The 72089-nt window shown below is 44.9% G+C and overlaps 1 long non-coding RNA gene across 1 annotated transcript; it reads right to left on the reverse strand.

Annotated features, from left to right (window-relative positions):
* Positions 1–21757: 21757 nt before the first annotated feature.
* LOC134473967 (uncharacterized) lies at positions 21758–59611 on the reverse strand. Its single transcript, XR_010044474.1, has 3 exons — positions 59384–59611; positions 40864–41041; positions 21758–28900 (listed from the first exon to the last, which is right to left on the reverse strand). It is a non-coding gene; the product is annotated as an uncharacterized LOC134473967 (long non-coding RNA).
* Positions 59612–72089: the final 12478 nt, after the last annotated feature.

The raw sequence follows: 72089 nt of genomic DNA on the forward strand, positions 1-72089 counted from the left end.
AACTTCCTAGGATGAGTGATAAGTCAACACTGCAAGAGAGAGTCTCAGCAAAACTGCACAAATCAAAATGCTAAATGGAGCCAAGGAGACAGCCCAGGGCTGCTAAGGCAGGTGTATGAGACCGCCAGGTCCGTAGCTCTGTGGATGGGAGGTTCCTGGATCTGAGGTCACTGTGACTCTCAATAGCGTGACTGGCAAAACCCTCCAGAAGACTGGGCCCTGAATCTGCAGCTGATTTGAAGCCTCCAAAATAAACAAAATTCGCTAATAGCTGCTTAGTTTTAGAGCTGAATATTCTAGTTCACAGCATCAAGTGCGTTTTCATAGTAGCTCCTGCTTTTTTCTTTATTCTGAAAGCCTGGATCTTCAGGCTCAGAGATTTGGGGGCTCATTTGAGACCAGAAAACCTTGGATTCTGCACCCCACTGATCCCATTCTTTCAACTCTCTTTTTCATTATCCACCAAGACAACAGCTTTCCATGGCAGGCTGTTTTGCAAGCACAGCTCCAGATACAAAGTAGTGCATCTCACCACTGTGAGAGGTCTCCTCTGCAGAGGTCCACCAACCAGCTGACTGGGTGGCTTCACAGAGCAAACAGAAGCCCTTTAACTTGAAAGCAGCTGAGTGGGTGACTGTGGCTGGAATTCTTCTCACTCCCTGTCTCCCTGCAGAAACCTCAAATCTAAGCAGATTTATTCCTCAGTAGAATTTCAGCCTCAGCCAACTTTCATTAGAATGAAATTTAATGTAAAACTCATTTCAACTAGTATTTGTTGGCTACCCAGTAGGCATCCAGGATCAAATCTTCCAAACTGCTTGGTCTTCTCTTGGTGAAAGAAAGTCCACAGCTATCATAGGGAAATGTGCCAATACTCCAGGCTGGTTGATTTCTCTGACATTCTCTCTGCAAGAAACAGGCACAATCTTTGCAGTAGATTAAGAGTAGAGCCTCTCACAGGGAACTATGTATTCCCTTTCCATTTGTTCATTTGCATGGCGCTCAGGCTCTGTGTGGAGCACTGGAAATCAGTCATGAGGGAAAACAGACAAGATCCTCTCATGTAGGGAGCTTCCATCCTAAATTAACCTAATGATCACCCTAGTGAAGAGATAATTACAAATGATTTCTATCTGTGGAAGCAAAGAGAAAGAACAGGAGAAAGACAGCATCAGGACCTGGTTTCCCCTTTAGTGAAGAAGCAATCAGCTCTATCAAGAACTGAGCAATGCTCAATACACAAAGGGAAGGAGATGCATCCCAGAGAGCTTGTGCAAGTATCCTGAGGTCACATGGATGCAGCCCAGCAACTCAGGGACACTGTCACTAGGCGAAGCTGCCAGGTCGAATAGGAACTGGCTGCAGTATGAACAATGAGCACAGGGTAGACGGAGAGGTTTCCAAAGACCAAGAGAAGGGAGGTAGCAGTTGGTGGAGAGCGTGGAGGCTGACTTGAGCAGCTGTAGTAGAGAATGTTGAATGCAGTAGATAGATTTAAGAACTCATGAGTAGGAAAAAATAATAGCATTTACCAATGAGTTTGGGCAAGAGGTGTCACAACAGAAGCCAATTAGAAAGCTATTGTTACTCAGTCAGGTGGCTCCTCAAATAGACTCTAGAAAAGTCTTCAGATAACTCAGTCCTGCTACTCTGAATGCAAGAGCACAGGAAGTGGGATCTCTCTCTCTCTCTCTCTCTCTCTCTCTCTCTCTCTCTCTCTCTCTCTCTCTCTCAACTAAAACAATGCCTGGCTGAGAATAGGTGCTTGACTAATCCTTTCAAAATTCCATCTTCTTGCAGTTTTCTCTGATCCATGTGAATCTCCTTCAATGAAGGAACTTGCTCAGAAGTAGAAAATAGCTTCTGCAAAATTGCCTGTCCCCAAATGGTCATGCACATGTCTCCTCTGTCACCTGATGGGGCTGCTGCTCTGTCCCAGGTAGAAAGGATTACAGATCTCCCACTGGATCCCCTTTAGGACAGTCCTTTGGCCCACAATCACTCCCTTCTCCCTTTTCTCTAGAGAATATTACAAACTCCATGTCACTACTAACTGGTAAGAAATACCACCAAACTTAGCCAAATGCAATAAAATTACCTCTTCCAAAGATGTGAAATTAAGGAAAGAAATGTAAATGCTGAAGTAGCTGAATTGCTTTAATAATGGTCATGTGGATAGAGTGCCTGAACAACTGTCTAACAAGTAGCCAAATCTGGTGCTAAAATCTCCTTTAACTTTCTAATAGATCCCATTTGGGCAGCTTAAACCAGCAAAAAATTGAAGGTTTCTTCTGCTCCTTAAAATCTGGACGGGCAAATTTAAAAACAAACAAAAATGTTAAGCAAGCAGTGTTTAAAAGACTCACTCAGAAGCTCCTGCTGAAGTAGCTTTTTCCCTGTTCTTATAACTAATTTTTCCCTTGACTTTAGCTGTCTTGTTAAAGCTTTGCTGCATAACTGTTTTTTCCTCAGTAGAGGAGGTTTATAGCACCGCCTTACTGTCTAGCTGGACTTCCTGCAGACAGCTGCCACAGGGTTGCTGTGGGTGGACACTGAGCACCTCTGAGCTAGGCATAGTTTTCCCCAATCATGTTAGGAAAATGAATCTGCATCAGCCAAAGGCTGGCTGATGAGAATTAGCTGAAGAGCCTAATAACCAAGTAATAACCTGAACCCAAGCAATAGTTTGCTCAGGTCCATATCTTCTACTTTTAACCACCTCCCTCAGCACTTAAGTCCTATCAGCTGATGAACACAAATGTCACATCCTCCAGTGTCACGTGGCAGCTTGGAACCAGATGCAGACAAGGAGGCTCAAATTAGATCTCAGAGTCAGAGCTGACAGCCATCATCATGCATGAGGCTTATTTAAGGAGGAGACACAAGCCTGGTATTTACTGTCTTAGAGTTGCTAGGGCTGGTGTCCTCCAGCATCACAAGACAGCATGTGCTGAGGATGATACAGGGCTGATGGCTGGGCTTCTGGGGACAGACAGAAACAGCACCTCCAAGCTAGTGGGCAGCAGTCGCTGTAGCCGAAATGCTGGCACTGGCCAGCCTGAAGCCCTGATTCACAGACTCCACAGGATGGTACAGGAACAGAGGCACAGAACCTACCACCTCATTTACATGAGGTCAAGAGAAAAGAAGAGAACAAAAAAGGATTCATCCCAGACAAAGAAGCCCAGTGTGGGTGGAACACAGAAAGCCATAGGGTCTCAAATGCCATTCACAGATGGGTGGGGCTAGAAAGTTCTTGATAGCCTGGGGGGTCAATACAAAGTAGAGTACAAGGAACCCCTGGCTAGGGAGGAGACCAGTTCTGACCATGTGCTGGAGCAGGTTGGGAGGCACTATGGGAGATAGAAAACCATGTCCCATGGCCCAACGGGAGAGTGGAACAGGTCCCAGGTGCCAGGCTGACCTGGTGAGGACCTTCATCCTCTCCCCTCTTTCCCACTGTCTCTCCTTCCCTCCAAATCACCACACTTGCATTCCTCAGGCTGCAGGTGCCCCATTTTTCCTTGGGTAGCTGGTGACATTCGCTGGCTGGGACTTCCACCAACGCCAGGAATTCCTCCATCCTTTCTCACAGGGGGAGCTGGGAACAGGAAGCAAAGGAATCCACGTGTCCTGAGCAGCTCTCCCCACACCACCTGGAAATACTGGCAACTCCCCAAAGGGCTGCCTTTCCAAGAGCAGAGGAAATCCCAAAAGCTGTGGCTTCAGGCCGCAAACAAGGCAGATCTGGCTCTTCTCCCTCTGCCACCTACTGCAAGGCCCACTCGTGGCCTTGAAGCTGCCAAAATCAAGGAGAGGCTCTGAGCTTCCCCAAAGCCTTCCAGGCTCACCCTCCTCTCAGCAAAAGCACCCTGGAACTAGGGGTCTTTCCACATAGCCCCCTGCAGGCACCCAGGCCAGGCGAGCACTAGCCTCCAGCAAAGGAGGCTCAGGATCAGGACTGGAGCCAGGCAAGTGCAGACAATCTTGGAAGACAGATGGCCAGGCGGATGGGCCGGCAGATAGAGGCTCCTGCTCCTTGTCAAGATGACACTCAAAAGTACATCCCTGTCATCACAGGTTGTCAGTGGTGTGTCAGCGCGAGATGCCGTGTGTGTTTTTGGATACTCTGTGAGTCTGGAAGGCTGAGCTGGTTCCCACTTCCATAGCAACGACAAAATTCCAGCCCCAGACACAAGTCTCTGAGTTAGTGTCAGACAAAAGGGGGCTGGGGGAGTGGCAGGCAGAGAGGGTGTCAGGCCGGCACGGCAGCGCTGCGGTGGTGAGGGTGGGCAGCAGGCAGGTTGCGGCAAGTCTGTGTGGAGAGCATGTGTGGGCAGAGCGAGAAGGAGGGGCTAATGGCTGAGCTGACGGGAAATGCCATCTGTCAGCTTGAGCAAGCAAGAGAGCTGGGCTTTCCTGAGCCCTGGAACCTTCCGAGACCCTTAAGTGTCCTTGGGGGCCCAAACAAAGATCCCATTTAGATCAAAGTACATGAAACAGTGTGAGTTGAAGTTCTTATGGGATGGAACTGACCACAGAGCGGGAAAATGGAAGCTTCTGCAAGGACAGTAACAGGGCACAGAACCACAGGATACACAGGGCCCCTCCCGGAAGTAGGGAGCTAATTTGATCTTGACTCTAAAAATAGGTTCATCGCACACGAGCCACACATGGTGTGGCTCTTCTTCTATCCTCCTTCCTGCTCAATCGCTCTGTTACTGAATCCTAGAATTCTCCGAGATTCCATTTTCTTTTTGGCTTGACCTCTGCCAGCCACTACTGATTGCTCTCTGGGGTAAGTTGTGTCCTCTCCCTGAGCCTCAGCTCCCTCCTCTGGGGAGTGGAGACACCTTGAGATGGAAGTATGACATGCCCCATGAACTCCGTCTTGGGGGCAGTGGCACGAGCCCTTATAAATGCAGCACTGAATAATGCCCCAGAAATGTGCACATCCTAATTCTCAGAACCTGGAATGGCAAACAAGGGTTTGCAGGTATGATTCAGTTATTGCAATGGAAGGTCACCCTGCTTTATCCAGCCAAGCCCAACGGAATCATGAGGTCTTTACTGATGAAAGGAAGAAGCAGGAGAAGCAGAACCGGACAACATGTGATGTTGGAAACACAGATCAGAATAATGAGATTGCTGGGGCCCTGAGCAGAGGAATCAAACAGAAAGAGCGAAAAAGCCAGGGAAATTACTTCTAGAGTTTCTATAAGTAACTCAGTCCTGCCAGCACTTTGGTCTTAGCTTGGCAGGGTGTTCTTTGTACTTCTGCCCTCCAGAAGCACAAGACAGCAATGCTGGGTTATGTTTGTGGTTACAGCAGCACTTAGCAACTAACTCAGTTGTCTGCAACATAACCTGGGCTGAAACCCCTCTTTCTTGGCCTTGCGTAAATACTGTGCCAAAGAAATGTGTAAGGAAGGTGGACTTCCCTGTCTCTGTCTGGAGAGCTTAGCACCATGTTGGGCTTGCAAGAGCCACTCAGGGAGCACTCACTGGTTTGATTGGATTTGACAATGAGCCGAAGCTCTTGAGCAAATGTAGGAGCAAATCTAGCCGAGAGATAATGTGGTGATGAACATGCACTTGCTTGATGAGCTAACTGTGCAACAGGAAGACTCATTGCAGATTTGGGGGTGCACCCATCACTGCATCCAGGAAGCTCCTAAGCCACCTCTGCTGTGCTGACCTGGGCTTTCCGAGCATCATCTAGCAATGTCACATGTGAGAAAGAGGGACTGTCTAAGCCTCAGACAAGGGGGTGGAAGTTCATTGGGGTATTTCAGGAGCACTGAGAAACTGAGAAATCATAGAGCATCCTTCAACCAACAATCTTTCAGCAACATTTTATGAACCCTGTGCTAGATTCTGGGCAAGGAAAAAATCAATAAAATGGTCTCTATACTAGAAAAGTGACTGGCAGAATATACGCCCATTAAAGCAAGTAACCACAAGACAGATTTCATACCAGCAGAATAAAAAAGAAACCTCACAGAATGGGAAAAATTTTAGCCAACTGTTCCTCTGACAAGGGACCTCCGTCTAGAATATATAAAGAATTGAAAAAAATCAGACTCCCCAGACTCAAAGACCCAACCCAAAAATGGGCATTTGAGGTGAATACACACTTTTCATATGAAGAAATATAAATGACACATAAATATATGAAAAAATATTCAAAATTACTGATCAGTCAATAAATGCAAATTAAACCAACACTGAGGTTCCATCTCACACCAGAAAGAATGTCTGCCATCAAGAAATCAACCAATAACAAATGCTGGAAGAACTGTGGGGGAAAAGGAACCTTTTTAGACTGGTGGAAATCAATGTGGAGATTCCTCAAAAAAGTAGGATTATAAGTCCCATTCAATCCAGCTACTCACCTTCATGGGATTTTCCTAGAAGTATTAAAAACATCACACTACAGCAATGTATGTGCACCCATGTTTATAACAGCACAATTTGTAATAGCTAATCTTGGAAACAATCCAAATGCCCACCAATCATGGAATGAATAAAAATGATGTGGTATTTTTATACAATGGAGTACTACTTAGCTATAAAGAATAAACTAAGTTTTCATAGGTAAAAGAATGCAACTTGAGACCATACTCATAAGTGAAATAAAACAGACTCACATGCGTAAACATCATATTGTCTTCCTGGTGTAAAAAACTTGGAGAGTAAATATGATTCAAAATGTAAAATAGATATTATGAAAGGGAAAGAAACTGCTCAGAAGGAAAGAACAATTGGGATGGGGAAAGGAGAAAAGAAAGAAGGAAAAAAATATATATATATGTACATGATAATATACTAATAATACTTATTATACTACTAATCTCTGTTTGTGCTTTCATTGTTTGATCATTTTTTTCATGCCTATATCTTGTAATCCAAACAATTTCTTTGAAAATAACAATATGCAATATATTAACCATTGTTAATCTCCTTTAAGAAAAGACAACATTCTAAATGCAGTGAGCTTTTCGTAGTAACAGAAAATGACATTTGGATGGTGCTTGAGGAGATATTTCTATATCCAAAGCATCAGAGCAAATAAATTTCCAGACATAAGGAAATTTATAAGTCAATCATCAATAGAAGTATAAAAGTACACTAGGACATTCAGAAAACCAGGAATATAAGGGAATTTCCTCAATAGCATGAAGAGCACTTATGAAAAAAAATAAGCAACAGCTACATCATACTTAACAGTGAAAGAATGAAATCTTTTTTCCAAAGATCAAGAACACAATAAGAACAGCTATATTCATCATGGTGTTAAACATGGCACTGGAAGTTCTAGTCAAAATAAATGAACAAGAAAAAGAAGTAAAAGGCATCCAAATTGGAATGAAGGAAAGAAAACTATCTCTCTTCACCGATGATAGGAACCTACTTATGGAAAATTTGAAGAACCCACAGGAAAGCTAATAGATTTAATAAATAAATTCAGAAAAGTTGTTAAATATAAGGTCAACACACAAAAGAGAATTGTGTTTCTTTGCACAGATAATGAGTAATCTGAAAAGGACATTATGAAAGCAATTCAATTTAAAATAATGTCTAAAAGAATAAAATACACAAAAGTAAGTTAAAAATAAACTGAAAACTATATATTATTGCTGAAATTAAAGATTTATTTAAATTACTTAATTGGAACTATTTAATTGGAAATATCCCCCATGTTCACAGAACAAAAACTTTATACTGTTAATATGTTAATACTATTCAAATCAATCTCCTTAATACAATACCTAGGAAGATTCCAATAATTTGCTTACACAAATGAACAAAAAATCCCTAAATTCATATGATATCATAAAAGGCCCCAAGTACTCAAAACAATTTTATAAAAGAAGAATAAATTTGGTGAACTCACACTTTCTGATTCCAAAAACTACTCCCAACCTTTAATAATAAACTAAGTTACAAAATGAAACCAATATGACTCTGGTATATGTAAGGATATACACAGGTACCAGTGAAATGGCTTTGAAAGTCCAGCGATAAACATATTCATTTATGGTTGGCAGAACAAGGATGCCAGGTTTATTCAATGGGGAAAAGTTGTGTGATCAACAGATGACACCAGTACAACCAAATTCTCACAGACAGGAAAATGAGATGCAATCATATTTCATACCATACATAAAAATTAACTTAAAAAAATGTAAGGGCTAAAACTATAGAGCATTTAGAAGAAAATATACAGGACATCCTAATGATGTTAGATCTGTCAATAGCTTCTTAGATATGACACCAAAACCATGGAAGAAAATTGATAAATAGGATTTTATCAAAATTTAAAATTCCAAAAGCAACAAAAAATAGATTTTATCAAAATGTAAAACTTGTATGCATCAAAGGACACTATCCAGAAAATGAAAAGACAGCCTACAAAATAGGAGAAAATATTTGCAAATCATGTTTCTCATAAGGGTTTAGTGCTCCAAATATGTAAAGAATTTCCATAGCTTAATAACAAAAACAATGTTGAAAACTAGACAAGCAACTTCAGGAGACATTTTTCTAAGCTGATACGAAAATGTTCTATAACCCAGCATCATTAGTTTCTAGGAAAATGAAAACCAAATTCACAATGCTCTGGAGACCATTTCACACCTACTAGAATGGCATCATTCAAAAAGAGGAGCACGCCAAGTGTTGATGAGGAAATGCTACACCACGGATATGAATCTTGAAAACATCACTCCAAGGGGAATACTCCAGAAGCGAAAGGACACAAGGGTTGCCCTTAGGTGAAATGCAGGCGGTCCTCACGGGGGCGAGGGAGGGGAATATAGGCCTATTGCCTCCTGGATTGCAATGTAATCAATGTAATCAATACAGGCAATACATACAATGCAAATGCAATCAATACATTCGCGCATGTTGTAATTCATACATTCAAATAAAAATGATTAAAATGGAAATTTTTACATTATGTATTTTATCATGAGAAACATGTGGCGGTCAGAAGCAAGGGAAACATGGAAGAGGCAAGTGCAGGCTTGGTGGGGACGCGGGAGGAATCGGCTTGAGTGGAAGGAAGGCCCCGGTAGGCTAAGGCTCGAGTGGGGAGGAGCCCTAAACCCTGCTAGACAGTGGACCATGGAGCACGCAGTGCATTCAACTGCTATTGTTGGTGCTGCGGCTTATATTTCAGCAGGGAAAACTGGTTAACCCCAAGAGAAGCTATGGAGGGCACAGAGATCGCTGAGCAGCAGTTACAACACAAACCGGAAAGGGCGAGCGTCTGATGTAGGGCCAGGGGCAGAGGAAGAGGAAGGCTGCAAGAGGGCCAGAGACCAAATCTGCGTGATGAGGGCAGCAGCGCGGGCAGAGGAAGGGGAGCTGAGGACGGCTCTCCGAACGTCTAGTCCACGGCCTGTGCCCAACTTGCACAGGTCTGCAGCTCAGAGTGTGAAGAAGCTGGACCAACAGCAAACAGCCAGTCGGAGGCAGCCAGAGCGCCCGGCCCAGGATCCCGACTCCTGGCACCTCTCACTACCCTACGCCACCCTCGAGTCACATCACGAAAGTTTTAGTTTTGTTTGAAAACCAAGTAGGCAGTTGGACAGGTTGGAAGTGGGACAGTTCGCTGAGCTGCTGGTAATGACTTCATGTTCACATTTCTAACCCCTAAAGCCACCATGTTTCATTGGGCCACTTGTGTGGTGAAGGGGACCCTTCCCAGCAGCTCCAAGGCCATCTCCTGGTCCTTTACCACAGGGAGAAGAATGAACCCAACCTGGTCATGGAAAACTAATTTCCAAGGTTGCTTTATTACTAATCTCGTCAGGATTCATGATTAGAGGCCAGTGACATATTAATTAGTCATCGTAATTAGCAAGTGTCACAGAGGACCTGGGGGCCCCATGGCTTACACACAGGGCTTGCCTTTGACAGTGAGGTCATTCACGGCCAGCCTGCTCACTGTCACAGCGGTCCTCATCCAGCCCATTATCCAACTCAAGATGGGTTACATTGTATCTCAGAGGTTTCCTCCCTTTTCAGGGCAAACAAGACATTACCTGTATGCATTACACAGAAGTAGAGGCAGTAAGTGATGTGATGATCATGAGTTATGTAGTGGGACAGAAAATAGTAAGAGCTTGCAGGGAGCCCAGTGAGCTAGCACAACCAAATCTGTGTCTCAGCCTTGCCGGGCAAGTCATCTTGCTTGTCCCATTAAAAGTAAGCCTTGTTCACCAATCTGGAGGCGAGGGAGGGCTTTTCTGCAGTGGTTGCCATCTGATGGCATCAGAGTCATCGCTCTCTCACAGAATGGCAGGGAACTAACTTAGTAGGTTACTCAGTTCGGTCCAATTTAAAGCAATTTTATAACAAAGATAATTCATTAATTCAAAATTCATGTTTATTCCTCTCCAGGAATTTTTACTTGTGAATAAATATCTACTTATGGAAAAAAACAGAACCGCCGTACTGTGTGTCCTATTTCATTTGTTGAGGGAATAAATCCTCCAGTCTGCATTTGGATCCTTCTTGGTGGGGGGCCATGAGAAGCATCCAGGTGACCTCTAGGTTTGGTGATACCCTTAACTGCAAGGTCCCCTGCTTCACATAAATACTTCCACACTCACTGCATCTACTGGTTATTAACTTTCTGATGCCACCAGATCAAGCACTGCAAGAGGACCTACAAAAACCTATACAGCCCCAAATTTTTGTTTATCTCTTACAACATCAAAACGGACCCCCCTGAACTGTGTCCATCTCCTTACCACCACTACTAAGCTACATCCTAATTCCACACGCAGAGCCCCAAGCCCAGCCATTGGTAAGGGAGGCACATACTCTTTGATCCCTAGAAGGTTCTCTCACCCCATTCTGGTCTTGGGTGTCCCTTTGCACATGCCGTGCTGTTTCAGATGCTGCCCAGAAAAAAAAGTCCACTGGTTTTCAGTGGCATGCCATAGCCACTTGGCCAGTGGGTGACACCTGCTTCACTGGGACAAAGGTAATCTTCTTAGAGATCTTCTCCTAATCAGTGCATCATCATTCGATTGAAAAGGTCAGGACCACCCGTGCATGTGAAGTCTTCCTATCTACTCTGGTCCCAGGAGGACCCTGGCTATCATCCAAGCTCTCATCTGCTACATACCTGGCAGGAGTTGCTGGATAAATGATAATTCTGTGTTCTCCTCTGGAATGAATTTACCAGATTCTGACAGTTGGGCTCACTTAATTTCAATGGTCAGATTCCCAAAGCACAAATAGCAGGCACACTCACAAGGACAGTCAGGACCAGCCACCACAATGGGCAGAGCACTCACCTTGGATCTGTTCTGTTTTCCTCCCTTGACAGCAGCTCCTCTCTGCCATCCTCTAGGTTCTCAAACAAATACAAATAAGGCTATCTCTGGCTCGATCCTGAGGCTCAAACTTCAATTTTGGGCTGAAGTGGCCAGCTGCGGTCTAAGCTTCAAGTTAGGGCCAACTTCCTGGACCAGAAATCTTTCCATGGGTCATAAACCAGTTCCATGCTGCTCTGTACTCTCACCTTTGGTTCTGTCTTCCTATTTTATCACTTCTGTCAACAGTCTAATAATGTTTCTTTTCATGGATTTGGAATGGACTCTAATATGTCAGAGTTCAAGCCATCCTGATTTTCGTTTCATTTACCTCTGTCTGGAGTATTTTTCTCCATCTCTTACTTCTATGTCTCCTGCATCCACTATGTTTGTCTTTTACATATAGTTAGTCTTTTGAAATTCAATCTGAAAATTTGTCATTTTAAAATTGTGGCAAAACATATGTTTAAAATGTATGTTTTAAATTTAAATTCATAGCCTAAAATCACCATTTCACCCACTTTTAAGCACAGTCACATTGTTAGGCAACCATCAGCGTCCTCTGTCCCCAGAGCTCTTCTCACCTGGCAAAGGAGAAATCTGCATTCTTTAAACAGCAGTTCTGTCTCAGTTACTTTTCTCATTGTTGAGACAAAATACTCAGCACTCAAGGTTAAAGGGCGAGAGGTTTATTTAGCTCACAGTTTGTAGAGGTTTCAGGCCATAATCAGCTGGCTCCAAGGCAGGGAGACATGACAGAGGAGCAACAGTTCAAGGCGGCAGAAAACAGGAAAAGCAAAACCTACCTCTGTCTCTTACACTGAGTTCAGGACACCTGCCCCTGAAGGGGTACAGTTCAAACCCCTAATCCCAGCATCAGACCATGAGTCAATCACAAACTCCAGATTCCGTCACCTCCAAAATGTCACACATAGCCCCACAACTCACACACAGAGCATACATACAGCACAAGGCTTGAGGAGCAGGGAGGGAGTGTCTACACACAAACCGTAGCAAGATTGGAAAAGGATTAACATCCATACAAAACTCCGGGTTTTACAAATGTCTGGCTGACACCCATCTTATGGAGTATTTCTCCAGCTGGCAGAGCACAGCTGAGGTGATCAGGTGCCACATGTGATGGAGAAGGCGGCAGGGCAGGATGCGGAGGAGCTCCTCTCTCTCTTTCCCCTGTTCAGTAAGTCACAATTCCGTGATCCCAGTCACTGAAGCTGAAACTCTTGGGTCCTCTGTGACTCTCATCTTTCTTCCACACCCAGCCCGGTCCATCAGCAGGTCTGCCAGTGTTACCCCCAACAAGTAGCCAGTATCTGACTGTCCGCTCCTGCCCCAGGCACTTTCTCTGGACTTTATAGAGGGTTCTTTTCAGGGTCACCATCTACCACCAACACAGTGTTGAGAGGGATTGTTTTAAATGGACGTCATAGCATGTCACTGCCACGCTAAAATACCCTCCAGGGGTGTCGCATCTCAGAATAAGCAGCCAGATTCCTACCTCACCACCTGTTCCTTAGTTCTGTAAGCTGACTGCTACCCTCTCCATTCTCCACTCCACAGCAGCCACTGGCCCCGGCTGGCGCTCTGTCCTGCAGGGCTCTCGTGGACTTTCCAGCCTGCCGGGCACACGACTGACCAGGTATCTGTATGGCTCCCTCTCTCACTTCCTTTGGTTTAGTACCCATTCAGATGTCACTTTATTAGTGTTTTCAGGACCATCGCAAACCCTTGCAGGACCAACCCATAGGCTCTCCTTTCCTTTCCCTGATTTGTTTTCCTGTAACTATATCATGTGTCCTCTGATCTATTCACTATTTATGCTTACACTCTGTCTCTCTGCACTAGAAAGGAAGCTCTAAGAAAGCAGAGGTTTTTTAAAAGCTTCTATTCACTGCTATGTCTTGCATCTACCCAAAAAAGCCTATTCTGTATCGGCACTCGTCAAGTAGTTATTGAATAAATGGATAAGTGAAAAAGTGAGATACCGAGAGGCAACACTCTGGAAATCCTTTCTGCATGTCCCTGGGATAACACTGCCTCTCAGGCCAAGCTGAACCATAGCCTTACCTGCGCCCACTAGGGGAGGAACACAGTGAAAGAGAAAGGGGGCTTTTAATAAGCGCAGAGGAAGTTCTTTTATTTTTCATTGAAAAATAACAGTATTCTGCATTTACATGGTAAACGTGATTTTTGGACGAGTTCCCCATAACATAGGAGTTAGCACTTCTGCCCCCAATGGGAGAATTTAAAAGTTTAGAAACTCTGCGCATTTGCCAACACATATAACCCTCTCCTGATGCCTTGAAACCCTTCCTCAGGTTGGCTTAGGATGCCTCATTGTTACCCAACTCATTAGTTTCCTTCTCTTCACTCCTGTCCCAGAAACTCAACTCCATCATACCCCCAAACAGAAAACCTGGAACACCTTTGCCCCTCGAGGAAGGTTCCGAATCCCTGGGCAATTCCACTCTTCATCAGCAAGGCTGAAAGGCCTGGCTTCGCAGCACAGTGGCCTCCCGATTAGTTTAGTAAGCAGACTGGACTTCACCTCCCCAGCAAAAGTGTTCGCCAAGTGCCAGAAATATCTGCCATTCACCAAGCCATCCAGTAAAACAGGCAAAGGCTCATCACTCTCATCAACAGAGATGGAAAATCGATATCAGTATCTTACAGATTGCAGGGAGTATGCTACCAGGAGGGAGAAATGGGTGGACTGATGCGGGACACACCAGACCTTCTTCCTCGCTGCACCAAGAAGGCCAATCTCCGTCTCGAGGTCACAAACTATGCTGATTGGAATTTCAGGAAGTGATTTCAACATAGTCTAACCCAGCGACGGTTTCCACTTACAACACTCAGAGGTAAGGGATGCTTCCCAGTTTTCATCACCTCCATGTCTCATACACCTTCAGGGTGCCTTGCAGATGTTTAAAAGAATTCCTCACTTATACAATTGTTGGGCAGCATGGTTGTCCAAGATGCCCTTTCACATTAGAAAAGAATTTTTCTCCCAGTTAGTAAAGTTTCTCTAGAGCCACAGGCAATATTGCCACTCGGTGGGCAGTGAAGTTACTAATGAGGGGAATGTGAATTTCTCTCATTTTTCCAAGAAAGAGGCCAAGTTGGCAAAAAAAGACACAAAAGTATATACTAACTACCCATGTGACTGCAGTGTCACTCCATAAATCTTCAGGCACTTTCCACATGTACCGTTTTACTTGATATTCATACTGGCTGAGTAAGGTAGGAAGATATTTCAGTACACTCATGTTATATGTAAGAAAACGGAGGCTCAACGCAATACATTTGGCTTCATTCACACACTGCGTGGAATGCGTTGCGAACCGCGACTTAAACCCAGGTTTTGAAATCTCAAGTACATCATTCCTTCTGCAAAACCAACAGCATGAAAAGAGCCAGTGAAGCAAAGGGAAGAACAACTCTACATTGGGACAGATCGTCCACTCTGCAGGCCCAGGGCTATGCTGGCCTGTGACAGATCCAAGTCTGGTCAGTAATTAGCTGTCTACCCTCACACAAACTACCTAACTTCCTCTGATCTTCAGTTTGCTCAACTGAAAAATGAATATCATTTGACCTGCCTCAAAATAAACAGTGATGTTTAAGAATATTATATGTGTGAAGCCTAAGTGTCCATTCCAGAGCATACATGATGCTTGAAACATGGTCATTTACTTTCTGACTTTTCCATTAGCCCCAAGGGCTTTCCCAAGTAGCCTCCCAGAGTCCTTGATGCCAGGAAAGCTACCCACAGAGAAGGAAGGACATATCGATTCCCAGCAGGAAACTGAGAATGAACAGAGCCAGCCTCGTTAGTCATATTAGTGTCTCATCCACCGTGCATTTCCCATCCCATCTCATGCATACTTGTCAAAGGGAGAAAAAGGTTTTCACATCTTTTTAATAGATGAGGAAACTGGCACTCACAGTGCCCAAGTGTCAAGGGGCTCTGAAGCCTGTCCAGAAGAGGAGGAAGAGTCCACAGCCAGAGAACTACTCCTTCACAGACCTGCTAACTAGAGCTGTGTTAGTGTTCCATCAGTGTGACCAAAGACCTGAGAAAAACAACTTAGGGGAGAGGAGGAAAGAATTGTTTCAGCTCAGAGTTTCAGTGTGAGCCCATGGTCTGTTGTGTCCACTGCTTTTAGGCCCTTGAGAAGGCAGACACAGCCCCGGCCGAGGCCCTGGAGGAGGAAAGTTGCTGGACACATGGCAAGCAGCGAGTGGAGAGGCCTGAAAAGATCCAGAGATCGAGCAACAGGGACAAAAGACAAGAAGACACTTCAAGGTCACATCTCCAGTGAGGTCCTTCCTCCCACCAGCCTTTACTTCCTAATAGCATATCCAACTGTGAATTCATTCATCAATGAGATGAGAACATTACATTATGTAATCACCTTCAAAAACCCCATCTCTGAACACAGGAGCCTTTTGGAGAACATTTTTTATCTGAACCATAAACAAGAGTAGACTTATAAATCCATAAACATAAGCCAAGGGAGAATGTGGGCCCCTGACCAATTCCTGGCCTGGTTCCCCGCTCAGGGAGTGGACCACGCACGCAGATGCTATGAATTCATCCCTGCCCTTGCTAGCACATTCCTTTTATCATCTGCAGTGAGGGCCTGGCTGCTCCTGCTGACTCAAAATGTCACACAGTCACTTGACGAATGGGGAAACCAAGGCAGTTAACTCCATCCAACTTCATGCAGAGAACAGGAAGAGATGTGAGCTCCTCACCACAAACCCCACCAGCAAAGCGCTTCAGCCAGGCTTCCTTCTGGGAACAGCACAGGGGTGCCCAGAAATGCAGGGTCCTGCCCACCAGGCCAAGCTCAGCACCTGTGCCTAGGCTGGGAGAGCTGGGCCAGTGATCCTTGTCTGAACAACTGGGGCCCACATCAATGGCCCCAGGCTGTGGAGATGTGTGCACCTTAGAAGGGAAAAGACAAAGTCAAAACCTACAGGCTGTACCTGTGACCTCACTATAAAGCACACTCAGAAAAACAAAAGTTGTATAATTTAAGCAAATCTTGGGAAGAAGTAAAATCTATCCATAAAAATATTTTCCCTTGATAGAATTGTGGGGCAGCTGAAAAGATAAGAAATATGAAATATAAATGACCTTTATTTTAAGAATGTGGGGAGACCCTCCGATCCCCTGGGGGGCAGCATCTCCTCCCACCCTCCCACCCCGGTTCAGCGATCTCTCCATGGGACACGGGGAATGGAGGCGTACAGTATCTTAGGTTTGGGGTGGAACCTGAGGGGGCATTAGGGATGCACAGGTAGCCCATTGGTATTGTTTTGGCGCCAAAGGTAAATTCCTAGGGGTGGGGGAGATGGAGCTCCTTGGTTTTGCCTCTAAGGCTTCACCAGCTACAGTGTCCTGTCTGGGCCAAAACTCTTTCACCCTCACCAAAAACTAAACCCCTATCCAGTTTCTTTACATGGGGACTCCCATGGTGCAATTAAAATGATTTTTTTTTTTAAGAAAAAAATCTGACGTGTAAGCAATCTGCAGTCAAAGTGGGTGCTCCTGACACAGGACAAAAGTTGCCCACCTGTTCCCCACTCTACACCTGCCTTCCCTCTCAAGGCCAGACTGATGCAGGGCTGGCTGCCACTCTACTGCGTGGCGAGGGTTGTGCTTTCGTGTCACAGGGCAGGAGGACACCCCACGCCTGCCCCACAGAGCAGGGCCTTCTGTGTCATTAGAGCCAGGCTGAGGTGTGCGCTGCACCTGCCCGTCAGCAGCTGCAGCTGGCCAGCTGAGGCCGCACACCAGAATCCCAGGGCTCGGCTCATCTGCAGCAGCTGGGAGGAGGCAGCTGATGAGCAGCCCTTCTCGGTGGAGGAGGGGGACATCATGGAGCAGCAGCAAAAACACAGGCCAGCAAGTCTTCCCTCAAAACCTTTGCAGCCTCCGACCCATCAATTCAGCATAATGTCAAATCCAATGGAAAAATCAAAAACAGAGTGCAGGGGGGAAAGAGAAATCATTTTGGCTGCAGATTTAAAACTCCTCTTGCCCTCTGCAAGTCAATATGGCCCTTGCCCTTTGTGCATCCCCCCTCACATTCGGGAAACTTGCGTGCTTGCCACTCACTGAGCCCCGGATTCCCTGAGCCCTGGGACCCTGGTAACCCAGGCGGAGGGGACCTGCCTGGGGAGGAGACCAGGTACTCAGTCACCACAGCCTGTGGCTTTCTTGTCTCTGTCCCTCCACAGCCCAGTCCCAGCAACCCCACATCTGGGGTTGAGCTCCTCGGGAGACACTGTGGAGCTTCTGAGGGATGTAGAAACAGCTGGTTAGACAGGGGAAGCCCACATAAGATAGCAGTGTGCTACAGGCCCGCAGCTGACCCGTTCTCCTCGAGGAGGAGCCGGTCCTGCACACCTTTCCCTTCCCTGTCATCATCAACACAGTGTACGGGAAAACCAGTCTACCTTCCTTCCACAGCTATATGCACAAGAGCCCAAAAAGGTGCCCCTTCTTACCCAGCCAGTGAAGGAAGCTGCGTTCCAAGGGAACCACACTCCCAGCCCAACTTTCTTTCCATTTTGAGGGGGGAGGAGTTCCCCGAAGTTGCTACTCTGCCCAGGCTGGGCTCAAACTTACCATCCTCCTGCATCTGTCTCCCAGGCAGGGGCTATCACACTCAGCATGGAAGGACTTATATCTTGGCTCAAGCTCCTGAGCCATAGAGGCCCAGGACCTGGAGTCTTCAGGTGTTTAAAGCTTAGATAGAATAAGCACCACAGGCCTTGCCTGGATATGAAACGCTGGTGGAAGCAAAGAAAGCCATCCCAAGGTGCAGGGGAGAGGCCCCAGGTGGTGGGACAGGCAGGAAAAGCTGGTGGCCACACAGGCTGGGTGGGACTCTGCAGAGTGAGAAAGGAAGTGCCCAGTCTGCTTTGTAGAAGAGAGATGTCCTGCAGCTTCCAAAATGGCCTGACAGTGGAGGAGGAGCCCAAAACTCAGGGAGGCAGTGGGCTGTGAGACCTCCCAGTGCAGGGTCCCACGGCCCCCAGCAAGGTCAGGATGGACACCCCATCTCACCCCCTCAGGGGAACCCCCGACAGAGCCTGGGCTCAGTCCCATGCCCAGTTCCCTTTTCTTTGTGTCCGTGTAGAATAATATGCAATTAATTGATTTTCTGTCACTCTTTTAGCCCAGAAAATTAATTTCAGAGCAACCTTGTTTTCTGGGGGTGTGAATCCTCCACCCGAGGAGCAAGGCAGCTCCTCCATTATTCATGAGCCGGAAGGCTGACGAAGTGTGCACCAGGCCGCCCCAAGGCCACCCAGTGATCGTCTGTGTTACCTGTGCAACAGCCCTTGCAGCCGATAAATAATCCGCACTACAGCTCAATCCATGCCAGGGAGAGGAAGCAGCCAGGGCACAGATGCCACCTGGGCCAGTGAGGTGCAGCTCTGGCTGCAGCCTGGATGTTGAACAGCCCCTTGGTGACCCTTGCACACATACATAAAAGAGGGTTATGATTTGGGATTGGACTGCTGGGGGCCGAGCGGGTGGAGGCCAGAGGCCCCAAAGCCAGCTTTCCAACCTCAGGTCTCTTTTTCCTCCAAATTTGAACCCAGGGCCCTGGTCCTGAGCTACATTCCCTTCCCTCTTTTAATTTTTTATTTTGCAGCAAGGTCTCTCTAAGTTGACTAGGCTGGAACTTGGCTGCCTCCAAGGGGCAGTCTTCCAGAGTGCTGGCATTGCATGTACTGGGCACTGCACTCAGCCTACCTGGAGATGAGGAATTATTTTAAACCTAGCTGTTTGTCAAGTTTATTGGATGCTTTTGTCAAAAGACAACTTTGTAGCCTCCACCCAGATCTATGGAACTGGGACCACCTGTGGACTTGGGCCTTCAACAAGGTAACTAGGTAACTGTAGGGCCAGAGTGGTAGGAACCACAGGACCATCTGCTACCAAGGGCCCAGTGGAAGGACCTAGGTCTCACTGTCTCCAAAAGGAAGACAGAACCCCATTGCAATTTCCAGACCCTCTTGAGATGGATGTGTGTGATAGGAAGGAGCCTAAGGTGGTCCAAGGTTCCAATCCCTGGTATATACATCCTATGAGATTTCCCAGTCCCTAGGTTTCAACAGGAATGATGAATATCATGGTATGTCACTCCTATGATTGGATTACTCATCAGTTAACTTTTACATACAGTAGTTGTACTTTTCTACTGGGAGTGGTTTCTAAGCTTCTCCCACAAATCCTGAAATCAGGATTAGTACAAACACTATAATGCCAGGACCGCCAATGTGATCACCAAGATGACTACTAAGTGATTGGTGGGTAGGCAGCATATACAGTGTGGATACACTGGAAAAAGGAATGATTCATACCCTACATAGGATAGGGTGGGATAATGAGATTTCTTCCTGCCACTCAGAATGCTGTGCAATTTAAAACTTATACATTGTTTATTCCTGGGACTTCCTATGTAACATATTTGAAACAGAGCTGTTCCTAAATAACTGAAACTATGGAATGAGAAACAGCAAACAAACCGGGGGGGGGGGGGGGCGGGGGGCACTGTAGTCCCTAGGGAAAGTATCCTGGATGGATTCATGATGGAGTCCATGTGTCTAAAACCTGAACTTGGCCTCTAGCTGCTCAGAGCCTTAGGCAACAGTCAGCAATAAAATGGGCATCAATTCTACAGCCTCAAGGAAATGGAGTCTGCCAATATCTAACAGACATGGCACAGAGCCCTGAGCCTCAAGCGGAATCCCAGTCCAACTGACCCCTTCAGGGAGCCTGGAAACAGTGAGCTGAGGACCAGATAACCCATCCCAGGCCTCCTGATTCACAGAAACTAGGAAAGAACAAATGGGTACTGTGTTAAAGCACTAAGCCAAACTGACTTGTTAGGCACCCACAGAAAACAAGTGTAACATACAATAAAATTAAAGCTATGGCACATGCCTGCCCACTGCAGTTCACAGAACACTTTGACAAGCCTACATCTTACCATCTGGGCAGCCCAAGGGTCTGTCTCTGCATACCATGCCCAGGAAAATGTTGGACAAATGAGTGGGGCAGGTGGTCAGTTTTTCTTTTTCTTTGTCTTTTCTTTTTCTGTCTGTTATTGGAGGTTGAACCCAGGGCCTTCGCACCAAGGTACATGCCCAGTGCTATGATTAATGGCTCTAGATTTAAGGCATGAGTATAACTGCCCTAGGGTGGGTAGCCTGGGTAAGATACAAGGGACAGAAAGAGGCTGGTTGATTGTCACTTGCTGGCTGCCTTGGAATGTTTCTGCTCGCAATCTCTATGTGCTGTGCCACCCTGCCTTGGAGCTGGTTGATTATGGACTGAAGCCTCTACAAACTGTGAACCAAATGAATATTTCCTCTCTTAACTTGCTGGGTATTTTATCTCAGCAATGATAAAGTAACTAAGACAGGATCTCACTAAATTGGCTAGGTGAGGCTTGAATTTGGATCTTCCTGCTCCAGCCTCCCAGAATACCTGATAGCTTTATTTATTCTGAATGTCTACTTAACAGATAAGGAAAAAGAAGGCCAATAAACATCTCCAAGGTTATATAGAGTCTATTACAGACCTGGGATTCAAGCTCAAGCCTTCAGATTCCGAGGCCAGGGTCCTGTCCTGTGTGTCACTGCTCCCAGCACCATCCTTTCCAAGCACTGTAAAGATAGTCAGTTTGAGTTTTAAGTCCTGGGTCTGTAAGACTATGACTTGCTAAAAAGGAGAGTGGTTGAAAGGTGAGTGCACCGTGGGCTCCCAGTGTGGTTTGAATATGGCTATTGTCCTCCAAGTCCCAACATAGAAGCTTAATCCCCGACATGGCCCTATGGAAGAGGACCTCAGTGGGAGGGGTGGCCCAGGGGCCAGCGGGGACACACATCCAAAGGAGATGGCGTGGCCCTGACAGCTTCTGTCTCTTCGCTGACTGCTGCTGAGACTTGTGCTCCTGCTACTGCAGAACTCAAACCAGGAGGGCTGTTGACCTACAGTTCTACCCTCCAGACTGTGAGCCTTTTCTCATAATAAGATAATTGTTTCCGGCCCTTCCTTATAATAACATGAAAATGACAGCTACAGAGGCCTGCCTTCTCCACACAGCTGTCTCCCCCATTCCACCCTTAGGTGCACAGTGGGCAAAACTTGGAAGTGAGAAGCCACTCCAGCTGCAGGCCCCAGGTCTGTTGTGGATCTCCTGCTATGCACCTTGCCAGGCACCCTCTGCCAAGCCTCTGAGCATAGCCTCGCTCTCCCAACCTCCCTTGACCCAGGGAGGCTGACGGTCCAGCCAAATCACTCATCAACCAACCCATTGCCATTTGTCATTAATAATGTCACACCAAATCCAAGCAACAATTGGAAAAACAGATTGCAACATTGTACTCTTTATTGCTGGTGTTTCTGTGGAACATTAGCAATCAGAAGCCTCCAGAGAGAAACTGTAAAAGAAAAAAAAAATAGACCCAGAGCAAAAAAGCAAGCAGAAAGGTACTTTATCCCTCGCTACAAACTTCACGACATAGCCACTTTGTAACATGCACCATATGCAGCAGCCTGCACAAAGCCCAATAACCTCTTTCCGACTCGTAATAAATCCCCTCGGACCCCAACACACTTGTAATTTACAACTTGGCTAAAATGAACATTATTTCAAGCTAAGCTTATTCTCAGAGGTGCAGGAGAATGTGGCAGCTTTCCTGCTGACAGAGGAGTTTCTTTTTAAATGTCATGCATTCACTTTCATTACTTCCAAATAATTGCCCGAAAAGATCGGCTGCTGGACAGGGCAGCCCACTTTACATCAGCATGATTCAATTTCCTCATCATCAAAGGAGCCCCAGGGGGCTGGTTCCAGCCCGGGGCAGGCTCAGGCCTCAGTTGCTGCCTCCCCATTGGCTTCCTGGCAGTGCAGAAAAAGGTGTTGCGTCATTGCACGGGAAAGCCGCGGGTATGTTGTCTACTGAGAGACAATACAACCTGTCAGCACAGGCACCACAGAGTCCCTCCTTTCTGCATCCATCAGATCATGTGTGTCATTGTCTTCAGGGTCCAGGCATCATGCTTGTTACCTGGAGCTGAGCAGAAGGCACCCATTCTCATCTCATGGAAGTTGGGTCTTTGGCAAAGAAGATGGGGAACAGGAAGATGGAAGCCACTGGCATTAAACAGGGTGCTTTGCCGTCCCGTTTGATCTGCCCACTGTTGATCTGCAAAGACCAGGTCAGAGGAACACACAAACGGGGAGCAACCAAGAACGTGAATGCCAGGTGAAGCAGTCCCTCGGAGCCAGCTTTGGAGACCAGCCCAGAAGCAGGAAGAGGGAAAGCAGAGAGAGATGCAATTCCAGTGTCCCTTGTAGGAAAAGGAGAGCGTTCAGTCTCTAACTCCCTGGGGCCAAGTGTGTTCCAGCATTTTGGTTCCCCGCTCTATGCTTTATCTGTGAGGTGCATTTTTCCCAACCCAAGCAGATGGCAAGGTCCATGAGCCCTGGATGCCCCTCTCTGATGTACCTCCTCTCACCCTCCTAGCTCCCAGCTCACACTACACAAGCCATGCTGGTAGCCCTGTCTTTATAGAGCTTCTGAAGGAAAACTTAACGACTCTGCTGTTTCTTGTCATTTTATTGATAGAACAACTTCCTGCCCTCTGCCCAGCTTAGCCTGCAGCCCAGTCTCTGGAGACCTGTTCTACCCTCAGACATAGGTACAGACCTCTCGGTTCTCCAGCCAGAACCTAACCACAGGCAGAGTCGAGTCGGAGAGGCCCTGGCCCAATGTCTGGGGCTCAACCCCCACCCCCATTATTACACAATTATAGCTGTGCTCTGATTTTGAACGCCACGTTGACATTTAGGCTTTAACTTTAACCTCAAAACTGTTGTCTTTAATTTCTCTTGCTCCTTAATCTGAGTTTTAGCCAAAGAGTCAACCAAAAGTTTCATTTACTTAAAACCAGGAAGCCAGGCATGCCAGGAACTGCAGAGACCTGGGCACCAGGATAAGACCAACCCTGCTGCCTGTAGACCATCTCCAGGTGCTGTCTCTCCCCGCCAAGACTTCTCGCCCCAGATTTGCCCCATCATGCTCCCCCTGTCCTCAGACCTCTATCTCATGTGCTCAGACCCCTTGTTGATGGCTGCACATACGGTCACACATTAAGGAAGAACATCTGGCCCACACAGCTGGGATCCATTCCTACCTGAAGGCAAGCAGTCCCAGGGCCCTGAGTCTAACTGCTGGCTTTTAGTCTCTGTCTTCTTTGTTCCTCCCTACGGCATCTGGCTGCACCTCCACGTTCACAAAATGCAGCCCTGTGGGTGGGATAACATGGAGGGGAATCCCTCTGTCACTCCTCTGCTCCCTTTCATCTGGACACCATTGCAAAGGGTGGAGCGGAGGTCAAATAGCAGCCGAGAAAGGGCTGCCCCCAAGGGTGATGAGCAAGCCCTGAGTTCAAACAAAGCGGCAGCCGTATCCGATGGGAGACTCAGCAGAGGTAAGTGATTTCTTGAGGAGTCTCAATCGTGGGAATACAAGCAAGAAGCAGTTTTATTTCTTCTAATCGTGGCCTCACTTGTGATAGCTTTAATTACCTTCTCTTATTTATTTATTTAGCTTACACAAAGCTAATTTATTAACAGAAAACAATTTGAGTCTTGTTCACAGATAGCAACCTTGCTGACCTCCCTTCCTGCAGGTGCTGTTGGAGGGCACCGGGGTGACATCCTCAAGCCACCCAATCTTCATTCTCGAGTTGGCAAGTGCTCTGAGGACTGATGGAGCACCAGGCCTGGGATCTTAGTCCTGTTTCCTGGTGTGGTCCAGAGTTTGATATGCAGGGTGGTGATGCCCAACTCTTTGCACCTCGGGGCCATGTCCCGGGCAGCCACCACGGCAGTGTTCAGGGCAGGTTCATCTCAACCAGCCTTCACCCCAGCCCACCAGTCACACGACACATGGCTGCCCTGCCAGAAAAATCAGTGACATGGACAAAAGCGTCATTGAAGGATGCAAAGATGTGACCAACACTGAATCTATTCCTGCCTTCAGCAGCTGAGGCCAAGGCTGCTGGCCTGGTCCTTCTTTCCTTCCACTCGCGAGGTGCCATCTCTGTAGGCGATCTCCAAGCATCTCAGGCAGAAACTGCAACTTTCTAATCATACTCATTGATTAAAGTGGTTTGATACAGTACATTCAAAGGCTTTTGGAAATTGTTTTCTTTCTGTGTGATTGTGACTTCCTGATTTGAAGAATATCCTTAATTTTAAGAAAATAGACAAAACTGTTCCGAGACGAAGTGTCATGGGATGACAGTTCACTCTGAGACAGGTAGATGATGCAGAGAAGGAAGGAAAGGAGGGATGGAGATGGAGGGATGGAGACAGGAAGGGAGGGGAGAAGAAAAGAAGGAAAGTGGGAGCTAGATCTTAATAATTAATGAAACTAAGAGGTGATTAATTGGATGTTCATTGTTCTGATTGTCCCACACTTCTGTTTATTTAAAATTTTCCACAATAAAAAGTCAAAGAAGAAATTCAGCCTGCTCCTCACTTTCATGTTTATGCATTTTGAGGTTCTTCCTGTTTCCATCACTGACTGCATGTAGGGCTGTGAGACCTGTAAGAGGGTGGGGAGTCAGGGTTTTCACATGCCACATGGGAGGAGGAAGCCTCCCTTTGCCAGGATGTGCGTGGTTAGGATGGTGCCAGCGGTGGGCAGCACTGACCTCTCTGTATTGCTCTCTGTGCAGCACTCACTGAGAGTTTTGCAGGATTGTGTGGATCCACCCCACTGTACAGGGCTCTGCTGGACCACACCCACCTCTAATTTTCCTCCTTCACCCCAGCCCCTTGGCTCTGGCCACCTGCAGTCCATCTTGAAGGCTCTTACTCCTGGGTCACTTTCTTAAAGAGTAATCCTCTAGTGCAATGCAGCCAGATGCCCAGGCCAGCTTTCTTCATGGTGCCTCCTTAATCTAAGAAGAACTCACAAAGCCAGAAGTAGGGAAGACTGCTCCAACTCTGTTTTCTTCTGGCTCCATGGCTGGTCTATGAGTCACTTATAGCCAAGAAAATAAATATTGACTTTTCCATCTGTGTAAGTTCTGTTAGTCACCTTTCAATTGCTGGGGAAAAATTACCTGGAAAACACAACTTAAAAGAGGAAATGCTTATCTCAGCTTATATTTTCAGAATTTTTAGTTGACTCTGTTGCTTCCAGTGAGTAGAAGCATCACAGCAGAAATGTGTGTGATGGGAGAAAACTGCTCTTCTCACAGCAGGCAGGAAGCAGAGTAAGCAAGAATCATAGAGAAAGGGACCAGGGAGCAGATAATAGTCCCCAAGGCCCATCCCTTTCCTCCAGTTAGTCGCTCCTGGAACTAAAGCCAAAGACCTAAGCATTCCTCCCTGGGTTAATCCATTGAGGAGGTTAGTGCCTTCAGAGTCCACTCAACTCTCTGAGCATCTGTCAATCTGAGAAGATTGACAATCAGCTTCACCGTAACATGTCACACAAGTGGACCCTCCCATTTCCCATCTTGGGAAAGGGAGCCCAAGACCCCTTCCTCGCTCCTTCACCATGAGCCCTGCAGCTCCACCAACCCCATTATGGTACCTCTCATTCCACAGCTCTGAGGGCCAGCGTGGGAAGGTGTAGGTGATCAGTGTTGACATGCACAGGAAGCCCTGGGAGAAGGCGCTGGCCTAACTGCCAGTGACTCTCTCTAAAGCATGGCGGTTAGTGCTTCCTCTATTCAGCTGTGGGCCTCAATCACTGATTCTGTGACAGTGAATGAATTTCTACTCCACATCCTTAACAGAGGCATGAATATATTTAGTATATGTGAGTGTGGGAAAGCCAGGTTACAACCCAGCTTCCAGCTGACTGCGTGTATCACTTGGCATCTCTGATTAAGGTTGGCAAGAGCTCAGTATCTGTTCAGTGCTTACAGATTCCTGGGGATCCTGCGAGGTACTTAGGGGCGAAGCCGGTATTGACCTGCACCTCACAAACCACCAAGGAGCCAGGAGAGGGAGTCAGCTCATCACCCTAATTTGTTTTTAATACCAGGGATCCAAGTGAGGGTTTTAAAAAGAGAGTTTTGTCCTAAAAGCATGTGAAAACTTTTTTTCAATCCAAATGCTTCATTTGACTGCTCCAAGAAATACCAGCGTCTTTGGGGGTGGATGTGGGGTGCACTGTCAGCCCATTTAACAGAAGAGACTCGGTTCCCAGGTGGAGCAGGAAAGGATCTTTTGAAACGTTATGTCTAGAGGAGCAGCTTGAGCACCACCATTGACCAGGAGAGTCAGCCCCAGCTAGGCTTTTCTCTCTGTATGTGAGTGTGTGTGGGTGGGTGAGCTTGTGCACACGTGTGCTCTCCCTTCTGTCTGCCTGCTGTGTAGCAGGTAGGTTCAGTTCAAAACCACACAAGACACCTGTGGCTGGAAAATCATCCCTTCAGCACCATCTGTGATGGTGGACTGATTGTGTCAGCTTGGTAAGAGAAGTTCAGCTAAATCAGCTCAGAAATCCCACCGCCAAGGGTGTAGAAGGCCCCCCCTAGGGAAGCGCACTGCCCGGTCAGGATAAAGCGGAAATGAAGAAGGGTGATTGGTTTCTTCTTCCTTTAAAGAGCTCCAGTCTTCACCTTCACCTTCACCTTGCACGTCATCTCCTGGCTTCCAGGGCAGACTCTTTAGCTTCCGGCACTGACCCGCAGCCTTCTGGTGTAGACAACTCAGCCTTCCATCACAGACCCATCGGTCTCCTAATACAGATTCGCACGGGATACTGCAGTGAGCTCCAGACCTCAGGCTGGACCCTTCAGTGTTCAGTGTGCAGAGGTCCTCTGCACACTTCATCATCTGACTCTGCGGGTGGCCACTGCCAGGCAATCTTACAAATTATACATTTGTATATCTTGTGTTATGTCTGTTTCCCTAGTAAACACTGAAACACTGCCACTGAGGAGTGGAGACAGAGCAAGAGCGAGAAAGAGAGAGAAAGAGAGAGAGAGAGAGAGAGAGAGAGAGAGAGAGAGAGAGAGAGAGAGCCAGGAGACAGGGAAAGGGGGTAGATGCACACAGAGATGGTAAACTTCCTGCCTCATATGTATTTCAAAAGAAGCAGCCCAGGGCCTTCCCAAACTTCCTGGTACACTGGGAAGAACAGAAGAGAAACGGGGTCAGGAAGATGTTGGATTGGTAGAGAATTTCATCCATCGGATGCTCAAAAAGGTTGAGCTGTGTACTTTGCAACAATGGTGGCCAAAGATGTACAGGAAGGGAGTCCTCTGAGAATATATGGCCTAGCAACATCATAGCAATTTCAGTCTAGGAGCACACTCAGTGATGGTCACACTCCAGTGCAGTCACTCAGTGACATATTTCTGAGAATATGTCCCCATCATTAAGCAATGCACAGTTGTACCTGATCAACCACTCTGTGTGTGGATGCTGGACTGTTTCCTTAGCTAGAGGAGAGGTAGGCAAAGCAGGTCTTCAGGACCCCTACTGTGTCCCTGCCTGGGCCAGGGCTCAGCCTCCCTGAGGAATGGCAAGGTCCAGGCTCTGGCAGGAGAGACTGCATTCTGTCAACTCTGAGTGGCATCCGTGGAGTGCCACGTCCCAGCGTCCCATGTCCTCTGCATAAATGCAATTTCCTCAAATGTCAGGAGGAAAGCATTACAGATAACACATTGTCTGTGTCTTTGACCTAGTAAGTGCTGAAATCACAGATCTCATTATTCTGACATGATAGAATGTTCTCTCTTTCTCTCTCCTCTGCAGCCTGGCTGCCGTTGTTTTTGAGATTGCAGACCTAATTGCCAAAGTGCAAAGCCACCACCGGAAAAACAGCCCCACCCGGTGCCTACGCCAAATCAAATGTCACAGCTCCTTGTGTGAAAAGAAAATGATGTTGAAGGAGCTCATAACAGGACGTTGAATTGAAGGTAATTTTGGCCACAGCTGCATGGGCAGCTAAAGATAGTCTTTGACCTTGAAAGCAGAGTTACCATGGGTGAGTCTGCCCGTGCCCTGATCCCCAGCGCGAGGACACTCAGGGGTTTAGAGGGCCATGAGAGGGGGCACGTGCAGCAACAAGCCCTAGATTTTAATTCTAGCTCTGTTACTTCCATCCGTGGGGTCACACTCAAGTTAGCAAACCTCTTCTGCTTTCCTGCTTCTCCTTAAAAACAAAACATTAAAACCATATGAGGCCAAGAGAAGGTGATACTTTGTTTTTACTATTTGTTTCTGAGAGGAGCCCTGTGTGAGCACAAAGAGGAAAAAGGTGGAGTTCTAGCTCTCCAAAGTCTTGATGTGGAGCTAATGAAAGATGTGGCATATGCTTGCAGGGAGCCAGGCAAGAAGCAGAGGCAGTCTTTGAAGTCAGGGAAAGAGCCGGTGTGCAGGTGTTTGGAAGCAGAAGGGCGAGCTAGAGGATCCTTTGCAGGAAGTGGGGAAAGATGGGGTCTCTCAGGCAGCATCAAGCAGGGCAGTGGTGTTCTGAAAAGGAAAATTTCAGTTACATTCAGGCAAGTTAGAAGTGAAACCATGTGATGCTAGTACACATATTGGGAGCTTTCCCACCTGCTGTGATGAGATCCCCGTCTTGCTATGACAGCAACAACCTGCCCTGCTGACCTCCCTAGAGGCTCTTTTACCACTTCTCCAAGGAGTCTTTGCAGAAGTCCCCGCCTACCTGTGTTTTCCTGTGTCAGGCTTCTCCTCCAGCTCCGGACCACTATGAATCCACTCTTACATCCTGCTCAGATCACAAATTCCACCTCTTTCCATCGAGCTTAGTGTTTAGAACTAGAGGTTGCCTACCCTTTCTACTATAAACACAACAAGTAAAATGCATAAATTGAATTTTTCTGGTTGTAAAAACCAGTGCTGTTTGTATTCATTATAAATTGGAGAAATATCAACAGACTTAAAAGGCACTCGTTGCTGGTGTTAAATACAATGAGACGCCCATGTGGAAGGGAAAACCTGTGAGGCAGTCGGTCTCCCCGGGGCAAGGCCCAGCCACCTCTGGATGTGCGCAATCCTGTGGTAGCACAAGTGCAAATTCACGAAGCTTTGCTGCTTAGCATGTGGAAGTGGGAGACTCTATTTGCCCTCTCTTCTGACAAAAAGAAGGCTGAAAGCCTATGGGTCATGGAGCACTGTGACCTTGGTGATTAGGGCTGTGATACTGTTGTAAAGATTTGTTTTTTCCTCTTACGAGAATTTCAGATTTCTATCTTTGTCACCAACCTAGCAGTTGGTCCTTACTTTATAGAACTAAAATATGAAACCAGACATCTAACTGCCCCCGCTATAATCCCAACACACAGGGAAGCTTACATAGTGTTGAGGATTCAAGCCCAGACTGGGCAACTTAGCAGGACCCTATCTTGAAATATGAAAGGGCAGGAGATATAGCTCAGTATGAAGACCCTGACATATGCTCAGGACTGTGTAGCTTGATATACACAGAGACTATATATACACAAATCTAAATATGCAGCTTTGCATTTTGTTTTCACTTAAGGTCTCGTCATGTTAGCGCCAGCGATTTAGCTCAGCAGTTCAAGCACTTGCCTGGTAACAGTGAGGCTGTGAATTCTCTCTCTGGCACCAAAATAAATAAATAAATAAAACCAAAATTTTTTAAAAATCTCATCATGTCAGGGAAAAATTCAAGAGGGAGGAATAGCGGTCAAAAATATATATGCACCAGATATAAGAGTACCCAGCTATACAGAACAAATGTTAATATACAGGAAGGATCAAATACGCAGCAACACAGTTGTGACCAGGGACCTTAATACTCCATTGCCACAGAGACAGATGGACTAGACAAGAAGTCAGCAAAGAAATGACAGAACTGAATCAAACATGTGAGACAATGGGCTTGGTAGACGTCTGGAGAATGTTTCACCCAGCATTGTTGGAATGTACAGCCTTCTCAGCTGCACATGGGACGTTCTCTACAAGAGACAATGTGCTAGCCTATAGAACGTGCTTAAGTAAATGCAAAGGGATTGAAATTGATCCTTGCATGTTATCTGATCATAATGCACTGAAATTGTAAATTAATGGCAGGGGAAACTGAAAAAAAAATCCATAAGAGCATGGAGATTGAGTGGCACCCTCCTACACAACCAATGGGTCACAGGTTAAAGAAAAAATCAAACAGTGTCTACAATCAAATGAAAATGTAGACACAATACACCAGGCCACAATGAAAGAGGAAAATACATAGTAGTGAATTCTCACATCAGGAAAACAGAGTGAGCACAAATAAACAATCTAATGCTGCACCTCAAGCTTCTAGAAAAAGAACAAGTCAAAGCCAAAGCTCATAAAAGGGAGGAAATTATAAAGAGCAGAGCAGAAATTAAGTCAATTAAGGCTAAGAAAACAATTCAAAGAATTAATAAATCGAAAGTTGGTTCTCTGAAAGAATAAATAAAATTGATAAATTCCTTGCCAAATTTATTAAGAAAATTAGGGATTGGGGATTTAGCTCAGCGGCATAAGCACCTGCCTTGAAAGTGTGCGGTCGTGAGTTCAATCCCTGGCATCAATAAAAAAGAAAAAGACAAAAAAAAATTTTTTTAAAGAAAATGATAGAAAAAAACTCAAATTCATGAAATGAGGAATGAAAAGGGTGAAATCACTACAGATCCTGTGGAAATTTGGGTCATCAGTACCTACTTCCAAAATCTTTACTTGCATAGGCTAGAAAACACATAAATGGACAGAATCCTGGAAACATATGAATTACCAAATCTTAATCAAGAAGACATAAAAGTTTTGAATAACCCAGTATCAGTTAAAAAATTGAAAATATAATTAAAAGCTTACCAACAAAGGAAATCTCACATCCTGATGGATTCACAACTGAATTCCACAAGAAATTTAGAGAATATTTAATACCAATACTCCTCAAACTCTTTAATGAAATTGAAAGGGGAACAATTCTCCCTAACTCATTCCTGGAGGTAATTATTATCCTGATACCAAAATCAGAGAAAGCACAAAGGAGAAATATAGGCTAATCTTCCTAATGAACATAGATGCAAATATCCTCAATAAAATACTAGCAAACAGAATGCAACAAATCATCAAGAGTATTATACACCATGAACAAGTGAGACTCATCCCAGGAATGTAGGGATGGTTCAACATACGCAAATCAATAAAGTAATACACCACATCAACAGAGCCAACTACAAAAATCACATGACCATCTCAATAGATGCAGAAAAAGCTTTTGATAAAGTCCAACATTTCTTCATGATAAAAACCCTAGAGAAAATCAAAATACATGGTGTCTACCTCAATCAGATAAAGCCCATCTATGACAAACCAACAGCCAACATCAGATTAAATGGTCAAAAACTGAAAGCTTTCACTTTAAAATCAGGAACAAGGCAAGGATGTCCATTATCACCACTCCTGTTCTATACAGTTTTGGAAATGCTAGCCAGAGCAATTAGACAAGAGAGAGAAATAAAAGGAATAAGAATAGGAAAGAAAGAAGTTAAATTAACATTATTTAAGGATGACATAACTCTACATGGAAGACCCCAAAACCCCCACCAAAAGACTACTAGAGTTAATAAGTAAATTCAGCAGTGTAACTGGATACAAAATCAACATTCAAAAATCAATAGCATTACTGTACACAAACAACAAACTCCCTGAGAGAGAAATTAGGGAGACAACAACTTTCACAATGACATCCAAAAACTTAAATACTTAGGAATCAATCTAACAAAAGATTTATATGTTGAAAATTACAGTACTCTGGAAAAGAAGATTGAAGAGGATATCAGAATACAGAAAAATGTATTTGCCCATGGATAGAAAGAACCAACGTGGTGAAAATGATCATATTCCCAAAACTGTTAAACAGATTTAATGCAATCCCAATCAAAATACTATTATCATACTTCACAGATCTAGAAAAAACATTAGTAAAATTCAGGAAACAGAAGAAGCCTAGAATAGCAAAAGCAATCCTGGAAAACAAAGGCAAGGCAGAAGGTATAACAATCTCAGACTTGATACTATATTACAAAGCTACTGTGATAAAATCAGTGTGGCACTGGCCAAAAAAAAAAAAAAAAAAAAAAAACCAGACCTGAGGATAAGTGGAACAGGCTAGAAGATTCAGACACAACTACAAAGATACTCAGCCACCTTATCTTTAACTAAGGGGCCAAACATGTTCAATGGAAGAAAGATTATATATATACAAGATAGATAACTGTACTACTAAGTGTTAGTACACCGAAAAGAATGGTCTGTGCTTTCATTGATTGATCTATTTTTATGCCCATATATTATAATCTGAACATCTACTTTGAAGATAACAATATGCAATGTATTAACCATTGTTAATTTGCTAATATTTTGTTTGAAATTCTGTATTATCACTTTTTTATTTAAAAATTTTTTAAAATTCCATAATGTGTCCCTGTGCTCTGAAAAGATTACTTGAATCCATGATTTTAATACATAAGTAATAGCCCATTAAAAGGAATTAACCATAAATTATCTAAACATTCCCATATTAATAGACATTAAGGTTATTTGCAACTCAGCTATAACAAATAATACTGCAATGCACATCCTGTGCATACACCTTTTTTATAAGGCTGAAGTTTGTTATGGTTGTGTCTAGATGTCTCCCAAAGTGTCATGTGGTCATAGTTGGGGCTTTTTCAGGGATGGCTGAAATAGAATGCATGATTCATTCATGGTGCAATACTAGGATTAAGAGTGGGTGATTTAGTAATCAGTCCACTGATTGGCTTGACACTTCCCAAATCTAGTAGCTATAGACAGTGTAAAGGGCAGGAAGAGACTGGTCTTTCTCCTTGCTTCCTTTGCTACCTTCTGCTTGCCATGAACTGTTGTGTCCCTGTCATGTCACCCTGCCTTGGAACTAGCAGATTCAAGACTGAAACTTCCACAAACTGTGAGCTAAATAAACCTTTCCCCTTAAACTTAGTGTTGGGTATTTTGTCTCAGCATCAAGAGAAAAGTAACTAAGAATTTTGCACCAGAAAAGTGGGCTCATTGCTGTGACTATACCTGACTATGTGCTTTAGGTGCTTTTGGGACTGGCTTATGGGAAAAGTTTGGAAAGATTCAGAAAAGCCAATTGAAAGAGTGACCTGGAAAGCTTTAGGCTGTACATGATGGGAGACTCTGGTTACATCTCGGAAAACTGGAAGGCTGATAGAAGTCTGAAGACCAGGTTCAGGAAGATTCTCCTGGGAAGAAGGACTGCACTGGCTCTTAGCCTCCAGACAATGTGTGTTGTGCCTTGACAGAGAATTAGTCTACATTTTGCTTGTGTCACAAGTCTTTTCCTGAGACTGAGATTAAGGATGGCAAACTAATTAATCTGCAGAAGAAATATCAAGGCAGTCTGATGTTGCAGTGGTGACATGGCTACCATTGGGGGACTTTAGCCAGATGTATGTTGAGAATGAAGATCAAAGAGCCCAGCAAAATGATTTAAAACTTTGAGAATTTGACCAGAAAGAAAGCTTCATTAAAGTTGCCACCTGCAAAGATGGAACAGAGCAGAACTTAGCCTCTGAGAAGACTAGGAATAAAAAGCTAAGTATTTCAGCAGACAACAGAAAAGATGGCCTGAGGACATCACAAGAACTAGCAGGATTGAGCATCAGAACTGCAAAGGTGAAAGACTTTGATTTTGGAGGAGAGCCCCAGAGCACCATGTTCCAGAGCCACAGTGGCCTAGAGAATATGATTCTCAGATTGAGTTCAGTGTGCTCAGCAAACCAGGCACTGCACCTCTACAGCCAAGGGAAAAGGAAGATTGGCTATTACTCCAGCAAGCAGAAGACCCTGGTGTCATCCATACAGTTCATTCTAGAATTTTAGGTGCATGCAGAATGCAAGAGTTGCAGAATCAGGAAAGCTTCCATCTGGAGTTCAGAAGAAGGCCTAGGAGGCCAAGCAGTGTGCCCTGAGGGGGCAGTATGTGAAGCTGTGAGTGGGAAGCCCTAGAAGTTTGGAAATGCCAGGAAAGTGGGTCATCTGAGGAAAACTGCAAGAAGAGGGCAGAGCTGGCCCAAGAGAGAAGCTGTGAGAGCTACGACCACTGGCAGTGCTATGGGGGTGGAGTCACCCAAGCGCTTTGGAGTCCATAATTTGCCACAGATTGCCTCAGGTGCTAGACATTGAACTATAGGATATAATGTTTGCCCTGATGGATTTCAGACTTTCTTTGGTCCTATTCCTTTGTATTCCTTTATTTGTACCTTTGAAGTGGCAATCTCTTTCTTGTACCATCGAATGGTGGAAGTGTTTAACTTTCTTTTCATTTTTACAGGGGCTCACAGCTAAGAGTATGCCTTAAATCTCAGAGGAGACTTTGGACTTGGACTTTCCAGCAATGCTGAAACTGTTAGGACTTTGGCAACTCTTGGAGATGGACTAAATACCTTTTGCATAAGGATGTGTATGAGTCTTTGAAAGGCCAGGAGCAGAATGTAATAGTTGCTAGATGTTCCGCTAAAACCTCATGCAGTCATAGGTGGGGCTTTTTCAGAGGTGGCTAAGTCTAGAGTGTGTGACTGATTCGTGGGTGGCTACCAAAGCAATCCACTGATTGGCTTGGCACTTCTCTGCTCTGGGTGGACTGGATACAATGTGAGGGGAAGAAAGAGGCTTGTTAGGGTCCTTGATTGCTTGATTTGCTACCTTCTGCCTGCTGTGAAATGTTTCTCCTCTGCTATGCCTGTCTGTCATGCCACTCTGCAGTGCAGCCAGCCTGTTATGGACCGAAACCTCTACAAATGTGAACTAAATAAACCTTTCCCCCTTTAACTCTGGGTGTCAGGTATTTTTGTCTCAGCAATGAGAGAAAGGAAAGACAAAATCTCAGAAATGGAATCTGGTCATAGGTGTGTATGATTTGAAGCTACTGATAGGCATTGCATTCTTCTCCAGTTACTGACTCACTGATATGAAAGGGCTAAATGTCACAATACCCTTCATGAGGATGTGTCTTATTTCTCCAGCCAGATTTTAAGCTCCTCTAAAGCAAGACCATTTATCCCTGGGGCACCTTGTGGTGATGAACAGAGCCAATTAGGACCACTAGGTCTCAGTGACTCACTCTGCAACCAATAGAGTCCAGCATTACACAGGGTTCCCTGTAGTATCCATCTCAGAAAGTGTAGCTGCTTGGGTGCCACAAACACTGTTTTATCCCTTGCTCTGTCCTACAAAGTAATCTCCCAACATAACTTTTTGGTCCTGGTGATTTTGTCTCAGGCTAAAGCAAATCTTTCAGACGAAGTTTTCCCAAAATAAAACTGGCTCCCTGCAAGCTGGAGAATGAGAACCTCATGGCAGGGATGCCCCTGAAAGACCTCAGGACTTAAGCAGTATCCAATCCTGAGTTCCAGGGATTCCTTTCATGACAGTCAACTCTCCTAACCCCAATATAGAGCAGCCACATCAAGGGATCTTCCAATAAACATTGCTTACTGACGCCAGGCCCTCTGACCAATTCATCAGCCAGAAGAACTGGTTAGAAGGCAAAATCAGTGGTGTTCATAAACCTAACGCACTTATTGAATCTTTCTGCTCTGCATCAGGTACATGATAGGCATGCGAATCTACACAGCTCCAGTGTTTCATTTCAGCTGAGAAGAGCTGCCAAAATGAGTGAGTGCTGTATAACATACCTCCGCCTGATGGAATTCCACTCTGGGCGGCCGCAGGACACACAAGTGGGGTGGGCATTTCTTCTGATAAGGCAAGACTGGGGTCTGCAGAAATTACCATAACCATCTCAGTATCTCCAGCCTTCTAAAGTCAAAATGAGGGGATGCTATCAGTTTATTGTTTAAAAATCACTGACTGATTGAAAAGAAGCTCAGGCCACCCACTTGGAAGGAACCAGCAGCAGAGCTCAGTTAACACCTTGCCTGACTGGGAGGTCCCAAGGGTACCTACTGGGGAACAGGAGGTAGGACTATATTACAAATGACGCACCATCCCTAGCTAAATGGGTGTTTTGGAAGTGTGTTAAGCACTCCTCTAAGAAAGAGCTAAAGGAGTTAATTCCATTTTTAAAAATTTGTTTGGTGCTGGGACATGCTAAGCATGTGCTCCATCACTGGGTTACCCCAGATCAGGGATGGTGAACATTTTAGAGCTTTCAGTGACACAGACAACTGCTGTAGCACTCGTGCCATAGGTTCACCACAACAGCTCTAGATCCTCTTATTCTTCAACTCCTTTTCTCAGTCTTTTTAAGCTCAAGTTTATTTGTTCCACCTGCAATTTTCATGTACTGCATGAAGGTAAAACTTCTAAGGGCTCCTCTCTGAATTACCAGACTCTGAGCTGAGGTCAGAGTTAAAGAGGCTTTTCTAAGCCTTTGAAAGAAATGCACTGGAAGGTCTTTCCAGTTTCTGGGTGTGCCACTGGAAACACTGTGGCCCTCAGCTCTCCAAAGTCCTGCTGAAAGAACAAGCCAGAGGATCAGTTGCTATTCAGTGCTATTGAAGATAGAGATGCACGGACAAGCAGCCATCCTGTCCCCATCCCAGTGGGCACAGCTGGCAAGGGACAAGAGAACAGCTCTGCTTGTGTTCATCAATAACAACCCCACTGCTCACTCCCAGGAAAGGCAGGATGAAAGCATGGCCAGCTCTGAGCGTTGCAGGGGATTCTTGGGGCTTTTTCATTATCCCCATCTCCCAGCCTTTGTCCCTGTCACACTTTAAGAGAAATGATGTGGCCTGGCTGGCAACTTGCCACAATTTCCTCAGAGCCCACTTCCTGTGGATTCCTGGTCTTCCTGCTATATATCTCAGCCCCTCTAGTAACCCTCGAGCCACACGGGAACCGTAATCAAGTGAGTTTCTTTTTCTTCCTTTCCCTTTTCATTTTGCCACACCCCCACACGAGCACCCCAAACGTGTTCAGCAACGAGTGCACTTAGTCAAGTTTATTATCAATGATCCTAGTGACTCTTAATTGCTGCATCGTTAGTTGGGCCACGCTTAGATGGAGCAGCTAGATGGAGCAGTGCACGACAACTCCAGAAAGATGTGTTGGTGCTGAAAGCCTGGGAGGGAGGAACTGACAGGAAAAGGGGTGCGGGAAAGAGGGAAGAGGGTGGATGTTTGTACTGTGTGCAGCAGCCTGCTGCTGGGCTGAACGATGGGGAGAGATTCCATTAAAGGGTTCGGCCAGGTGTAAAGATGCCGGGGAGTCAGTTTTGCATATTTTCAAAACTTTGGGGAGCTCCGCACATCAGCAGCCCAAGCAAACATTCTGCCTGACGAAAGTCGATGTTATGTTAATATCCAGCACCTGCCACCCTCGGGGATCTCCAAGCCCTCTGCAAGCTCTGCCGTGTTGCAAGCCAAATGCTCGGTAGATGGGAGGTAAAGAATGCACCTTGTCATCTAGAAAGCAGCGAGGGGTGGCCTGCTGCAGATCTTTGTCAAGATATGAGCGCCCTGCTTTGTGCATGTTCTTGAAGTCTCTGCACAGCCAAAGAGACCCACTGAGATGCCTCAGGTCAAAAAAACAGGTGGCCAATAGTGCACACCTTGTACTGAATTAACCTCCCCAGGAGGCCAGAGACGCAAGGCCCTGTCTAACTCACAGATGTCGTGAGTTGCTACTTCATCATCTGCTTTGGTAAAATGGATTTAATGATAGCTTCAGAGAACCAGCTCAAATGGACATTCAGAGTCTATGAGACTACATCAAGGGAAGGGTCAGGAGAAGCTCTCAGGTCCCTCAAAGTGTGGGTACCAGGGAAATTCTAGCCTGTTTGCCATGGGGACCTTGCTCTGAGGGTCCCTCTCTCCAGGAAGTTGCTCCACCTTTTACACCTTTCGCAATGTCTGAGCACACTGTATCCCTACTTCATCTGCAAGAAGTTGGAGTTTAGAAGATGCAGGGCTTTTCTGAATTCTAATTTCTATATGTTTCTTCCGAGCCCTATACCCTGCAAAAATTCAAAAGCAGTTTTTATACCTCCACCACTCACAGTCATTTTCATTTCTTTAAAGAACACATCACTGGGAATACAATGGCAGATCAACATGAAGCCCATTTTCCAGGAGCATTTGACTTACTAGTGAACAGAAGTGTCTTAGTTACTTTTTTCTCATTGCTGAGACAAAAATACCCAACATCCAAAGCTAAAGAGATAAAGGTTCGTTTAGCTCAGTTTGTAGAAGTTTTAGCCCATAGTCTGTTAGCTCCAAGGTAAGGTGGCACGTGTCAGGGGGGCACTGCGAGAAGAAACAGATCATAGTGGGCAGAAAACAGCAAAATCAAGGAAGGGAGAAGTTTGCAGGTTGTGCAGCTGCTGATGTCCCAGGTTGCCACTGCCCTAGAGAGCAGAAATGACTATGGGAAGATTTGGGCTGAACCAGGAGTAAGCAGGTAATCAGCGTGTCTTTTCTCTCAGTAGTTGGAATGCCGTCATCTTGCACAAACGATCAAGGACTCTTTCCCAGTGGAGACCAGTGACCATTTTCACGCTACCTTTCATACTGTAACTCATGTGCTCAAGAAGTGCCATGCGAATTAGGAGAGCGTCACATAGTAGGTGAGGTATACTTTGCATTATTAAACAATTCACATTACAGTCATGTGTCACTTAATGATAGGCTATTTTGTGAGAAATGCCTCACTGGGCAATTTTGTCATGAGATCAGAGTGAACTTAAACATGAAATGAAGTCAAGCACAAGAGAAAATGATGCAGTGAAGAAATCTGATCAACACAAGATAATAAGCTGCACCCAGCATTCACCTGACTTCACATGGCGTTGTTTTATAGGAAACTTTCTTTCATACATAGAACTACTTGTGAAATATAATGTTTTAAACATATAAACCAGTAACCTGGTCACTTGGGATCATTATAGAGTATTTCTTACCATGCATGGTTGCATGTTACGGTATGCTTTGACATGACAAGCAGTGCAGTAGATGTATTTATACCTGAATCACCACAAATATATATACAAGTACCACATTGAGCTATGATGTTCTAGGGACTGTGGCAGTAGAAGATAGGAATTTTTAGCTTCTTTATAATATTTTGGGACCACTATAAAAAATGCCACATATTATGGTTTGGGATTTAAATGCCCCACGCATTCAAGACCTGTTTGGGAGGTGGTAGAACTTCTTGACACCATTTGGAGGTGATGGAACCTTTAGCAGGCAGGACCTAATGGAAGAAAGGTTACTGAAGTGTGCCTTAAAGGGGAGCTGTCTGTCTGTCTGTCTGTCTGTCTGTCTCTCTCTCTCTCTCTCTCTCTCTCTCACACACACACACACACACACACACACACAGAGCTTCCTGGTCACCTTGAATTGAACCCCTTTCCTCCATGATATGCTCCTCTGCCATGTTCTGCTGCCTCACTACAGACCCAAAGAAACAGGCAAAGCAACCATGGACTAAAACCTCTGAAACCGTGAACCAAAATAAATCTTTGCTCCTTATTATTGATTTTCTCAAGTATTTTGTCACAGTGACAGAAAACTCACTTTCCATTTTCAGCTGAAACATCATTATGCACCACACTTGTGTGTGTAAGTATAAATTGATAAATCTTACCAATTCTTTACATTTCTATGTGGATTGAAAGACTGTTTTAAAAGTCAGTGAGCATTGGGGCTGGGGATTTAGCTCAGCAGCATAAGAGCCTGTCTTGCAAGCAGACAGTCATGAGTTCCATCCCTGATACTGATAAAAAAAAAAAAGTCAGTGAGCATCAAGATATAAGTGATAGGGCTGGGGATTTAGCTCAGTTGTCTAAGTACTTGCCTAGTAAGCACAAGGTCATGAGCTCAATCCATGGTACCAAAAGAAAAAAAAAGATATAAGTGATAGAAATTCATGTGATGGAAGTGATATGCTCTGTAGTATTTTCTGAACTAAGAATAATTTATTATATTTGATCCACCTTAATATTTGAATAGCATATATAATATTCATGTTCATTTATGACTCTTTTGTTTTAAGGTTGATATTGACAATTTCAGTTGCTATTGCTTCAGCCGAACACAATTTTTCCAAATTTGGATTGTGATAGGAAAGAACTACAATGATTCTAAAGAATTTGTCTGTTTTAGCAAAGATAAACATGAAACACAAATTGCATGAAAATCTCAATTAATAACATATTTGTAATTCACCTAAAAATTTAACAATAATTTTTACATAATGAAAGCATAGTAACCAAGCATTGGGTTCCCACTGGGTAAGCAGAGGCAGAACTGAGGGAGGAGATTAGGACATTATAGGTTGGCTAGAAAATAGGACATAATCTATCAGTCATGATCCAGAACACAGCCTGGGAGCAGGATACACCCATGTAACCTGATGCAGAATGAATGTGACCTGTCGATCACAGCCAGGACGCAGGGGTGGCTGACCAGATCTGGGAAGATGTAATCTTGCTGTTCTGTGCTCCTGTTTCTGCAGCAGCCCGTCATACTTGCAAGCTATAGCTCTGCTTGCTCTTTTTTTCTTCTCTTTTTTCACTTTCCTCTTTTATTCCTTTACTTTAACCGGAAGTTTTGTGTCACTGTTCCTCAATGGTCCCAGCCAATCCTTTGGATGAAACAGAAAGAGCCTGGAATCACCATGCATAGTACCATCTGACAATAGGGGGGTTGCTAAGAATTTGAGGCCAGCCTGGACTGTACTGAGAGACCCCATCTCAAAAAACAAATACTAGTAGTACAATAGTAATTATAATAATGAATTTTCTCTCTCATATCATTCATCTAAATATTACTGACCCTTAAACAAAACCTTATTGCTAAACATGATAATTCAATATGGTTATCTTTGATACCTGTCAATAACCAACCAAATGAAACAGCTTCAGCTATGTTTGTGAAGATGCATTAATCAAGGTGGGGAAACAGAGGATTATTACTTTAGAGTTCGTTAATATGTGCTTTTGTACATGGAGACAGGTAGCTCTCCATTCATACCCCTGCCTTCCTCCTCCTTAAAATACCAGGCAAAGCCTGCTAACCCTTGATCCTAACTGGTCAGGTTTGAATCATTCATGAAGCAGTAAACTGAACCCCAACTGGGAAATCATTAGGACAGTTAAAATTCTTTGTCATCGTAGATTACATTATCAGCTAATATCACATATGGATCATATCTATATGTATTTGCTAGATCATAAGAAATGTTCTTTAAAATTTGATATGAATGGATAAGTTACACTTACCAATTTATAACTGTACCAATTTGTATCTTCACCAGGGAAATATGTTTTCCCCACACTCTCAAAACTTGTATTACCACTTTCTAAGAGGTAAAAAGCTGGGCTTCACAGATTTAATATCAATTTCTTTTCTCTCATGGAAGATTTTTTTCCTTAAGCTTTTTGTAAACATGCATTTCTTTTCTTGTGAATTTTCTATTAGTATCATTTTATTTTCCTTACTCTTATTGATTTGTATAAGTTCCTTATATATATATATATATACTTATTGAATCTTTGCCTATCACACATAATACATGTTTTACTATTTTGTTGTTTGTCTATCAACTTTTTTCATGATGTATTTTGATGGGAAAAAATGCACAACTATTAAGTGAGATCATCTGCCCATTTTAAAAAAGGATTTTCAGCCTTGGAATTCTTCAAAGAGCTTCAGAAAGATCTGTTCTTTTCCTAGTTAAAGAATATTTACCTATAATTTATAATAGCACTATAAATTCTGCTATAGCCAACTTTGATAAATTAATTTGTCAGTTTGTATTCCAACACCATTTGATTACTATAACTTTAAAGTGCGCTGCATAGGTAAAAGATAAATAACAGGAAACAGGGAGCTGGATCTTTTGGGAAAGAGAAGGGAAGTGAATCTAGAGATGGAAAGAGTGGGAGAAGAGAGGAGGAAAAGATGAATTAAGATTGCACTATGAGCTTCTGCCTCCCCTCATGCACTGTAAACAGGTACTGATAAAAATGATATATTTATGAGAATGAGCATTTTGCTGTCGGAGGACGGATACTTCTGCAAGCTTTCAGTTATTTTGCTCACTCCTTCAGTAGCATTTCATAATGTCCCTGGATGCCCCACTGTCCATTTCAAGCAATTAGCCACATTTATAAGCAGGATTTCTTCCCAATCTCAGCCACCATTGGTAGCTGTTAATCCATAAGAAAAACTATTGCCTTTTATCATAGGTCAGACAGCTTAGTAAAATCTAATCTAGTAAATTTTCTTTTGATTAATAGAATTTCTAAGTTTACAAAAATATTTTAATTAATATGAACTGTTTGGAATCTTTTTGATATTTATCTTAAATTTATTTCCCTCTTATTATTTCACTGGCCAGTCTCAACAATAATATTGAAGGACCCAATTGTGTAAAATTTTCTAATTCACTTTTACTGAATTTTGTAAACTGAAGCTAAGGATTCTAACAAGATGAATATACATATTTTTCCTCACTTAACCTATTAATGGAATGAATTACATCACATTTTAAAATCATGTTAACAGACTTCCTAAAGTTGAGCCAAGCTATCAGACTCATTTTTGGAAAGAAACCTCCTTGATTATAGCATGTTTTTCCTGTCAATATTTTTTCAGAATTTTTCAACTCTGTTCAAGTGACACTATACTGTATTTTTAACTGGGGAGGCTTTGTTAAGTTAAAAAATTACAAAGTTAAAAAATTACATTGACAATGCTTCATTTGTTAATACTTGGAGAAACGGACATGGGCTGCTCATTGCCTTTTCATTACATACCTGACAGAGTCTCCCCACAAAACCACCTAAACTGGCCTCTTGTAGTGAATGTTAGGCAAAAGGGCAGATTGTTATTATATTTAGATTTTTATTTATTCTTATAATTTTGAACATTTTCATTTTGGGAATTAGAGGGTACTATTCATGTAGGTTTTCAGATTTACTGGAATTTTATTGCACCTGGTATTTGCTTAATCACTTTTATTTTTGTTCTTTTTCCTATTTTTGTTGAAGTGTAACTGACCAATAACAAGTTTTTATATTTGTGATGTTTTGATAATGCATACATTTTAAACTGATTACCACAACTAAGCTGATTACCATGCACACATCTCCATCACCTCTCACAGCTGCTTTTTCTAAGGTGAGAATACTTAAAAATCTATGCGAAGGTTAATATTGTTAATATTTAGTTGGAAAACATTTCCAGTTATAAAATTGGTAGGTTGAGAGATGTTATTTTCAAAAATGTGTATAACCTAATTCTCAGAAGCTGTGAATGTCACTACATGGCAAAGGGATCTGCAGATGTGATCAGGTTAAGGACCTAGAGATGGGAGATTGTCCTGTATTATGGGGGTGACCCTGTGTGTAATCACAGGAGTCTTCGCAGTTAAGAGGCAGAAAGGCCAAAGGCTCTGCCATAGAGGAACAAAGCCTGGTGTGCTGTAGGAAGGGGCCAGAAGCCAAGGACACAGAGGCCTCCAGAATCTAGAAAGGACAAGAACCACATTCTGTCCTCAGTCCTGCCAACACCTTTCCCTTAGTCCAGCACAGCTGATTCCAGACTTCTGAGTTTCAGTATTTTAAGAGAGTAAATTTGTGTTGCTTTAAGCCACTAAAATTTTATACAGTACAGTAACGTATGTGTTTTTTCATATTTGATGTATTTTCTTTGGTCATCTGCCTTTTTTTTTTTGTTATCCTTGCCAAAGATTAATCTATCCTCACAGTTATTTTGTTTTTGTGCTTTTAAGTACGCTTCTCTTTTTTAAAAAAATTCTTTCTAATTGACTTTTTTGTAATTTTATCTTGGTCAGTTCTTACCCCTTGCTTTATTTTTATTTCATTTCTTAAGTTCATTTATCATATCACTTACTTTTCATTTCTTGTTATTAATAAAGTTACTTAAGGATATGATCCATCTATGTAAAAGATTTTGCCATATTGCAGAAATTTCAGTATATGGCATTTCAGAATTTTAATAATGTTAAACAATCATTTTTTTCTAATTTCTCTCTGACATGTTGCTTATTTTATATGATTTTAAGTTACAGGGTCCTTTTTAATTTTTAACTTTCTAAAGTTTGCAAGTGTTAGTCTATTCTCAAATTTCAAAGTTAATGCACTGTAGCCAATGAATGATACCCAAAAAACTTTCTACTATGGGAAGATACTACTATAAAAGTTTCACTTTTTAGATATTTTACTGGTTGGAGGATACAAACAGATATCAGTTTCATGAGATTTTAATTCTATGCACACCAGTTAAACCATACTTCTTAATATGTTTCCTATATCCTCATTTATAACCATAGCGAGGAATTCTGTCTTTGTCCCATACATGCAATACTGTTATAGTTTGGATTTGTAATGATCTCCAAAATTTCATGCACTCAAGGGCTGGTTGCTGGTCGATGGGGTTTTCGGGAAGTGATAGGATCATGTGGATTAACCACTGATGAAATTATGATCTGATGGTAATAATGAGAGGTGGCGGGAGCCAGAGCAGGGGCCCAGTTGAAGGACCCCTGGGGACATGGCCTCATGGATGGTATTTATTCCTCAGACCCAGACTCTCTGCGGCCATCCCCTTGAAGTGAAACTCTTCTGCCATGCCCTCCACCGTGACAATGCGCTTTCACCTGGCGCCTACAGCAACCAGCCAGCTGCCTGCAGTCCAAAACCTCTCAAGCAAAATAAACTTTTCTTCTTTTAAACTGTTTTTCTCAGATATTTAGCCACCGCCTCAAAAAGCTCATTGACACAGAGGGTTTTAGGAGCGAAAATGATGTGATGGAATTTATATGTTTAGGAAGCCCACATTGCAGACAGGAAAGTGTAATGGGAACAAGCGACAAGAAGGGTCTCCTGTGGGCAACAAGAGTGGAATGTCTGCGCATAGAATGGACTGACTCACGGGAGCGGCCAGATGGACAGTTAGTCACAGCAGAAGGACTCAATTCCAGGCTTCCCGAGTGCCCACGGAAGACCCTCTGTGCTGCACTTCACTGTGGTTCCGGAGTCCTCAGGGACTCACACAGTGCCCTGCACTTTCCTCTGCCCAGTCTACAAAGGAGTCTCAACCTTCCAGGCTCTAATTTTGCCACTGAGGACCAGACTGTTCAGAAAAAGTCTGTTGGGTCCCCACCCCACAGAAGCTCTGCTCCTGGGGTGTCGAGACTCTGTCCTACCCAACACAGACAATGCAGACAGCAACAAGAGCCACAAGAGCTCACACTTGGCATCCTACAGAGCTGAACAGAAGCATTTTCATCCCTGTCAAGGATTAAAATGTCGATATATGCAGATGCTTTCAACAAGATCAGTAGGAACTTAGTTTGTGTTCTTTTGTGCTAGTACTTTGGTAGCTGTCATCAGACCAAATAAGTAGTACTGACATTTGATCATTTTCTAAGGGAGACAGACTTCCTGGGTAATACAGCCACATTCTCAGAATCCAGGCTGGCAGCATATTTTTGCAACAGGTGGGTTGATTTAGTGGACAGAGCTCTGCAATGAGCACATCACACTGGGATCTCTCCAACATCCTCGATCTACCTGTGGCTCCTTGGGCCGGTGATTTAGGGCCTCGTTTCCACCAAGTATAAATGAGGAGGGCAACTTTGACTCAGGCAGGCAGCAGACACATTGGTATGAGGAAGGAAACCCAGCACAAAGTGCCTTGGACAAGGGAACTAACCAGGCAGCTCTGGGGCTAAGGAGCACAAGGTAGTGGGCGTGAGTGGCCAGAGCAACCAGAATGCTGCACACATGCCAGGCCCAGATCACAAAAGCACCAGCAGCCTGGCAGGAAAGTGGAGAAGTAGAGAGAATGCTGGACACAGGGCAATGGCATTTATCAGCCTCGCTCCATCGAGGGCCTGGCTGGGGCTGGGCAGCCGCGCATGTGTTCTGTTCTTTGTTTTTTTTTTTTTGTTTGTTTGTTTTTTGTTTTTGTTTTTTTGTTTTTTGTCTCTTCAAGACAAATGTCTTTTTGCTTCCCGAGGTCTGTTTGCCTTGGGAAGAAGTGACAATGACGTGACAGCTGGTGACCCTGAAAGTGGTCAAAAGCCACCTCTTGCACACAAGTTGCAAGGGTGCACTTAGGGCCCTCTGGAGTCTGCCCAGTCCTCTCCACAGAGCACAGGCAGTGGGGATGTTATATATATATATTTGCAGTGGCCAGCAGAGTGGAGACACTTCTTGAGATGAACTTGACCCCTGTGTCTCAACAAAAAAAAACCCGGTCTGACTTCTAGAATCAGGCAGGCCCAGAGACTGATGTTTCATTCCGGCCTCTTGTGAGTAATTCCCATTTCTCTCCTCTCTCAAGGTGCCCGGAAAGAGAAATGACCCAGCTAAGAATGGGGCAGCAATATTAGAAAATATATCACAGGTGACTATTTCAGAGGAATTGAAAACAGTGACATTTTCCATTATGGCCCAGTGTGTCAGCGCTAATACTCTCCTTCTCTTAACCACAGGTCCTCCACCACCACCTGCAGCCTCTTGACTTCTCTTCTAATGGGCACTGCAGCCAAGCCTCCAGGAGAGGCTTTGTCTTGCTGACACATCTTATTTCCACTGGTGTTGGCACGGAGAAGGCTACTTTGTTTGTGTCCGATTCCAGCTGGGCCACAATGGGTCCTGTCTGATAAGCAGAGACGGCTGAGAATTGCTCCCACCCAGGTCAGCCACTACCCAAAGCCCTCCGTGCCCCTTCTCCAGCTCCCCAATTACACTCCCTCCTGCCCTGCAATGCTTCCGGTACTGGGGAGGCTTCTGGCTGCGTGTGTTCTGCACACACAGTGGACACTAAAACCTTGTGCCTGCTTAGCAGATAAGGAAAGACAAACCACAGTGTGGCTGCTCTCCGGAGGATGCTCCTTCTAGTCCGCAGGCATGGGGAGGAGGAGGAGGGATAAGCGCAAATGTGTTAGAAGCAAAGTGATCTTTCATTTGTTCCCTCAATCAAACATTACCCAGTGGCCACTGAGCACTCTTCACAGAGCTGAAAACGCACCAAAACAGAGCTTAACCCAGGAAACGTCCCCACTCTGTGGAACCATATTGTCCTGGGCTGAGAATGTCAGACAAGTAAGACAGGTGACGCTGGGGAAATTGTATCACCTCTCTGCACCATCATTTCATAATTTTCCAAGTGGGACTTACAAGATAGCTGCCTTCCTAGGGCTTTGTACCCTTTAGGGAAGTGCTTTGCAGATGTTAGTTATCATCATTTGTATTTTTACAGCTTAGATGCACCAGATAATTTTCCTAGAAGAGAAAGGAATCTGATTACACGAATTCTCCCTGGGCTGGCCAGATCCCTGACTTCAGCCTCAGGGCCTCTCCCAGATGACTTTGTATCTCACTTATCTTTACCCCATCCTGTTCTCTGTCTACCTTGATTACGGTATTCCACATGCTGAACATTGTCACTGTGATTGTCTATTACTCCGCTGGCCTTGAAAGCACACACCATCTCTTATTCAATTACTGATTACCGGTGTCTGGAAGAGTGACATTATTTCACTGGTATTTAAGAACTGCTAAATTTAGTAAAATAAATTAGAAATGAATGAATAAGGGGCCACCAAAAGATGTGGGCTCTCACTGTTATATACTTTCTCCACTACACCTTAACAGAGCAAGATATATGGATAATTCCCTAAGTGACACTGTCCCCCAAGCTTGTCATTACCCTCTATGTTCTGCTCATCCCTTTACACCAGCCCAATCAGAAATATGGACTGCCCATCTCCTGAACACGCTTCCATCCTGCCCATCACCCAGTACTTGAGGGCCTGTGAGAAGCAGGCTGGACAGTCTGTCACAAGGTGGCACACCAGATGGCTTGCATCATGCCATATTCAAGGCAACCAAAAAGCTGGAGTGTCTCCTGGAACCGGAGGACAGCAGCGCCTCGGCAGGCTGGTGGACACCTGCCACACCTTGCAGGGAGCTGAGAAGAGGCGTCTTCCCGCAGCCCGGGTACCTGCCCAGAGAACGTAATTAAAAGGTATTCTTAAGGATGCCTTGAGTGCAGAAGCTGAAATCAGACCAATCCAGTACTGAATGTCAGCTCCACCACCAGCCAGCTAATACCAAAGGATTTTTTTCCTCCCAAACCTCATTCCAGGGTCTGCATTTATAAAATGGAGCTTATAACATTTGGTGTTTATTATGAATATTACAAAAGATAATTCATGTAGAATGCAGAGATTCTAATACATAGTAGATACTTCATGAATGGCAATGGTAACATTAATTCAGAGTTTACTATATGCCAGAATCTATATTCAGAGCCGAGCACACAGTCACTCCTGTAAGCCTTCAAAATCCCTATAAGCAAGTAATTTAAGTGAAGATAAGTACAAAATGATAAATTATAAATAATACATGTAATGTAGATATAAAGTGGCTTGTGATTATATATAATTATATAAATAAAAGAGAAATAAGGCACAAATAAGCCAGACATGATGGCATACACTTGTAATCCCAGCACTCTGGGAGGCTGAAGAAATAGGACTGCAAGTTCAAAACCCACCTGGACATTTTAAGGTCTTGGAGAGGGTCAGTCTCAAAATTAAAAGTGAAAAACAGTGTGGATGGAGCTCAGCACGATGCTCCAGGGCTACCAAAATAGCTAAATAAGCCAAGTAACCTGCCCTAGCGACCCAGCGCCTGAGCCCCAGTCTGGCTCCCTGCCTCTGCTCTCAGGCTTGGGAAGCCTGGGCGTCCACTGACACCCTCCTCTAGCTGAAGGTGTGCTGTGGTGACCCAGACAAGAACTGTTCCTTTCTTGGGTGACAGCACACGGGGGAGTTCAAGAAACTGAAGGGCTTGATTGAAGTGTAGCGAGGCAAAGAGAAGAGGAAGCCCGAGGCACCCACTTTAATCAGTGCAGCAGGAGGCTCTGTGTAGCAGCTTGGCCAGCTCGTGGGACCGCAGCGGCATATTTTTATCTCTCATGCATATGTCCTGTCTCCCTCACCGGCCTACGGCTTGCTAGAGACAGAAGCAAGGCTCACTTCCTGTGTACCATCACAGAGTGGCTCCCCTTGAGGCTTGCACAGTGGCCATTTGGGTCAGCCTAGTCCTCGGAGCCAGGACCTGCAGAGCGCGCTGAGGACAGTCTCTGCAGGACTGAGAACGAAGGGTCAGGGAGTGTGGCACACAAGCCCAGGCATGCGGGACAGTCTCCAGCTCCCGGCTCCTCCTCCATGCCCAGTATTATGGCTCCAAGGAAGCACGACATTCAGTGCCCAGCATTGATGTCTCCAAGTTCTCAGTGGTGATGGCTTCTCTCTGGGCTGTGCTCTGCCCTGAAAGAAGCCTAGCCAGACCTCTTGAGAGTCCAGGCCTGGGCCCGAAGCACCTCCTCTGCTGGGGACAGCAGAAGCCTGAACCGATGGCTGAGTGCAGCTAGGGCTGCTGCTTACGAGCCTTGCTGTGAGCAATAACCTCTCATTATATTTTAATGTTGTTGTAACTTTATGGCTTAATCAGTATTTGCAATTTGTTAGTAGCCTGGGCGGCCATAAAATTGTTTTTCAGGTACTGAAACATCCCATCAAGGTTTGTAAAGCAGTGGTTCTTAGTTTATCACGCCCATAAAATGCCCTGGCAATTTGACAGATATAATAACTTTTTTTATCAAGTGTCTAATTTGAGAGGAAATTAAGCCATACGTTACTTGCAGCATTCACTGGGCTCCACAGCGCTTCAGCCTCTGGGTCTCTAGGGGACGCCCCACGCCTCGCCCCAGCTGTCCTCTCCAGCCAAGGGCTAGAGCTCACTGTGCTGGCTCCTCCACAGAGCCCGGGGCAGGTGGCCACGTGGCTGAGCTGTGGCCTATGTGGGCGTCCCCCATGAGACATGGCTCCAACCCCCCAGCACAGGCTGAGAAATCAGACCAATGCCTGTTCACCTTAACCCTCGAGGGTCTCCCCCAGGTCCCTGCTCCCCAGGCCTGGTCCCACCAAGTCTGTACAGAAAAGGAACAGAGCTGCTTCTCTGCCCTTTGCCAGCTCCAGGTCCCTGAGCCATTTTAACCACTCCTACTTCCTGTCACCCTCTGCCACAGGTCACAGAGAGAGCGCAATTGGATCAGAAGGATTTATTTCCTTCCCAGTGACATGGGCTTACTCCTCCCTACAGTTTTGTTTTATCTTATTTTTTTCAATTTTTATTCTTTACTAGTAATGCATGTTTGCAGTGAATGATGAGAGCTCCTTGAAGAGAGCTCGTACACATACATAAGACATCTTTGTTATTTTCCACCCCCGTCCCTTCCTTCTGTCTCCCCTCCCTTTATCTCTTGATTCTTTCCCTTTTCCAAAAAATTAGTTGCTTTATCTCCTATTATCTTTTATTTTGCTCTTTATTTTGGGATTCTCATATAAGACAAACCAGGTGATATTTAAGCTTGTACACCTGATAAATTTCTCTTAACACTGTGGTCTCAAGGGGCATCTATTTGCCCTCAAATGACTGGAGTTTATCCTTCTTTATAACACAATAATGCTCTACTGTGTAAAAACACCACCTTTTCATTGTCCGTTCATCTGTTGATAGACATACAGGCTGCTTCCAAGATTTAGCAAGTATGAATTGTGCTGCTATAAATATGGGCAAGCATGCAACACTTGGGATGATGTCTTTAACTTCTTAGGGCAGATACCAAGATGTAGAACAGCTGGTTCAAGTGGCATTAGTATTTTTAGTTTTTTGAGGCATCTCCAAACTGATTTCCATATGGATTGCACCAGTCTGTGTTCCCATCAACAATGAAGAAGCATTCTTTTTTCTCCACGGCCTCTCTAGCATTTGTCATTGGTTGATCTCTTGGTGATGGCCATTCTTTCTAGAGTAGGATGAAATCTCAGTGTTCTCTTGATTTGCATTCCAGCCATGTTATAGAAGACATTTGTCATATGTGGCATATCTAGCATTTGATCCTGCTCCGTCCTTGTCCCCTCCCTCAGCCCAACACACTCGTCTTCCTCTTAATCCCCTGATATCCTCTGTGAGAAGCTCCCCATTTTGTGTTGCTTTGGGAGGAGCTGGTTGTCCCCTCTTTACTCACCCCCTGGGTGAGATTCTGTATTTGATTCCACTGTAGCCAGGATACAGCTCTGAATGGGTGCAGCCGATCTGACACTTCCTCGAGCTAGGCTGAATTTTGGGAACTTCACTAAACAACTTGATTGGCTCAGTCTGTGGCAGACTGTATTTTCCAAAAATGGCCACAGCAGTATTTCCAAGTATTCGTGTCCTTCCAGAGCCCTGCCAGTCCCCCTGGAGAGGGTGAGCCTGTTTCCCCTCCAAAACAGAATCCACATCAAAAGGCCTCTCTGGAACAAAGGGGAAGCGACACCTCAAGACTTCAGAGGCTGTGTCTCCAAAAGTGAAATGGCTTCAATTGGGTTATTCTCCCTCAAGAAACCTGTCCTTGGAAGCCAGCCACAGAGTGACAGGTAGGACAATGGCAGGCAGGTGTCCCTGCCCACACTGTAGCCAAGAATCCAGCAGACAGCCAGCATCCCCCAGAAGACACAGGATGCTGGGCCCAGGCCTCAAGACACCCCAGCCAATGACAGGTTGAATAGAGACAGGCTGTCCTCCCCACACCACACCCAAATGGCAGGCTCACGTGCAAATCAAATGCTGCCATTGCAAGTCACTAGATTTGGGGTGGTTTGTGATGTGGAAATTGATCACTGGAGCAATGACCTTGCCTGAGGGTCAATATTGATTTATGTCCAGAGATGTCTTAGCTCCTTGGCTTTTTTAGTCCTGATCCTCTAGCTTCCCCCACTTACTGACGGCACCAAATCACCAAGCAGTAGGCAGACTCTCCTATGGGATAGCGAGGTTGGATTTCTATTGCTGTCCCCAATGTGCAAATTACTACAGGGGAGAGACAATGAGGGTCTGAGCACAGATGTGACAGAGAGGAGGGTCAAGGCCACCAAACACACAGGGCAAAAAGCAAACACGAACTGGAGGAAGAAATGAGAGAGAGGCAGGAATGCTGCTTCCCAGGTTTTTATGTGGGCCACCAGGTAGCTATTCATGCTATGCAGTGTGGATGGCATTAGAGAAGAGAAAGCATTCAGAAACCGACTGGAGACAAACTGCAGCCGCAGTTGACAGCTTGGAAATTTGGAGATGCCCATGGCAAACACACATGGACCTAAAATATATGGGGACACAATCATAGCTTTCAAACTTTTCCTTATAACTTAAGACAGATGACACTGGACACCAGGACAAAGGTCTGCTAGAGATGCAGGAATTAGAGAGCTGCTCCAGCTGAATCTTTGCCATGACAGTAAACTTAACTGTGCTACTTGATTGGCTTGGGAACCACCCAAGGGATTAGTAAAGCACACTGATGGTGTGTAGGTGAGTCTTGGAGGTTTGACCTTGCATACTACCCTGGTCCCTCATGGCTTCCTCTCTGGCACTTTTTTCCCCTGCTCTGCTTCCTGGTCACCATGAATTAAGAGTCTGTGTCCCACCACACCCTTGTGCCATGGCATTTTGGCCTTGGAAGGGGCCAACCATGACCTAAAACTCTGAAACCATGAGCCAAATTAAACCACTCCTCCAAGTTGCGGGTGTCAGATACTGTGTCTCAGTGCTGGGAAAGCAACCAATATGACTACCAAGTGCTCTTGGTGGGAGAGGGGTGATTGTGCTACGTGTGTGCCTGCCCGTGTGTGAAGGTGTACAGGTGTACATCCACCTTTGAAGCTGAAACTGTAAGGAGAGCTGTGTCTTTTATCTTCTCTTCATGATCCCCACTGTCTTAGGGACCAGCTCAGAAGGTCAGTAACTGACTTAATATAAACACAAGAATAACTGTGCATTTATGTAAAGCCTTTCTCAAAGGAGCCCTCAGTGCTTTGCAGATAATGGACTTATTTATTCTCAGAGTACCTCTGGTGAGGCACTTATAGGACAGGGGTGACCAGATTCACCTAATAAACAATGTCAGGAACAGCACAAAGGCAAACTAGCCCATAACTCTAAAGCTCTGGATGAGATGGGACGGGCCAAGGTCAGCCAGTGAGTTGGGAATATGTCAAGCCTTTGTGCTGCGGTGGCGTGGCTCTCCTCTCCGAATGTCCCCCTGGGCTTGCTCAGACCTGTCACCTCGGTGGCAAGTCTGCGGCTGTGAGGCATTAAGAGGTAACTCTGCCAGACTGGCTGGTTAGGACAGATCCACAGCCCTTTCTCCAGCCAAGCATTTCCTTGTATGCCAAGAGGTACCAAGAGACTGCTTGGAATCCCTGGAACATGGTCTGCACAAGTAATGGGGGAAACTGTCCTCACCAACTTGGCTTTAAAAATATTCCCAACATGAGCCATTGCAAATCAATAGACAGGAAGTTACCGTCGCCAGCCCCACATGGAGAGCTGATTACTGACCTACGCAAGCCACAGCAGCGTCAGTCATAAAAAGGACTCTCTTAGCCAGGATGGGTTTGATCCAGAGGCTCCAGTGAAAACAGAATAAGAGGTTATAGACTGTATTTGTTTAAATTTCATGCCAGCAAATGTCTGTGACGCAGGAGACAGGTTTATGGAGAGAGAAATAAAATGTTGACAAATGGGCCTGTAATCAACTGGAACATGCAATAAATCATTAGGATGCCAATAACACTTCCAGGACAAGCTTAGAAAGGTCATTACTGTGTCACAATATATCTTCCAGCACCAAACAAAGCAAACAGAACATGTTGGGAATAGGATTATGGGGGAAGCAGCTGTCAGTCCTAATTAAGAATTAACTACAGATCGTATCTTGGGAGATGTATAATTTATTTTCCCTCTTCTTCCTCCCTATACGCTTGCAAAAAGAAAAATAAATCAATAAAAAATTTAACTCATGCTAGAATTGAGGTGATGTCAAAGAAAGAAACACAAAGCCAAGACCAGGGCCGGCTGAGAGTTGGCCTGGGCTCTCCTGGAAGGTTCCCTCTGCCCAGCCTAGCTCAAGATGCTTGGTTTTACATCATTGGGATGCTGGGGTTATTTAATACTTCGGCAACCGAGGCTTATGAGCTAGAAAGAGGAAAGAGGAAAGTTAGAAGTTAAGAAAACGAAGAGGTGCCAAATCCTTTCCACCTGAGTGTTCTAGTTAAGCTTGAGTTTGGCCGCAAATACAAAAACCTCAGCTCATGGTGACTTTGACAAAGAAGTGTTTATTTTTCTCATGTAACAGAGGTTCAGAGGTGGGAGGAGTTGGATCAGTTTTCAAAATGTTTCTCTTGTGATCCTTCAGGTGTTGGCTTTTATTCTCCGTGGCTCTATGGTTACAGAGTGGCTACCACAGCTCCAGACATCGTGTTCACATTCAAAGGAAGAACAGAGAGGAAAGAAACCTTTCATGTTCACTATCCCTCTTAGCAGGAAAGACAAAGTTTTACTCAAGATTCATAGCAAATTTAGACATTGATCTCATTGACTCGAATTGTCTCAAAAGCCTCCCAAATGCCCCAGAGATAAAGTAGACTCTTTGTTACTCCAAATAAAAATTGCTGTTCTGTTTATGAAGGAGAAAGGAATGGATTTTGGGTTTGCCATGCCGGTGAGATGGGATTAGAGGCAAAGCAGGCAACTTGCAAAGGAAAAATGAGCCATGAGCAAGTTTGTTTCCTGCTATTTCTAGAAATGCTCTTCATCCAGGACATCAGAACAGTCCCCTCGTTCTGCTGCCTGGCTCCGCTGCACCTGGCTTACTGAGGCCAAGCGTGCGTGGTCACTGTGGTCCGGTGCATTCTACTTTCATTCTGCTCTTTTCTAGTGAAGACAAACTCTTTGGTCTGTGTTCAACCTTGAAGGAACTCTGCATGTCAGAGGAAAGTCAGCCATCCACACAGCACCAAAGAGCAGATGAGAAAGTGTCCACACCTCACCAAGTCAGTGCTGCCAGTGGCTGTGTCATTGGTGGTGGCTGCAAAGGGGCTTCCAATGGCTTTCATCACTCACCTGCTTCTATTTGCCTTCCGGCAGCTTCTTCCCTCTCTTCTGCCAGGTGTGTGTGTGTGTGTGTGTGTGTGTGTGTGTGTGTGTGTGTGCATGCATCGTGCATCCTCATCTCTAATCACACTTTGCCCTCTCCACTGACTATCCAGCCTGGTCTCATGATGCAGGTGATGTCCCCAGACCTGTCCATGGAGGTTGCAACCCACCCACCACCTGCTTTATGTGTGATGCTGATGACCACTGTTATGCTCGACAGCATTGCTGTTCTCTCTCTCTCTCTCTCTCTCTCTCTCGCTCTCGCTCTCGCTCTCGCTCTCTCTTTCTATCTTCCTGCCTCCCCTTCTCCAGCACATTTTTCTGCTGGAGTTTGCAATTCTCCCTTTATTTTATTTTATTTTTATTCTTTTCTGCTGACAGAGACAAGAGCTTGTCCTAGTTCACCATTTCAGGATTTGTTGCAAACTTCAAGGTACAGGTTTATGGCGGCTGGTGTCCTGGTTATAGTGCAGTTCTTATGGGTCCTAATAAACCCAGCTGCTCTGGGGTCCTCTTAAATTCCAGTATGAAAGATAGAGAAAAGGCATTACTCAGCCCTGTTGCATTCAGCCATCCTCACCCTTGAAGGCTGCAGATAATGTTTCTTTCTTGGGGGAGCAAAAACCCATAACTCTTGAATGCTGCTAAGGAACTACAGGGTAAAAGAAAAGTCCTTTTCTCCTTCCCGGTTGCTAGATGGATGGCAGATGGGAGACACTGCTGGTGCTGGAAAGACGAGCACAAAGCGAGGATTGAAATTCAGCAGTATTTTCCCCCAGCCCGCAAAAGCCGATTCTTTGATGCCAAGCATGCAATCGGACAGGACAATCTGGGCCAGTCGAAAATCCCACATGGCTCTGCTTTGCGTGGCCTTGGCCAGTGGCCTTCCCCAGGGCTGCCACCAAGGCCTGCCTAAAACAGCCAGAGTCACATTCTCAGGCACAGCCTCCCACCGAACACTTTCACTTCCTTCCTGCACAGGGTCCTCCCACCAGGTCTGATAGTTATTCCTGTACTGTACATGAGAAAGCCCAAGCCCAAGCCCAAAGCAGGCGGTCAGCTGAGATGCAACCCAGGATTTTATCCTGTGTCTCAGGGCTAGCAGTGCTTCGAGCTGGCCCTATTGGAGGTCAAGAATGACATCAACTGTTTACGCTCAGCTCGAGAAATCACTTGATAACAGCCGCCTTATAGAGCACTGTGACTACTGACCCTGGAAGCAGCTTGCTCCAGCCAGAGCTCTGTGCTCTTAGGAAAATAATTTAACTTCTCTGGGCTTCAGCTATCTAGTTTATAGAGTGAGCATCCTGCTCCTGATATAAGACCTTAGGATATCTCAGGGACCACTCTGGGGGAAGCCCTTCCCCTGCATTATGTGCTGAAGTTCCATGTAAAAGCTATGATGTGTGGGAGTTTCCACTAATAAAACCTTTTAATACCTGAGAACACTTGGATGAGGGTCTGTAAGACCCTGCTCTGGTGCAGATGTGGTTTGTGCCCCAAAACACTGGAAGTCATGGTCCACAATGTGATGGTACTGAGATCTACACAATGTGATTTCCACGGGGCACAAGCTCAGGCGTGAGTCCCAATGTCTTTCCCTAGAGACTGGGCCATTCTCTGGAGATAGAAAGAGGCCTTCTGAAAATGAATTAGGTCTCATGGCTCTGGGGGGATTACCACAAAAGTAGGTTGCTACCCAGTGGGTCAGCTCTGTCTCTCACACACATAGTCTGATACAATCCACCCGGAAGTCCTCACCGGAATCCAAGCAGATGTCAGCATCTTGCCCTTGGACCTCTAGAACTGCCCATTAAATAATCTTCTCCTTCTAAATTAGCCAGCCTCGAGTATTTCGTTAGAACAATAGAAAAGAAACAAATACAAATCACTGTGCTTTGTTTATGCTATCATCCATCCATATCAAATATCTATAGTTGTGTATTTTAGAAGTTTGGCCAAGTGTCTGGTATGAAATTCATGCTCAAAAATGACAGCCAGGAATCATTGTCCTGGGGTGCTATCATGATGACCATGGGGAAAGGGTTGCTTCTGGATTCTGGTAAGAGATTTCTGAGAGCAGGGCAAGGAGGCTGGTCAGTGGCAGCAGTCTACAAATCACGTATTATTTTTCTCTTAAGAATTTGACATTTCAGGACACACCACTGGTTCTGCAAGATTTGGGTTCAGAGAGTTTCAAGCTTTTTGTTCCCCTATTTCCAATATGGATGAAGAAAGTTAAAGTAATTTAGCCCACAGAATGATTTTTTATTTATAAAGCTGTGCAATTTAGAGTGGTATTTCAGGTCACCTCAAGCTCTCGGCTACATCCTGGATTTTGCATTAAATGAAAACTATTAGTATTCGGAAACACTTTACCATGAGAGTGCTGTGTGACCACGACCTCCGTGTTTATGTAAACCTGTTTTCATTACCACCATGCCGGGCACGGGAAAGGAGAGCTGGAGGAAGAGACAGCCACTGCTTGTTAACACTGTCCTTGCAAATGTTCCTTTATTAGTGGTGGCTCAGGTCTAGGGGGGTCACACACGGTATGTTGGTCTGAATTACTCCCTTCACAGCGTGTGTGCCTGGCTAGCAGATGGCAGGAAGGAGCCCTGAGCAAGAAAGACACAACGTGGCTCGAGTTCCCTCAGTTTGTCCTGAACCTCTTCCTGCTCTCTTTTCCCCAAGCCAGAACCCACCCTAGAGGTTAGCCAGCTGCAGTCCACAGCCCACAGCTTCCCACTCCTCCTTCCAGTGCTCTCTCAAGCTAAGAATGGCTTTTGCATTTTTAAGTGATTGCCAAAAAAATCAAAAGAACAGTGATATTTCATGACACATGGAAATTCTGTGAAATTCAAATATCCGTGTGCATTCATGAAGACTTACTAGGACGTGGCCACACTTCCTCAATTGCCTGTGGTGGACAGCAGCTCCCTTCCGCCACAGCTTCCACCATACCCTTTCGCCATGCTGTCTCTGTCTTGAGGTGAACTGACCGTGGACTAACATCTCTGAAACTGTGAGCCCAAATAAACCCTTCCTCCTTTAAATTGTGTGCTTCAGATATTTTGTCCCAGCAGTAGAAAGCTGATCATACACAGGGCGTAGAATAATGTCAGTATTTGCTATGAAAGTATTCATGAAAAATTCCAATTTGACCTTATCATTCCTCTGTGTAAACAGTTCCAGGGGCTCTTCAGCATTCATCAGGCCCAGCCCAGGCTCCCCAGCCTGCATGCGCTAGCCCCGTGCTCCGATGTCCACTCACTTGCTTTCACTCAAGCTTATCTCTCCTGCCCTGCGCTTCAGTTTTCTCTTGGGACGGGTCCTTGTTGCTGGCCCTCGTACCTTGTGCTGCTGGTTATCTCCAGTGTTCCCTTGCAAGTCTCCCCGTGGAGTTGTTCCTCTGAGAAACCTCACTGATGGCCCATTCACACACAGTACAAACCTCCAATACCCCCTGCCACATGGAACCAGGTACACTGATGACTCAGCCCCAATGCTGAGCCTGCTGAGGATGTGGGGAGTAAGTAGAGACAGTGTGAAAGCAGGAGTTATTCACAGAGAACGTGTCACAGAGGCTTCTGCAAGAGGCTTCCTCCGAGCCGAATCATGGGGGCTGAGAAGCATTGGCCTTTCTTGAGTCACAGGTTCTGACTCTGTTGGACTCTTTCTTAAATGTTTGTTAAATGAATGACTGAATAATGAGATTAATTACTTTAATCTATTCACCCTTCTAAAAAACTGTAGCTTTCTGTCCATTTAAGTTTTATCTTGCATGTGCTATACCTTTAATGAATGGTTTCAGACTGAAATATGACACTGGCTCTCTAGGGAGTGGCAACAAATCCTTTTGAGGGAACCCCATTCGAACCAGACCCAAGGAGCTGACTCACCCTCTTACAGGTACCACCTGGACTCTTGCCAATGCTCCAAAGCTGCAGGTTCCTCTGCTGACAGGATAAAGTCCATACAGGCTCAAAGCGCTCCAGCCCTGCCTTTGCCGAGGGGTGCAGAATACACCTGGCCCAGGTAAGGCTGTGCAGTGTTAGCGGTTATGAGTGTTGGAGTAAGGTAAGGGCTGAATTAGGACTTGATGTGACGCACTCTGCATCCAAGTGGGAGCCGTGCTTTCCTCTGCCTTGGGGAGGGTGCGCCTCTGAGTCTTCCCTGTGTCTGCTTCCTACGCAGCCTTCAGGACTGGCACAAATGTAGCTGATCCATACTCTCTCCTACCACACTCTCCCTCCTCGGAGCAGACTTTCCCAGCTCACTCTATCTGATTCTTAAAGCACGTTCTGTTTCTGCCTCCCATCACAGCCGTCGCCATGCAGATCTCACCTGGTCTGCAGGTCTAAGAGGCTGAGGGCCCCTGTCCTCAAAGGCCTGAGCCCCATCACAAGGCCCAACCGAAGGGATTATGTAACGCTGAATGAGTGGCTGAGCTTCTCTCTGACTAAGAGGTCTAATTACTAGTTCAGATAGTAAGCTGCAGCTTCCCCAGGACATCAGGGCCTGTGTCCCACCTCTTGCTTTCCAAATGGGTTTTGGAAAACATATTTTAGACACAAAGCAACTAAGCCTCAGAAGGTTGGGATTTTCAAACCTGCACTCTGGTGAGAGCAGCTGCAGACCTGTTTCCATGTACCTGCTGCTTCCACCATTCGTCAGGGATGCGGGACCAGATCCTCAAGGTGTCTCCTGGCCCTGCAGAGCTACTTGTCAGGAGAGAGGAGCTCAGCCCTGATAATGCAGAAACATCCTAGACTTGAGAACGTCCTCGTCTGCTGCTTCCTTACCCAGTCCCTCCTCACCTGGATCTCCTACCCCTAGAAACACTTAAAGCTGCTTGGGATGAACTGTGTTTACGCTCGTGGTTGTCACTGTTGGTAAGGATGTTTGTAATGGGGGTCCCTGTACAGCTCTGCAAACTCTGCCAGCTTTACTGTCTACCTGTGTTTACACATCGCCTCTCACCAGAGCATCAGCCAGCTCTGACAAACAAGCTGTGAGTGCAGGAGAAGCAAGAGATGTTTGTGAATGACATTGCTAATTATCGCTTCCTTACACCCAGGCCCTGCACAAAGGGGCTCCTAGCCGTTCTCAGTGCCTTCCCGCAGGTGTCTCCATCACGTGATGGAGACAGTGATCAGCACCGAACAAGACACAGAACCACCAGCTCTCGCCCTCAGGGGAGGAGTGCCATGCAATCAGAACAGCTGCCACACCATGGGTGAGCTTATTTATTACTTGATAAGTATTTCAGGTGACCACAGGCTTAATGGGAGCTGAGAACTCAATGTGGCAGCTAAATAAAAGCAATACTGAATCAAATTTAAGTTGCTTCAGTAGAAGCAGAACATCCAGTTCCAGAAAGTCAAGACCTTATGCTATTCAGTGATGGGCAGGGACCACACTTGCGGATCCATGGCAGGCAAGAGAGGCGATCGAAATCCTGGAGGGAATGTGGATGAAAGGCTCCAGAACAGGGACTATGTGGTAGCCAGTCTGTGAGAAACAGGGAGGGAACGAAGTGTGTTCAGTCTGGAAGATAGAGTGCTGCCACGTGTTCTCCGGGATCCAGATGTCCAGGCTAGTGAGGGACAAATGGAGACAATACTCATGACCCTAGGATGACACACTGGGGGCAGCATCAGAAGCCAGTTAATCCATAGTCCCCAACAGCAGCCCACATGCCCACCCTCCGGAGCATCATGTGCACCCAAGACTTCGCTCTCACGGTCACTGCTGCCTCTACTGCCTGCTTCTGGTTTTGTTTTGTTTTGTTTTGTTTTGTTTTGTTTTGTTAATTTTATTTAAGGAGAAAAAGAAAGAAAAAAAGAGAAAAAGGGTACAAGTTATAAAGAATTTCAGAAAAAGTAAACAGTAGGAAATAACTAGTTAATAGATTACATATTGTCATCTTAGAAATAGTTGTTCAAGTTACAAAATTAAAGCATATAAAGTGGACATTCAAACAGTGTGACTGCAATCAATTCTGTTCAATGATCTAACAAAACTCAGTAATATGGTTATCTATCTTATACACTTAAATATACATGCAGTTGTACCCTTTAGAGCACTTTCTTTTCCTCTCTTTTGTACAATGACAATTACACATTTTGGGTTTTATTACTCCCACAGTTCTTATTACTTTTTTTGAAGAGAATAAAACCAAATGTGACATAACAAAACAGAGTCAGTCAGATCAAAAAGATGGACATAGTACATAATGTAAAACAGAATACAAAGTGATCAACAATGGTTACCATAATGCCTCTTGCTATCTTAAAAAGAATTGCCTATATCATCAGTTATAATAAAATTGAAGAAAACAGTAAAGAATAAAACCAAAACATTGGAGACATTACAGGACTTCAAAACAAGATAATAGTCAAACCAGAATGGGTGTCATAATGAATCTTATTGTCTTCACAGTTGTTGCCTATACTTTTGAACTTGGTACTATCAAGCAAAACAGAATAGAGGGAAATGAGTCAAAACAAGATGGTGAGAGCAATACAGGGTTTCAAATCAAGTTAACAGGAAATCAAAGTGGGTTACTATAATATATCCTGTTTTTTTAAATTTATTTTTCCCTTAAATAAAAAGTAAATGATAAAAAAAGATTGAGATAAAAGATGGCATAACAACAAAACAGCGCAGGTCAAAACATAACCATTTAAGCAAAACAGTGTTTCACCACAAGATATCCCGACATAAAAGTAGTTACTATAGTGTCTCTTTCCTTGAAATCTTTGAGTATAACTTCGTATATTGTAGCATCAAACATATCAAGACAATGTAACACCATTCAAGAGAATGACAGTGTTACAGGGTATTAAAAATCTAAACAAAAACTTTTATAGACAAGGAGATTATACAGAAACCATTGTTCATTTTCTGTTAGTTGATGCTGCCTACTTCTGTTAGTGTTTCTGCAGGAGTGTGGAGATAGAGTGAAGTGCCTTCTCAGTACATACACGCACGTGCACACACACACACACACACACACACACACACTGCTCTGCAGTGCCAGCTCCTGCTAACTGCACCTGTAAACGCCAGAAGATACAATAGCCTAGCAGTGACACCCCCAGTTTCAGTGTCCCTTCATCTTTGCTCCACGTGGCCTGAGTCTCTCTCCTCCTCTTAGTCTCCCCCACTTCCATTCTTTCTCCTTCTGCTCTTCTTGTCTTTCCTCTTCTCTACCAGGAACAGAAACAGCTCATTCCTCACGCTGCTCCAGCCAGAGGAGCTTTCCCTCTTGCTGCCTCAGTGCCAGTGACAGTTGCACTTACAAAGTCACTGTGTCCACAGCTGGCCAGCCAAGCTTGCTCCTAACCCTGGCTATCGTCTTCTACCAGGGCAGGACTGGTGTTAAATGTTAAGAAACCAGCCTTTCGCCAATTCTGTGAGACCCTGAAGAGGAAAATTTCCAGGGAGGGCAAATTTGGAAACTGGACACACAGGAGACCCCTCTTAAAGATTCACAATATACTAAAGTGCCTAAGGGGTCCACCAGTGAAAAAAGATGTTTGCTGGGGGTGGTGACACAAAGCTGTAAGCTCAGCACTTGAGAGGCTGAAGCAAGAGGATTACAGAGTCTCTTCTTGACAACTTAGTGAGATCCTATCATAAAATAAAAAATAAAAATGGCTAGGCATATTGCTCAGACTGAAGTCCTGGGGTGCAGTCCCCAGAACCACCATAGAGAGGGAGGAAGAAAAGAAGGAAGCAAGAAAGGAATAAAAGCTCCTTTTATTCCTTCGTTCTGGAGCTCACTAGAATGTGGGCTAGTAAGTACACTTCGATCACCCCATGCAATACACCTTGTGGTGTGCACATGAAAATCCCAGAAGCCAGGCATGGCGGCACACACATGCAATCTCAGCATTTGGGAGGCTGAGGCGGATTGCTGCAAATTTGAGGCCAGCCTGGGCTACACAGTGAGTTCAGGGGCAGCCTGAACTATACAGTGAAACCTGTGTCCGAAAAAAAAGAGCCCAGGGTATGTGGGGTCAGGTCTTGGGAACAGAAATCCTGGGAAGGACGTCTTCTCACTCCAGCAAGAACACTTGTCCTAATCCCACCTCACTGGGTGACCTTGGAGCCACCCTCTCATCCAGGGCCTCGGAATTACGAGCTAGTTTGACTTTGTGCGGTTCCTGACATTATTATGAGTGTCGGCCACCCCTGTCCTGTAAGGGCCTCACAGAGGTGCTCTAAGGATAAATAAGTCCATCATCTGCACTGTTCCGAGGGCTCCTTTGAGAAAGGCTTTACACAAATGCACAGTTATTCTTGTCCTCATATTAAGTCAGTTACTGACCTTTTGAGTCGATCTACTTCCCTGCACAGGTTTTGTGGAGTAATAGGACTGAGGCAGATGATATGGCCCGTGGCCAAGTATGGATTTCAGTCCAGACAGAGATCACCTGTCTGCACACCTAGGTGCTTACACACACGCGCACACACACACACACACACACACACACACACACACACACACATTCACACACCAGTGAGACAGTCCAGAGATATTTAGCTAGAGAGCACTACTATTGTACTTCTTCTATCAGATTCCTTCATTTCTGCAGACATGGGATCTTATTTCTAACATATCAACGTGTCCTTCATTAACAGAAAACAGAAAAAATTCAATGAATTCCCCAGCACCTCCTGGAAAGTGAATGCAAGATGGGAACAGGCACGGTCAGCTTTCTGTCACTGTGACAAAATACCTGAGATAAGCAATGTGAAGGAAGAATTGTTTATTGAACTCATGCTTTCAGAGCTTTAGCCCCTATCACACGGCTCCATCATTTTTGGGCCCTGGTGAGACAGAACTTCAGGACAGGGAGATTGTGGAACGGCAAATCTGCATGGCTTGGGTGGCTGAAAAGTGAAGGGACAGGAAGGGACCAGGCTCCCAACATTCCCTCAGGAGCCCAGTCCCTGTAACCCGACTCCGTCCCACAGAGGCCCCCCTTTGAAAGGTGTCACCACCTCCCCAACACGCCACAAGCCTGTGACCAAGCCTTTGCCACATGGGAAATGCATGAAGTATGAACGGTGATACATTCACAGCCTGGTGCTTTACTCCCCCAGGACTTATATCCAGATGTGCAGGCCAGTCTTACTGGAAAGAACATTTCCACTGTGCCACACATCCACATGGAAGTCTTTACAACTGAGAACATCCAGCAACAGACGCGGTTGGGATGACCATTCCTACAGATATCTGAGCAGAATCCAGAGTCCGATGAGGGTGCCAAGGACAGGTGGAAAGCGGAAGCAGATGTCCATTCACCTAAGCACCAGTCTTTTGTGCTCATGTCTCATGTGCCATGGACAGTGCCATGCCCATGGTGAGTAACAACAAAATCCAGGAGAAAGGACAGAGTGGGTCATTCTCATTTCCACAGAACCAGTCTCTCCCTTCCTTATCCAAAGCCAGTTCCACATTTCCCTCCCATCTTTGTCCACCAAGCAAGGATCAGCTTCCCCAAAAGTCTCAAGGAAGAACTGAAGGGGCAGAGCGGAGGCCACTGCCTACATTGAGGGTTTCCACGGAAGCCTGTAGCGGTGATGCCTCCGTGGTAGATATGATGGAGTTGGGCTCCCCATGGAACTGTGGGCCGGCCGGGGCCCTGGAGAGAAGGACTAGAACAGGCTTAGTAGGGAAATCAGGACATAGAAGTAGGCCTCCTCCTGCTCCAGTCCCCTAGGGCAGAGTTTGCCTACAGTGACCACAAAACCACTTTTAAGTTTTTTTGTTTGATTAACACATAATTGTTGCACATGTTTATGAGATAGGACAAGACATTATGATATGCATAATTATGTGACAATAAAATTGTTGATTAGCATGGTCATCACCTTAAACATGGACCATTTCTTTGTAGTGAAATCATTCAAAATCCTCTCTTATGACCTATTTCAAATATGTATTGCATCCTGTTTAGCTTTAGTCACCCTACTGTGTAATTGAACCTCAAAATTTATTCCTTCTCTCAGATGACGAAGACTTCACACAATTCTGTCTGGACAACAGGAATGGGATGCGTTTTCCCAAGCACAATTTGTCAGAGACCCAAATCCTCTCTCTTACCAGCTCCTCTCCCTTGAAGAAGATGGAACCCGGTCCTGCGATGCTTTCCTCTGGGAACCTGGGCGGAGGATAAGGAAAACGGACAGCACTCTTTCAGGCTGCCCCCATCTCTTCCCTCAGTACTGGGAAGAGCCAGGAACTCTAATTAGCTGGTTATAACTGGAGTCTTTCCCACACTTCCCCCTCAGAACGTGCGGGGTTTCCCAAAGCAAAAGACCTCTGAATCAGCATTATCTGTTTTATCTCAGATGGCTGTTGTTGACTTGATGAAAATTGGTTGCTTAAGATAAGTTGCCTGGTGATTCTTTCCGGATATAGTGGGAGAAATTTGGAATTTGGGCTTGGAAAAATCTGGGTACAAAATTAGTTCTGCTATTTACAAGTCTCAGAAACTTACACAAGAAACTCATTCTGAGTTGTGATTTTTTTCATATGTGAAATAAAGGAAAATAAATAAAAAGAAAGCATTAGTGGAAAATTCACTGGACACTTTGAAATGCTAACACATACTGCCCAAAAATAGTAGCTGTAATTGATCTGTGTCCCTAGGGAGTTTTGTTGATTTTCCTCCTCTACTCTCATGATGGAGACAAAATCCAGGGCTTCAAGCATGCCAAGCAAGCATTCTGCTGCCAAGCCATACCTCAGCCCCAAATCCTACTTCAAATGCAATAGATATGTTAGCTGATGTAAGCACACCTGCTCTGAGTTCTGTCCAGTTCCCTAAGGAAAGGAACTGACCCCTGGCTTCCTGTCCATTCCTTCTCTTAGTCTTTGAGAAATCTTCCTCTCCCTTTTGATTAGCTTTGTGCAATGCAGACTTCTCAGGTACTGGGCTAGGGTGAGGGATGTGTGCTCCTGACTCATATCCCACAGCCTCCTCCCGGCTGCAGTGCCCAGACAGAAAACCCCAGACCGCTTGGCCTGGTTCTTCCGGAGAAGCCTGGGGAAATAGCTCTCCTAGAAGAGACAGCAAGAGCGGATTAGACAGGGAATTGGTGAGAGCAAAGATGGGGGGGCCACAAGCACAGCTTTAATTAAACGTTGTGTATCTGATTCAGAGAGGTGTGCTCAGGGAGCAAGGAAGGATGAAATGGAATTTTTAGAAGAAAATAATTTTCTTTACCATCTTAGTCTCATTAACATTGAGACAAACTCTTAGAGAAGGAGGCTGCTTCTGCTGCAGACCTGGGTGGAAAAAGCACCAGGGAGCCTCAATGCAGGGTTCTTCAGCCTTGATCTACACACACAGCCCACTCATGGGGGTTTCTCCCTTGCCTTTGCAGCTAGGAGTGGGAGAGATCACTCTGTCATAAGAGCTTGTCAGTCAGGTGCCCAGGCTTCTGATTCTCCGCAATCCTTGCGCCACCTGTGAGCTTCACTGGCTTTTTCTGCCTCACCCAGCTGCCTGCCCTATGCTCTCTTCTTGGTAGAGCCAATGAAAGCCAGAAGAATGTTCTAGACACAACAAGGCTGCCAGTCTGCCACTCTTGTCTCACCAAACTCAAAAAACTTGACACTTACCTGGAAGAACTACCCAGCCTTCAGATCCTGCTCCTTCTGGAACCCAGTAGATCAAAGAGGTTCTCGGTGGATCTAGGGGTTCAGCTTTGAGTTTGCCTTCCAGTGATTTGATCTCTATCTGATCATTGAATGTCACCATTGCTTGCCCTTGGCTCCAGTTCTTACACTGGATTTCTGTGTCTTTTCCATGCCAAATCCTTAAAAAATGGTGTCACTTTGTATTTCTTATTTGTCACCACTCTTTATAGTCTCTTAGACATCATTCCAGACTATGTCTTGCTTTGCCTAACAGCCCACACAACAGGAGAACATTCACAGATGTGTGGAATGAATGAGTGGACCTGACTGGACTCAGGAAGTCTTTCAGCAGAGGCAGCCTCACCTACTTGCAGGCCACCCCTGCTCGGCAGTCTGTCAGTTCCCTTGAATTTTTGTACAGATAACTCATAGATTTTGACAATTTGCATGAAACATCTCTACCAAATGACCAAAATATACCCATAGATATCAAGCAGACAACCAGTGAAACACTAATATGAGGTCAAAGTCAAGTTCAGAAGCATCCTAGCTGACTCAGTCAGTGTCGTAGTCAGGGTTTACAAGGGAAAAAAGTTGATAGAGGACACATGATTTATAGGATCATTTTATAATATTCACCCAAAATGCCAAATGCAGAAGAGTACAAGAGATCTGTCTGTACACTAGAGACTCAAAGAATCCAACTAAGGGCTTGGTTCCCACGGCAGTGTCCTCTAAGAGTCCAGCTGGAGGTCTAGAGCCTATGACAATGTCTCATGCATGTCTGCACCAAGGATCTGTACTGGAAAGGCCCAAAGCAAAGGTCAGTGGTGGAAGCTAGAAAGTCTGCGCCAGTGGAACAAAGGAGCTGTGTCAGCAGGCTGAGAAATCTGCACTGGAGCCAGGAAGTGACGCTCAAAGTGAGGACCAGAGCTCCCCCAAAAAGAACTGCAGCCATCCTCAGTGACAGTGAGGACCTGGGCTCCTCCTCTGGTGAGAACAGCTGAGTTCATGTCAGGAAAGCCAGTGTGACAAGCTTCTCCAGGAGATTAACAGCACACCATCTTCCCTTATAGTTTTTATGTTTTTATCCCCAAGTGGGCCTTCCAGCCCCAGAACCACACTGACTCAGTTCATCTGCGTGTTACAAGTTGACTGTTAGTTAATCTACAGTCAGTATCGCACTTAGACTGGAGAACTGCTGGGGCAATGGAGCAGGAGGCTCTATTATAACCGCATTTCCCCCACTGTGTTCTGCTCCGAAACTTCCGTTCAACCAGCTCATTAACCTGGGCAGGCAGATTTCCTAAATATTTACCAAACAAGTGACCACACATTTCTAAGAACAGAAAATAAGACTCAACACCACGATTTCACGCAACTTCCTGAATTCTTAGGAATAGAAATAAGGAGATACGAGGAGTTTAAAGACATAGAGATACTGAAGGTCTTTCCACAAGTTATTATTTTTTTTCAAGAAATCCAGTTTGATTCTCCTCTTCTTGAGAGTAGACTGGACATAATGATTAGCATCTACATGGCAGAATGCAGAGAAAGTGACGGCAGGGGGCTTCCAGGGCTAAATCAGATCAAGCATCATGGTTTTCATTGTATTACTTGCTTTTGGAAAACCAGTGGTCACAAGGGAAGGAAAAGAAAGAAACTTCTAGAGAAAGTTGTATCTACAGCTAGGCGTTGAGATCTTCCAATAGTTCATGTGTAGAAATGAGCTCTCTTGGGAAGGAAATCTCCAGCCCAGTTCAGGCCTTCAGGTGGCCACACCCTCAGCCAATATTTTTACAGCAGCCTCATGAGAGACCCTAAGCCAGAATCACCCATAAGAGCTGTTTTCTAATCCCCACCCCACAGAAACTGTAAGATAACAACCATTAAGTTTTGTGTACATAGATAAAAGATAACTATAGAGAAGATGAAATACTCGAGTGTTCCAAACACTGAACTGCAGAACAAGTACTTTGTTGGGTTTTTTTCACACCAGCTTGCATCTCTAGCTCTTGTCCTAGTAAGAGTAAAGGTCTACCCTTCCCAAAACTTGTTGGGCTGGCCTTTCTATTCCATGCTGGTACCATTTGGATAAGTTCCCCAAAGCTCTGTCTGTTAAAGGCTTGGTGTCCAGTCTAGGGTCTGCAGCAAGGCAATGGAAATTGTAAGAAGGGGAGCCTTGCCTAAGTCTGGGTAATATGGGGGAATGACCTTGAAGAAGCTACCAGGGCTAAGGCCTTTTCGGCCTCTCTTTTCTCTACATCCCATCTGCCATTCAGTCACCTGCAAGCTTCATCACTGTGCTTTGCCGTGGTGTCTGCCTTGCCACAAGCTCAATAGCAATGGGGCAGCCAACTGTAGACTAAACCCTCCAACACTGTGAGCCAAATAAACTTTTCTTCTTTTTAAGCTTATTATTCAAGTACTTTACTATAGTGACAGAAACTGACTCACACACTCACACACACACACACACACACACACACACACCACACATACTTAAACCCCTGAGGACTCATCCATAGCCTTGTCAATGACTGGTCAGCACAGTGTCTAGGGGAAAAAGGGCATGTCTGAGATCCCTACATAGAGATCTCATGCATGCCTCACACAAAATCTTAAAAAATCTAAACTGCTGATTACTGTAATTAAAACATGTAGTTATCACTATCAAAGTGCTTCCCAAAGAAACTCCTTCCATTTTTGGCAGTTGAGATCTGTCATCTAATAGCCATAAAACAGCATATTCTTTTTTTTTTTTATTGTACCAAGAATTGAACTCAGGACCTCACACCTGCAGTCAGACACCAAGCAGTTGAGTAATACCCCCAGCAAAAAGCACATTGTAGCAGCACTTTCTGCCTTTCAAAATTCTCCTATAGGTTGATTAAATCTATTGACGTGGGCATAAATTATTTAGTGTGCTCATTCAGGAAGTGAGCTACTTCAGGGAATCTTTAAAGGGAAGGAAACTCTCCTACTCTATGAGCAACTTCGTTTTATCTGTATTGAAGGCAAAGAGGACCAGTTAGTGGGGGACCAATTAGAAAGGGAACCGATAAGGAGGGGACCAGTTAGAGAAGGGACTGGTTAGTGATGAGAGGGGTCCATGGTCTCCACAGATCTGACTCTGCTGACATGGAGCCGAAATCTATCCCAGGCTCTTCCTCTATGTTTTACTCCTGCAATTCGTGGGCCCATGCAAGCCCTCCTCTGGAAGCACTCTCTCAATAACACAGCATTAACAACTTGTGTGAGTGGCTGCCTTTCCCCCCAGCAGGCAGAAGAATGTCCACCTAGTGAAAATTAACTAGTCAGGCGAAAGGAATATAAATCACCATAGGACCAAACCAGATGCGCTTTCCGGCTTTTTCTATAGTATCAGTAAGATCAATGGCATCCGTTCTGCTGCCTGGCAGGTGTTAAATTCATCTCATTGTGCCCACTGTTTGTCCAAGGCACATGCCTCACAGAAGCATCCAGGGCTCCTCAGACTTACCTCCAGTCTGTAGCAGAGTCTGTATATCACAGCTAGGAACCCTCAGCAAGCTGCTGATGTCTTCCCCAAGCACTGCCAGTGGTGAGGTTTCTGGAGCCCCCATGCTCTATGCCGTGAAGTGGGAGGTAAGTCTGTAGTGGGGTGTGAGTGAGAAAGGAACACATATGCTACAGCGCATGTGCAGCCCTCGCTGGGTGGACTGCTACATTGCCCAATTCACAGATGCACAAAGCCAAGCTCAAAGAAGTCATCTGCCAGAGGTGGCCCAGCTATTACATGGTGGAATGTGGATTTAAATACAGATCTGACAACAAATCTATGCATTTCTCCAGGGTGCCCTTAGATAGTGGTAGGAGGGCTGAAGAGCCCTGGGTGAGAGAGAGAAGTAAGAATTCTTGCTTTCAAATAACATATAATTTGTGTACCAATTATACAGAAGGCCCGTACATTTTTTCCTTAGTATTTTTCTATATTTTTGCTGCAAGCAACAGTCCCCATAATGAGAAAAAAGTGAAACTACAGTTTTCAAATGAGGTCTAAATAAGAATCCTGGCTATGAGAGGAACAAATCAGCCAACATCTCATCCTCTACGCCAGGTGCTCTCTCTGAGTCCTCACCAGGCACACGGAAGTTCTCCTGAAATAATAAAACAGAATCCATGAAAAACAAAAGGCTGCAAATGAACCCAAAATATTTTTGAATAGTATTTTCAAGTTAAATGGAATTTTTTGTGAAAATATTCTTTAAAGAAAATTCAGAAATTCACACAAATATGGCACAAACTAAGGAATCTGGATTATCTTAGCATAACCTTAGTATCCAGGTTTCACAAGGGTGTGGGGTACATTGTACAGCAAACCTCCACCTTGACTGTTGCAGGGAACACACAGAGGGATGAGATGTCACTAAAACTCAGCACCTCGTGAAACTACACATGAAGACTGGAAGGCATGTGAAAGCTGGTACACAGCGACATAGGGTCAGTCATCATCATAAAGGAGAACCCGACAGGCTGTCCTGGGCAGTTGGAGAGGACAGGCCACGTACAGTGGGGTGGGGAGGGTGGCGGGTGGGCATATCCATGGAGAGTGCTGGTAGAAGACTGGCATGGATGGGATGGGACAGGAGGAAGAGAGGGGGTCATATCCCACCCGTGTGTGGGTCTACAGTTGGTCTTTCTGACCAAATTTCTCTCTCTCTCTCTCTCTGTGTCTCTCTCCTTGTCTCTTTTTCTAAAAGATATTATAGATGATAGATATAGAGATATATGCACACATGTGAGATATGTGTGTGTGTGTGTGTATATATATATATATTAGAAGTCTTCCAATGAAACAATAAATACATTGTGGGCATGCACCTTGTGGAACACAGCACAGTGTTAGGCATATAATAAGTGTTCAAAAGTTCTTTCAACATGGTACGTTAACATTTGCAGATGTT

Source organism: Cavia porcellus, unplaced genomic scaffold (genome assembly GCF_034190915.1).
Source record: "Cavia porcellus strain 051 isolate PalLab524CR breed Dunkin Hartley unplaced genomic scaffold, mCavPor4.1 scaffold_29, whole genome shotgun sequence".
NCBI lineage: Eukaryota > Metazoa > Chordata > Mammalia > Rodentia > Caviidae > Cavia > Cavia porcellus.